Here is a 54,930-nt window from a genome sequence, read left to right on the forward strand (position 1 = left end):
CTTCGTCGCTCGAGCAAGGATGAGGTCCTAAGCCGTACTCACGAGGGCTCTTCTCGTTCCTACTCGTGACCCCCCGACCCCCCCCCCCCCCGACTAAAACCCGACACCCTCGTCGAGCCTCCGTAGCTCGACTTTCACGCATCTTCGTCAGCAACGCACGCTTCTCAGTCAACATCGCACTCTTAGTCCCCACAGGCCTCTTCCTCTCTGTAGACACTCCACCGTCTAGACGCCAAACTCCTGGCTAAGTCGCTCCACTTGTTCCAGTTCCTCCATTTGCGCACATCATTCCGCGTAGTCTTCGGATACCATCCGGTGGTGTAGCGGGATCAGCAAAATCTGCAAAATTGCTGGATCCAGGTTACCAACAGGGCCCAGACACCGACTAACGGAGGGGGTCCCCCGATGATCCGTGATCTGTTGAACTTTCCCCACCTTGTGTACCCGTCGGTAGGGCAGGATCTTGCTCTCTCGGTAACTTCCGAAGAGTTCAAGTGGTGAAGCTTGAGTGTTATGGCGAGACGTGGGGATGGGTGGAGCAGTAGTGGTAAGATCTTCACTCTGCGTCCGTAGATGTTTCTGGATCCTAAGCGAGTATTTGAGCTTGGTGGATCCAGGGCCTAGATCAGGGATCTGGTCGTAGGGTTGCCTTGCGGGTGTGTTCCCTTGTCTTTGTGTTTCCTTTTCGTCGTACTTGCCGCCTCCTGTGACGGGATCTTGAGAGTTGAGAACCTCTAGGGTGTTGTCGGCCAAGTAGTAAATCCGGTTAACCTTTCGGATTTGCACGTGTAAAGGAAAGCTCACTAGGTTGTAGGATCTGGTCAATGTATTATCCAGTTATCACTACCAACACTAGATTCGCAATTCCCAACCTTCACCGAGCTCGTACGGCCAATGTAGTTCCGATTCTTGAGGACAGGAAGGAACTTGCGTGATTACTGTGCAAATTGAGGGCTGTATTGATACTTAAGCCTATACCTGTCTAAATTTCTACCTTCTATGTCTTTTACCCGCTAAATCCCCTAGCAGGCTCGGCTGCATGTCCTTTTTTCTCCTTGACCCATCATCCCAGGTGTATTATCATCAGATCCACCGGATCCATGGCGTAATCATTATGGTTGTCACATCATGGGTACACTTGTCCGGATCTAGGTTACCTTGATCCACCTCACTACAAGTGTACGCTTTTCATGGATCTGAGTTCTCCAATCTTCCAACATCGTCTTGCGACCGTCTGTGACCTCCATCGTCCCACGAATTTTCGAGATCGAAAGTTCGAGATCCATTGCATCCACCATACCCATATACTGGATCACTGTCACTCCGTGTGGGATCCTTACCCCCTTGGATCCGGACTCGGAAGTGTGGGATCTGGGACATATCGTGGTGGATCTTGCCTTCTCGCTAGTCGTTGATACCAGATCCACCTTCAGATGACGCCTACCATCCTCCCTTCATAGGATCCCCACTTGATCCACCTGTACCTGGTATATACCATATCCCCTACGTGAACTCAGGTGAAGGTGGATCCGAGTCTCCCCCTTGGTGGATACTGCCTTCCCATACGTTATCTATACCAGATCCATCGTCAGCCCATACAGGATGCCACTTTATCCTGGCCAATCCACTTCGAGAAGCGTGGATCCATGCCGGGCGATCCAAATCCTCCATAACCGCTTGGTGCTGTCACTAATTCGGGCTAGTGTTAGATCCATTCTCTTATTTCTGAGAAAGCACTTCACCACAATCTCACGGGTCGATCGACTGTCATTTTCGAGCACGCGCGAAAGCTTGCTGAGCACGCCAATCATGACCGTACCAATGCTCAGCAATACTACTTGTCGATCCAAAATCAACCCGTTTTCGACGACCACACCGCGTAGAAGTAGTTGCTAGCGACCAACACTAGCCCAACACCGAACCCGCCTTGGAACGCAACCTCAACGCCTTCATAGGCAAGCAGGACATTGTAGAACGCCGAGTAGATCACCAACGACGTGACACCCCCAAATTGCCAGTATCACCACGCACAAACGACTTATCGTCCTCTTTCACTCCGCGTTCAGGCCGTTCCAATACTTTGCAACACCTAGCTGACCGTTCCTTAGGGATTCCGGCAGGAAACCACACCAGTACGCGTGGAAGGCGCCAATCCACATGTATATCACCCGTCCTAATCGCCTCTTGTATTATCCATGCTCCACTAACACAACCATGGGAGTAGCCGCCACTGCCTCAAAAATCTTCCACCACTTCTTGAACAGAGGCTGTTCCTGCACCACAGCACTCCGCACGTATTTGCGATAACGCAGGAGACCCTCCTTCGAAAGTTTAACCCACTTGCAGACGAACAGACCACTCACCGTGAACAATCCTAAAGCCACGCTTCGAAGGGGTTCCGTAACAACCCACAGTAGCACACAGCCTGCTATCAGAAGCAGTTCCTTGTACTGTCTATTAGCCACACTGCTCAGATTCACCGTCATCGAGACTGCAAGCGACGCCCAGGTCACGGCCAAGCCAATCACGGTCTACATTGTCATCGCAATCACAATCTGGTGCTCTCACTCGCGCTCATGCCCGAAATCGTGTTCTCTATCGCACCCATAAGCGTCAACCTCTCTAGCAACAATTCCTTCACTCAGCGTTTGCGAGGCGATCACCATCTCTAACAAACTGAGACTAGCCACTAACAGCCATAAAATACGAGTCTCTTTTCCTTTTCTGACAGGAGCTGACGCGATCGTTGCGTCTGTGTCCCTGTCTTTCCAGACCCCCCCCCTGCTCATTTTGAGGCTCATTCCCCAACTTGCCGAGAGACCCACAGTCAACGCCACCATGCCAAGAAGAGCACTCGCGCCATAGGCACGGTAGAAGATCACCTTCGAGCCCGCTGCGAGGAATCCAACCGTACTCCGAAGAAGATATCAGCTTTCGCGCCTAAGTCGAGTTCTACTCTCAGTTCCGTCAGAGCATCTTCGTGAATGGAGCCTCCATCGAGATCGAGCCTCTCAACGCTGTCGCTGTCTCACAACTTGAAGACCGACCCGTCCTGCAGACCGAAACCTTGTTACTCCTTCCTGCTCCATCCGACCCCCACGACAGTCATCCACCTCCTCATGTTCTCTTTACTCCAGCGACGACCTCGTCGCGCACGGCCAAACGCCCGTTCTTCCGTGGTACCATCAAGAAGGCTGCCAAAAGGCAACGGCTCGTCAAGCCTAAATTCGACTTCTATCTCGTCAGTGGGACGGACGAGCGCATCCAGCGCGACCTTTTGCGCATCGTCAAGTTTGCCGATGAACAAAGTAAAGCTCCGTTCCAAGTTTCCGTACCCGTGGCGCGGTCAGCGCGCATGGTACCCGCCGTCCAAGTTTCCCAAGCTTCATATCGCCAATTAACGTTCCTGGATGCGCTCGCGCCCTGCGTATCTCGCGTGTGCTCTATACGTGCCTACTGAACACGCCGGCGCTCGTTGTAAGCAGAAGAGCAGCGCTCCGCAGGACCGATTCTCCTTCCTCAGTCTCAACATCGAGGAGCTCGGCTACTACGGGCTTCTCGTCGCGTACGAAGACGGAGCCCACGACATTTTACTCTGGCTCGGCGGCGAAGCACTCGACGCCTGCCATTTCTCAGGACGTCCCCAAAGACTTGTCCGTACTACTAAATTGCGACCTCAAACGTTACGAGAGAGTAGTAGCACGCGCTACGAGCAAGGTCGACATTGACGAAGACGGATATACCGGTATCACCGACTTGCTCCAGCAGACAAATGCGCTTGACCCCACTCGCGAACCACATCGCCGTCTCTCTGACCGCGTACTCACACACATCGCTCGCGAAGCCAAGAGCGACGATTCACCTAAGCGTCACTGGGTTGGCAACCGTGCCTTCGGGCCATGGAAGGTTCCTCTCTCCAATGGAGATCACAGACGGTCGTAAGACGATGTTGGAAGATTGGAGAACTCAGATCCATGAAAAGCGTACACTTGTAATGAGGTGGATCAAGGTAACCTAGATCCGGACAAGTGTACCCATGATGTGACAACCATAATGATTACGCCATGGATCCGGTGGATCTGATGATAATACACCTGGGATGATGGGTCAAGGAGAAAAAAGGACATGCAGCCGAGCCTGCTAGGGGATTTAGCGGGTAAAAGACATAGAAGGTAGAAATTTAGGCAGGTATAGGCTTAAGTATCAATACAGCCCTCAATTTGCACAGTATCACGCAAGTTCCTTCCTGTCCTCAAGAATCGGAACTACATTGGCCGTACGAGCTCGGTGAAGGTTGGGAATTGCGAATCTAGTGTTGGTAGTGATAACTGGATAATACATTGACCAGATCCTACAACCTAGTGAGCTTTCCTTTACACGTGCAAATCCGAAAGGTTAACCGGATTTACTACTTGGCCGACAACACCCTAGAGGTTCTCAACTCTCAAGATCCCGTCACAGGAGGCGGCAAGTACGACGAAAAGGAAACACAAAGACAAGGGAACACACCCGCAAGGCAACCCTACGGCCAGATCCCTGATCTAGGCCCTGGATCTACCAAGCTCAAATACTCGCTTAGGATCCAGAAACATCTACGGACGCAGAGTGAAGATCTTACCACTACTGCTCCACCCATCCCCACGTCTCGCCATAACACTCAAGCTTCACCACTTGAACTCTTCGGAAGTTACCGAGAGAGCAAGATCCCGCCCTACCGACGGGTACACAAGGTGGGGAAAGTTCAACAGATCACGGATCATCGGGGGATCCCCTCCGTTAGTCGGTGTCTGGGCGCTGTTGGTAACCTGGATCCAGCAATTCCGCAGATTTTGCTGATCCCGCTACACCACCGGATGGTATCCGAAGACTACGCGGAATGGTGTGCGCAAATGGAGGAACTGGAACAAGTGGAGCGACTTAGCTAGGAGTTTGGCGTCTAGACGGTGGAGTGTCTACAGAGAGGAAGAGGCCTGTGGGGACTAAGTTGCGTCGCTCGAGCAAGGATGAGGTCCTAAGCCGGACTCACGAGGGTCACCGTTCCTACTCGTGACCCCCCCGACCCCCCCCGACTAAAACCCGACACCCTCGTCGAGCCTCCGTAGCTCGGCTTTCACGCATCTTCGTCAGCAACGCACCCTTCTCAGTCAACATCGCACTTACGGGAGCGGCCACTTCAAGGTGATGGGCTCTGGGAGCAGTCGCGAGTTGGAGCGACTGGACATGAGTGCTACACTGAGATTGTTTTAGATGGGAATTGTCTTCTCGAAGGAACCCAACGTGCCCTCCTCAGTTGTGATATTGAGACCAAGGGCGTGACTGTGAGTGGGACGACAAGGACGGGTGGCGAGAGGGCCATTACGGAGTGCAGTACGATGAGAAGATGCCCAAGGTCGGTAGGGGTGTCATGATTATGTCGAGGGGGTCGTGCCACGATCCGGTTGGAACAGGGTGTTCCCGGAAGGTACTAGAGAGGCGGATGCTGGTAAGACTCAAAGGTCGATAAGGATGGAAAGGTTAGTGAGAAGAGGCCAGTCGTGAATCTGCCCGGTACTTAACAAGTTGAGTCTTTGTATTAAGATTTTGGCCTGTTAAACTAATATCACTACCGACTGTAAAAGCTTCGCGCCGATCCGTCTGAAAACATTTCGCTGCAGTCCCGCCCCAAACCAGGACTACTCGCGACAAACCATTGCATTCACAATTTCAGCTCTTTTCGACAGCCAATTATATCACGTGAAATAGGATATTCTTGAGATTATTTTGAGGTTTGACAGCTCATGAACAAAAAATCCTGGAAGATATTGTGGCTTGAAAACCGTACTGTCGATTCTTAAGTGGTGGTTTTGCTCAATCGTATTTTTTTAATCCAAATGTACCGCAAAATATGCCAGTTTATACCGGTATCCAGTCTCCATCTCACTTTCAGTCCAAATTTAATCTTTTAGAACATTACACCTACATAAATCGGCTTTGGCAGGCACTGTAAATGGGGCATTTCCTCCGGTAAGAAAATTTCTTACAAATCCAAAGGTATTATGTAAGTTCGGCTTTAAACCGGTATGAGTGCAAATGCCGTTTAGAGCGCTTTTAGCAGATTATTAGTTTTCAAGACTTAATTGAGAGCGGCAGGTCGCTATTCGCACTTAGGACGCGACATATGGAACAACCAAACAACGCTCTTTGAGCCGGCTGCAAGATCAAAAGCGGTCGGTCGGTCGAAAAGAGCTACAATTCGCTAAATTTTCTCGGTCGGTCGCATGAAGAAGAAGATTTGATGTAATAGCTGTGTGCAAGTTGTCAGATTGTGAGGCACGTTGTCGGGACGCGGGGTGGAAGTCGCAGTCCGCATTTGTTCGCGCGTAAAGGAAAGGCCGGTACGTACAGCGGCTTCCCCACGTGTCCTCCTCCTTGTGCTGTTGTCGGGCTCATTCGCGTATTCGTCCATCGGCACAGGTTTCCTCGTCCGATACATTTTCTCCCTCCCTCCCCTCTCCTCTTCCACCAGACAAGCATGGGCAATAAGGGATCCAAGGGCGCTAAGAGCCTCCGCCCACCTATCAAGAGCGACTCGCGCGGCTTCAAGTTTGGAAACTACGCCAACGGCGGTCGTGACGCTGGCAAGAGTGCGCCCGCCGCGCCCTCGTATCCGTCCAACGGCCCCCCGCCAGCTCCTGGCCAGGGGCAGGCACAGCAACAACAGCAGCAGCAGTCTGAGGAGGAGTGTACGTGGCACTTTATCATGCACTTAGTGAGTATGAAGGTTTCAGTTTGCTGACGGTTTCTATCTCTCGTGTGTGTCGCCTCATCGCTGCAGCCGACCTAGAAGACGACGACTCAGGCCCGATCGAGCAGGTGGCAATTGAAGATATGGACGGCCCCGCGCGCCCGCAGACTAAGGTGAATGTGGAGGATTTCGACCTGCTTAAGGTGCTCGGAAAGGGCTCCTTCGGTAAAGTTATGATGGTGCGGAAGAAGGACACCAAGATGATTTACGCCATGAAGACGCTTCGCAAGGCTGCGCTCGTCAAACGCAACCAGCTGCTACACACCAAGACGGAGCGCAGCATCCTGCAGAGCATCAAACATCCGTACCTGACCAGTCTCACATACGCCTTCCAGACCCCCGACAAGCTCTACCTGGTCATGGATTACTGCGGTGGTGGTGAGCTCTTCTTTTGGCTCAAGAAGGACCGTCGATTCTCGCAACAGAAGGCACGTCTGTTTGCCGCCGAGATTATCCTCGCTCTGCAGGAGCTTCACAAGCATGACATCATTTATCGTGACTTGAAGCCCGAGAACATTCTGCTGGATCTTGAGGGACACATTCGCCTCACGGACTTCGGTCTCTCTAAGGAAGCTGTCACGGGCGCCGGCGCTACGGGTGGCACCAAGACTTTCTGCGGAACCCCCGAGTATCTTGCGCCTGAGATTTTGGAGAACAAAGGACACGGCAAGGCTGTGGACTGGTGGAGTCTCGGTACGCTTATCTACGAGATGCTTACCGGTCTTCCTCCCTTCTACGACCAGAACATGCAGCGTATGTACGACAAGATTCTGAACGCGCCTTTGCGGTTTCCGTCATTCATGTCGGCTGAGGCCAAGGACCTGCTAACTGGTCTGTTGACGCGTAAGGTGGCGGACCGTCTTGGTAGCGGCCCCACGGATGCTGAGGAGATCAAGTCGCACCCGTTCTTTAAAGGAATTGACTGGGAGGCTGTGCTTCGTAAGGAAGTGCAGCCAGAGTTCAAACCGCCTAACCGATTGGGCTCCATGGACACGAGCAACTTCGATGTCGAGTTCACTGCTGAGAAGCCTGTGGATTCGGTCGTCACTACGACAATGAGCGAGACGCAGCGCAACAAGGCACAATTCCCTGGCTTCACGTACAACGCGGATACCATTGATGAAGACCACAAGGGCAATTAGATCCTGCCGTTCCTGTCGCTTGCGAACCCCTCTGTCCCTTCTGGCAGTTAGACGAAGAGAGATGGAAAACTGAAGAAATTACAACAAAGGAGACTTGGTGGAAGTAGCAGGGGCGGACGTTGCAGCTCGACCCCCTTCCTTCTTTTCTGAAAGCAATGGTCGAGCGGCGAAGCAATGTTTTCTTTTTCATTGTGTGGCCTCGCTTCTCGACCATTTCCATTCGTTGATCCTGCGTGCATGCAGGACGACGAAGTAAGTAGGAAACCACAAAAAAAACATTGGACGAATGAATGGACCGATCAACTTTGGGATTCTTTTTTGCATGTTTAGAGATGAAGCTCACAATACTACACTACTAAAGCCCTTCATGCAGCTGCATGTAATAGAACCTGTGTTAAAAAATCTATCCATGCGCTGGTAGTCGAATTATGGCCTGCGGTTCTTCTTCTTGCCACCTGAGTTGATGCGGACACCAGCAGCACCACCAGGGAAATCCGAGTCTTCATATGGATTCTTATCGCGTCCCTTACGTCCCTTTCGGCCATGTTTCTTCAACCGTTTGCTCACAGCGCGCTTGTCTTCCACAGTTGTGTCAAAGTCCAGATTCTTATCCACATTCGGCTCCGGCGGCGAAGTGACCTCCTCGCTGATTTCATTTTCAGTGGTGTGAAGGACGATGGAATCGTCGAGATCGGGGAATTGAGCCTTAGCAAGATCATGGATGTCGAAGATGGTGGAGTCCGAGACATCCGGCGGAGGGTGGCAGTACAACAGTCGCCCATTCACGTAATGCCGTAAGATGTCGCGTGCTGCGCGTGAGGTGTCGGGCCCTCCCTTGCCAGTCGTCGTGTAGCCGCGATTACGTGCGTACGACTGTAGCAGAAAGATAAGTATGGGTTGAGCTATAGCAGCACCGTGAAGCGCTTTATGTTTAGTGTACGCACCTCAAGGAGTGCGTAAATGCCGACAGAATCCGTTTCCTTCGCCGTCTTGGAGATGGGGATCTTGATTCCGTAAGTTCGCTCAAACACCCGCCTCGGGATGCGGTGGCACAGGAGCTGGCACGGGGCTATTTATTCACACAAGACACTTATCAGTAGGATGGACATCCGCTACAGTACAACAAGCAAAGTAATATATGAACGTACAAACGTGATCACGCAACTGCGAGAGAGGGAGCACACCGCAGCAGTACATCTCAGCCTTCGAATTAACAAAGCTCGGGAACACGAGACCAGGGCAATCGCACAGCATTATTTTGTCGGACAGGATCATTGTCTGCAAGTACAACAGAAGCGTTAATCCAGCAAAAATGGAGCTGTAAGAAAGGGTAAAGAAGATCATAAACACTTCTGCAAACCTGGAAGTGCTTGGTCTTGCCAGGAGTAGCACCGACAGCAACACGCTGGGTCTTGTGTGAGTAAGTTGAAGCACCAAGCAGAGCATTGATCACGGAGCTTTTGCCAACGTTAGGGAAGCCCACCATACCGAACTTGATCAGCCCCTTATCCTTCACTCGCACTCCCACCTCATCCAGCACCTCCGTGGCGATCTTAGTCACATAATCCAGCAGTTCGACACGAGAGAGCACCGAGTACGGGCTGGAATCCTCTGTAGCATCCACTGCTTCTGCTTCAACAACTTGTGGTGCGTCAGCCGGCTTCACTTCATTGTACTGGTCGTGACTCTCGGCGTTTCGCTGCTCCTGACGCAACTTTTTCGCCTCCTCGTCGATTTCGTCCTGAGCCTCTTTGGCCGAGAAGAACACGAAGTTGATATTTTCCTTCTTAAAATGATCTCCCCACGCCGTTCTACGCACCAAGATTCGTTAGACCTGCGCCACCTGCATGCCATTAACCCATACAATTCACCTTTGGCGTTCATCCAGGAAATCAGACTTGTTGACGACCAAAAGAGTACGACGGGGCGTCTCACCTTCCTTCGCATACGCGTCCAGGTCTGTGGAGCTATAAACGAAAGGGCGATTAGTATAAACCATTCTGTCCGTACAAATCTCAGGCTCCACATGGCCCATACCGATAGAACAGCGGGTTGCGAGCGTCGACAATCTGCACCATGATGTCACTTCGTTCACGGACATGCCACAGCTGACGCCACACCTCCAGGTTCTTCTCGAACGGGGTTACCTCGAGGTGGTCGGACGAGGCCTCCAGTCTGCACCAAACAGCAAAGCTTTAGTCCAGAGTCTACAATCTCATCACAGAAACTTGCCACTCACATGGCAATGTCACGACGCCACTCGAGGAAGCTCTCCTTCTCCATTCTGTTAAGTTCCTCGGCTGTCATCGATTTGTCCCATTGGGGTCGACGCGGCACTTTCATCTCTGCGAACGTCATCTCCGGCATCACATTCTTGTCCTTCCTGTACTCAGCAACAAACACTGAATAATGTTCCTTTATGCTGGGCAACACACCGCCAATCATTTAACGTACTCGACCACCTGCGGACCGGCGTCCGCCTCTTCCATCAGCATGATACTCTCCTTCACAGCGGTAAACTCACGGTTGGCCAGCACAGCGCTAGCCAGAAAGTCGTCCTGCAATATTAATGCATCTGCTAGTCAGCATATGGGGCTGTAGCCAACCCAAAATTGAGTATCGTCGTACCAGAGAGGACCCTTCCAGGTACGAGGCAAGAGCCACCGACGCGTCACCACCATCGCGCTCGGACACGTGCTTACCGGCACTGGAGGCCACATCCTTCGTGTTGATGGGTGATGTCTTCTTTTGCGTGCGCAGCAGGGCGTTGCCCAGCCCGCCCTTCTTAATCTTGGCACCGGTACGACCCATTCGGTCTTCCGTATCACTGGAGGGCAGCTGAAAAGTGTGTGACCCACACAGATGAATTGTTTCTATTTTTCTGACGTTTCACTTCAACAAGGCTTCATCGATGGCCGACTGCGTGACGCTCACGCTGCGAGGCGAGCGAATCCCGCTGTGCAATGCCGTGTCTTCTGTGTACAATGAGGATCGACATGAGCTGCTGGTGGTCACACCTACCGCGCTCTACCTGTACAGCAACATGCTGACTGCAGGAGGAGATCTGCTGGCGACTCTTGTGGCGGAGGAGAACGCACACTACCAGTTCGCTCTACATCTTCCCTGGGTGGGTGCCACTGTTTACAATTTGCAAGTGACCTACTGACTATGGGCTGTTTTGTTAAAGCTGGATGCCTACTCCGTCGTTGTGGCCACTTCGACGGGTCAAGTTGAGCACAGAATCGTCTGGTAGGCTGCGATTGTGCTGCTGCTGTGTTTAAGATCTAATATGAGATTACGATACACACACTGTAGCTCAGACCTCAGAGCGTCGCTGACGTCACACACGCTGGTGGAAAAGGACGGGGGACAATTTTACACGGCGCTGGCGAATCCACGCCGACGGGAGCTCGTAACTACAGACACAGACGGAGGGATCAAAGTGTGGGCACTACGCGTAATCGCTACGGCACAAAACACTGGCGGATTTAAGGGCGTGTTGCGAGTGCATACAGCTGCAAAATCGGTGGGCGTGCTGGTGTCGCGTCAATGTTCTCGCCATTTGCGTCGCTTACAGCTGATGCGATGGTGATATGCGAGCAGGTCAAGAAGACCCACTATCGCCACCTTCGAATGAGCTATGACGGGCAGAAAGTTTTTGCTGCTACGAGTACTGTAGTTCACGTATTCGACGCGGCGTCGTGCCAGCGTTTTCCTTGTTGTCTGCGCAAGGACCGACGCACCATTTTCAGCTTGGAGAGCGGCAGCAACGACAACAGTATCTATCTCGTGTACAAAACCAATTTGAGGTGACACAGTGTGGATTGCAGTATGTATGTGGGCTACTAACAGGTTCCTTTGAAACGGCCAGGAAAGTCTGTAAGTACGCGTTCATCGTGAAGAAGGGATTGCCACAATTTCGAAAAGTTGGCGAACACGAGCACAATCAAGAAATGGCAGCGTTTACTGAGGGCTACCACCATATTGTGCATTCAAACGGCACTGGTGATCACGTGGTCTTGATGATTGATATCTGTGCTAGGTTCACTGTCGTCGATCTTATCGATCCAAGATCAGCTAATAACAACGATGGTGCAGATGCTCTGCCTGAGCTCAACGTATCTGCTCTAACGCTGCCGTTTAACCCTCCGTCAGAACGATACAACGTTCTTCATACAGCAAGAGTAGCTGACGGACGTATTTTTGCGTTCGCTGTATGGTCGACCGGTTTTTGCATCATGGAAATTCTCTTATCGGACTCGGAGGGCCGACTGCCTTGCGGTTCATTCAACGGTGAAGTTTTGAAGAGATACGGAGGCTTCGAGGGTGGGCAAATTTCCATTTATCAGCAAGTGCCGTCACCCCAAGTGGTTTTGCTCAGGGAAGGAATTCCTAGCTTCCGCTTTACGTCGCTACAGGGACCAACAAATACCGAGATAGGGGAAGGAGGCACCTTGCCCATTGCTGACTACGTCATAGCAGCTGATTCAATTGTCGCGCTGTCTCCTCACGGCTTAGTGAGGAGGTACAATCTATTCGACAATCGATTTATCACGATAGCGCAACCGTTCGAATCCTCAGAAACAACTGCAACAGTGATGATCAATCTCTTCGTCGACAATCAAGAATTTGTTGTTGTCGGCGACTCAATGGGGGTCCTTCACGTTTTCTCTCTCGACATGGAGTCTCGTCGCTTATTGACCAGGAAGCAAGCGTATGCAAATGACAGGTAAGATTTCTTCAAACGATACCACTTTGCCAGAAAAAATTAAAATTGATTCTCATGCTATTCCAACAGTGTTGCGGTACTGATTGATCGCACCAAAAGTGTAGTAGCAGCACACGTGGAAGGAGAATGTTCGCTTCTTTCTGTTAGTCGAGGAGGTGAAGTCAAGCACTGGCAGATAAAGAAAATCTGTACACCGTCGGATAATGGTGCAGGGCAGCGTTTTATGTGGGAGCTAATCACCTGCTTTCGGACCTATTCGTCCGATATTTCGGCTGCAGCTTTTGAATTTCCCCAATTTCTGTTTTGCGGCTTTGATAGCGGTAGTGTAGAATGCTGGAGTTTGCCGTCTGGAAGAAGAAGAGCCTCATCAAAGTCCTCTCGCCTTCCGGAACAAGCTGCAAACTGCATCTCGGTCGTGAAACGTGCCCTGCACGCCATCGATTTGCATTTGGCACCAGTGCGAGACATTTTATGTGAATCTGGAGCTGGAACATCAGTTCTCGCTAGCCCACAGCCTGTCACTGATAACTTCTCGTGGGTCTTTTCGTACGACGAAGACGCTATCATCCTGGTGTGGTGCTTCTCGCTCAGTTTTTTCTTCCCACACCGGCGGATTAAGGTTCACGAATTTATCAAAGGTATCTACATATCTCCAGCAAATGGGTAGGTGTACCGTTGTGACTGCTGAGGAAAGTGAATGTTACTGAGCTGGGGATCGTTGTGCATAGATTCTTGGATCTCTTCGCATACGTTGATCGAAACATTGATCGGGTCGACCATCTCGGATCAGGCGACAAGGAAGCTGTTAAGCAGCGTCTTCTGCGGGGACGAGAACGCGCTGTTCAGCGTGAACTGAAGCCTCACGGAAATGATGGAGAACAGCCCAGTAAATTTGAAGCGCGTCGCAGAAGTTTTTTAACAATGTCGAAGACAAGTGCGTTCACTCCGGAATCGTACGATGGGAGCAGGTTGGTGGCTAAAGTTCCTTCCGTTCGGATAGACATCACGTTGCCTGGAGTTGAACACAGCTTAAATTCTATTGATAACCCATGTCCGGGGTTGTCACCTGCAACGGCTGTCGTTAAAGAACCCAAGCCAGCTCCGACGTCTAAGAAGTTTGAAGAAAACGAATCCAATAACCTGCAAAGTATTATGAGCTCATCTCCAACGCGGATACTGGATCGACCGCCGCTGAATTCCAGAGCCCGCTCACCACATTCGGCTAGAAATCCCCCGCAATCCTCGTCTCAGTCGCCACGACGCAACAAGCTCAACGAGAAGAAAAGTCTCGCCCGAAAGGCTGCTCGTGACGCAAAAGCAAATTTTCTACCAAGAGAGCATTCACTCCGTAGCCGATTTCAGCAAGCGAAACCTCGTTTGTACCGGAGTGTTGTCAATCCGTCGGATTCGCTTTCATCGCAAGCTCGTTGCGCCGTCATTTCTGCTGGAGACGCTTATTCGTCATTATCGCCTTCATGTGACGGTGACCCAAATCAACTGGGCATTGCGGACAGATCTGGAAATCTTGTGAGGTCCAGCAGCATGATAATACCAGACCTTGGAGCACAGGAGAAGGTCTCAGTGGTCTCACTCGTAGAATATGAGGACAAATCGATTTTATTGCTGGATTATCAACCTAGAAATCGGCATTCACATAGAGAGCGTCAATCAAAGCAAAGGAATGAGAAGGTCCGTGAATCACTAAAGCCTTCCTATGAGATTCCATTCATGCAATGGGAACGCATGTCGGAGCATGATCGACGAGTGGAGTTGATGGCAGCGTGCAAGTCGAGATGTGTTCAGGAAGATGCCGAGAGAGAGGGAGTTTTCGTACCACGCATTGAAGATTTCGAGAGTGAGGAACTGGCAGTGCAGTTGGGAGTGCGATCATTCACAAGATGGTTCGCAGCAATGCATCGTCATCACCAGCGAATTCGAGAGCGTTTTCTCACTGAGGAGTTGATGTTTGCAGCGATCGATCCAACTGTTCACCAGAAAGTGGCGGATGTGGGTCTCTCACCCCCACCAGTCGAGCAGATTGGGCAGTCCACCTCGACTGCATGGCAAGATTTCGTTTCTTGGTACTGTTTGGGCCCCACTGAACTCCACCAGACGATTCCACCTGAGGAATTACAACGAGAACGATTGGAGGCGCGAACTGATTATCTGGAGCTCCGACTGCGTATTGTTTCTCAATCCGAACTGGAAGTCCAAGAAGAAAAGGAGAAGGCGGGGCCATGTGAAGAAAAATGTCAGCCATTTCAGCAGGTATTCATTTTTGAGCACTTTGTGAAGCGTTTACTGGCCGATAAGGATAGCCCAACGTCATGGGAAAACATGAGTCTGGAAACTCAGCAAAAGGAAATCATGTTAGCTTTGATGGACCCTGTAGTTCAAATCGCGGCCATGAGGAATGATTTCGAGCTGCCCGATATCTCTGGTTCATGTACGGAGGACATTGACATCTTGGCTTTGGCAGGCAAGTTTGTGCCGTGGTGGGCAGCTAGTCTTAACATCCATCGTCGCGACTTCCTTGAGCGTGAAGCTCACGAAGCGTCAATAAACATTGCGATTCTGGGGATTTTAGAGAAGGAACAGAATACCGAGAATGGAGAGAGCCCGGATGGAATCATCAAAGACTTCTTCGAGTCGTATTTCAGGTCCGAGACAGCGCGCCTTACTTTCTTGAAGAACAAGTTGTCTTACTTTAATGGCAACAGCCGAATCGCAAGTGTTGTTCGTTACGAGAAACTCCCAGCGCCACTTGTCACGGAGACGTTGCCGTTACCTCTTGTGACCTCGTTCGAGTTTGACGATCGAGAAGTTGTCGCGAAGATTAAAACTCATGAGATAATCGAAGAAGAGTTTGAACAGGTACCACAAGAACCTGAAGTGGCAATAGGAGAGCAGGCCACTGTTGACACCATCGATAATCAACGTGAGCAGGAAAAAGAGGAACTGCAAAGATTAGAGGATGAGAGCGCCAATATCACGCTAGAACTCATGTATATGGCGCAAGAAGATGCTCTCTCGCGTGAGTACAACGACAGCTTTGTGGAGAGCGACGAAGAGATTGAGGAACCATCGCTGGTTATGCCGAACCGGACAGACTTCTCCCAGTCGTACTTCTTTGGCAATCTGCCAGCGCATTATCGAAAGGTGACTTCATCTGGATGGCGAGCTGGCAGTGGTGTCGATAACGGGGACGAAGAATTCGAGGAAGAAGAGCAACTTGAGCGGGAACGTGAGCGACAGCGTTTGCTGGAAGAGCAGGAGGCGGAGAGGCTTCTGGAGCTGGAACGGCAAGCGGAGCGAGCTCGTATCGAGAAAGAACGAGAAGAGAAAGCCTTTCAATTCCGCCGAGTACGTCAAGCTGAACTGAGGAAAGTGTTGCAGCACCAAGCCGACCTGGAGGTCTATCGTAAAGCAGATCTTGAGTTTGCGCGTGAGCGAGCCGAGCTTAACCAGATGCAGCGGGAGGACGAACACTCGTGCTGGCATCGTGACCAACTTTTGCGAGACCAAACAGGGATGCGACTTGAGGATGAAGTTGCCTTCTGGATCAGAAAGGTGCTGCACAAAGCTGCTGCTGCAAAGGTACGCCAGCTACTGCAAGAACAGGCTAGCATGTCTGCAGAGGATCAGGGATCGTCACGGATCGCCAAAGAACTGCGGGAGCTTGAGCGCGACCAGGCTGTGCGTACTGCATCGTTATCAGACCTCTACACTCCATTCCGTCCGTTTTATCAATTTTCGGCAATGGCCTCCGAGGACTTCCTTCCTCAAAATCAGTGGAAACTGGAGCAAGAGCGGCTGCGACGAACACCAGTAAAACCAGTGGGATGCTATACGATCCCGCTAGAAGAGGCACTTGTGTTTGATGAACTGGATCAGGAGCCGTATCTTGCGCGAGATTCACGAAAATTTAAACTTCTCATGGGTCTACCATTGCGAACACCATGTAGCCAAAAGCGTCCTCGAATCCCAAAAGCGGATGACATCATCGCAATGCGACAACAGCAGCGAAAGCTAGCTGAATCTCGTGAAGAACGCCAAGAAACGTTGGCGAAAATCCCGCAGAAAGGTAGATCACGCACTCAAGTCGACAGTTCTAGCGAGCACAGCCGCCTACCATCCATCACTCCTCACACCCGTTCCTTAAGCAGTCTGACTGAGCTCAAAGACGCTTGCAGAAAGCGAGATATCGTATCCGCTGCCAAACACAAAACCAGTAAAAACAATCAGCAACAACAGCAGAATCAGCAAAAGCAGTCGCTGCCATTCTTTCGCGGAAACATGCTAGTACAAGGCCACGGCCAAGCACGATCAGGGGACAATGCCTACTAACCCCCACCGTTTAGCTCAGCCGAAAGAAGATTGTACTGCTCATGTGGTCTATCCTTCCATCTCCACCTCAGTAATCGGCGCGTGAGCGGCCTACTCGGACAAGAAGCAGCATTAAGCGTAAGCAAACAGTTTAGTAGGTATGCGCTCCACACAGACAAAACAAGCACGCACCTCTAAGATACGCTCAATAGGGACTCCACCCAATCGCGCGTTGTACTGGAACAAAATTTTAGTCCAGCTGTCCGGGAGGGCTCGCTGGGGCGAGCATCGTTTCACGAATGTCAGACCGGTCAGATGCGGGGTCTGGTTCTCATCTACTTCATGTTGCTCAAAAGAAAATCTCGCGAGATCCCCTTCGCTTAGCTACAAACAAGAGGTTATCGATAGCAAATGATAAGAACCATCACTTCAAAGTTTAAAATTCCACACACCAAACCCAAACCTCGTGCTGCTGGATGAAGCTTTGATCGGCGGTGAAAAGAACGATGCCCTCCAAGGTCACACACTCGTTTTCACCTTCGAAGCGAAGCACTACGGATGGCTTGGCCGAGTAGGTAAAGAAGCGACTGGTGTTAGCATCCTTCCACACCAGTGCCAGTGGTGACAGACCCATCTCGTAGTGGCCTGCCTTCATGTAAAAAAGAAGCTCATCTCTGGCCACACAAAAAGTAAATAAACTATAGATCGGGTCCCCACACAAGAGGGAACTTACTTGAGAAATGGATACGTCGTTGAGTATGCAGATACGATGCTCTTCTTGGTCGCACTCATAGCACGGAATGGGCTAAACCACCAAAAATTCGGAGTAAGTCCATACCCGGGATCGCCAAACAATCATTTGTAGGCACATTGGGATACCCACCAGAAATCGGAATGGATTAGCCGGTGTGACCGTCCCCGCAGCTCCTTCCGACAGTTTATCGCGCATCCAGTACAGCCTAAACTCTGTTGTGCAGTTGTAGAGCAAGTATCCCTTCCAGCACATAACGTCCAGTACGTAAAAGGTTCCGTTTTGCTCTTGAAAGATGCAGTCAAGGATGCAGTAGCCGTCGCTGGACTTGTTGGTCTTGTGAGAGCCACAAGGCAGCGCAGACGGAAATTTTTTCAAGATAGACCCCGACGGGATCCGAGCAATGGTATTACCGCTACACACAGACACATTTCGCAGGTTTAGTAATAATTTCCATCCATACCCCATATCTAAACTCAACTGCAATACCGGTACCCGTTGGCCACTATGAGACAGCGCTTGCCCTCTGGGCGCGGCAGAACATACCAACCCTCGCCCAGCAAACTGCCGCTACCGTTGAGGTCCTTGGGAGCGTCAATGAGCCACTCCGGCGTCATCAACTGCTTGGAGAAGTGCTCACGTCGTTGCCTGATGCGTTCCTCGCGGGTTCGACGCTTGGATGCTGTATGTGTGACGCCGTCCATGGCCTGCGCGTCTCCTCCTCCTTCATGTGGCAACGGTGGGTCCTGCTGTTGAGATAGCTGTCGCGCATGTGCTGTGAGGTCTCGTCGTGCCTGACGTTGCTGCGCCAGCGTGGCCAGGCGACGTGCGGCTGCGTCCTTGGTCCAGGGCTGTCTCTTGATCGCTGTGCGCCGTAGCATGCTGGTCGAAAATTTCGAAATTTAACCCTTCGACCCAAAGGGAATTTGGTGTAATAGACACAAAATACAAAGCCGCGTATATTTATTCCTCCCCTATCACCAATTATCAGATGCTTTGCATATATTTTTACCTCTATTTAGACGCCCTCGACAACCAATGCCCTGGCCGTCCGTCACGGGCGCTGTCGTCAAGTCCCTACAGACCTGCCCTCACTACGCACGGGTCGTTGAACTCCATGCTCCAACGAGTATTCCACAGGCACGGCATTAGCTCCGTCGCCAATGTCTTCACGGAGACGCGTCACGTTGGCGCGCTTCCCATCCTTTCTAGCCGTTACACGCCCTTGCAACCCCGTAAAACCCGTGCTAGCCACCGCTGTGGGAGCAGTCCCCACCAGTCATTGATCGTGTAGAAGCAGCACACGACTGTAGCCTCCGCACAGATTGACTATGCTAGAAGCGGTCACCTCCGTCCTCGAGAACCAGAACCAAACATTAGCTACGGCCAATATCAAGGCCACGCCCTTTCATTCTTGAAGAACGCCCTCGAAAAAATCGTACGTCAATTTGGGTAGGTGAGCAGCCAGCAAAAGGCTCAACATCACCACCAGACATCTATCCTTACACAAAATCTCCCAATCTTCCGCTAACAGCCACCACGGCCTCACGTGTAGCGCGCTCATATTACCAACTTCCTTTCCAGGCTTCCTGCACAGCGATAGGCGTGAACACGCACACCTTGAGGTGTCATGCCATTCACCACATGCAAATCATACGCCCGCTGGTGCCAAACCTTCCTTCATAGTCACATCTATAGGCACTATAAAAATCATCGCAAGCATGGCGCATATGTAGTCTTCCGGCTGTAGCAGCAGCGTCTCCGGACGCCTAGTCGCCATGTGCCTTTCTCCAAAGTGTACAGGAAGAAGCACACATCCGCGCCGTGTCCGTAAATCCGGCACACAAAACCCACCATTACGTCACGCAGCGGGGTCGTGACGACCCAAAGAGCGATGGTTGTCGCGACGCACGCAAGCGTTGACCCTTGCTCACCGAGCATGTAACGGGCCAGATATTTACTCCGTTACTTGCTTACACTATAGTGTTGATGAAACTCACAATAGGACGACTAAGTCTTAGGTTTAAGGAAAAATCAACTCTGACTTTATTTTAGGACCGAGGCCACAGACCTGGCCACTCAAATAAACGTCAAAGTCCAATTGGCTAATGATGTGTCTGGCTCCCCATATATCAGCCAATGGCATGACAGCATTTCAGCACACGCTAGTCGTATGCTGATGCACCTACTTATGTAAAGAGATCTACCTACTAATGTAATGGAGGGGTCCAGTTCATTACCCTCTCTTAAAGTTGCACTTACGCAACATAAGCAGCGGGCGAAGAACAAATCAATCTACGTGAGGATGGAAAACGGGGACTTGGGTAACGGGCGGAGTGAACCGGGGACGGAGACATCTCCTGCGAAGCGCAGGAGAGACACAACTCAGCTTGCGGAGAACTTGACAAGCAACACGATGGATCAGCAGCGGACGGGAACACCGACGACGGCGATGTCGTCGATAGCAGGAGCAACAGCAGCGGCACGCGCGTGATGGACGACCAGCTCCGGACATGGGCTCTCTACGATATATCCGGAGCGCGGGCTCCGGACACACTGGTCACGATGAAAGATCACTTCCGGCGCTCCCGCGGACTGCGGCAGAAGCCTGTCGAAGGTGTCGCAATATGCGGCGTTGCAGGAGTCGTGGTTCGCTTTCATCCGGCGCTGGAACCAGACGCAAGAAGAAGGGGAAAGCTTCGTCGGCTGGCTGGTATACCGCGAGGAGATCGTCAAGGAGAACTCGTTCACGGAACATCGTGAGCGCGTCTGCAACAGCGCATGGGAGGACATGCGCCGCATCTGTTTCGCTAAAGGTTGTAGTGCTTGTACCGGGCACGAGTCCGACTGTCGAGGAGTGGAGAAGTCACGTCGCCGAGTATCCGCTCGGTGAACAAGAATACGGGTGGATCGAGAAGTATCGCCGCCCGTTGGCCGAGAACGTGCGCGCCTCTAGTCTCGCCGGCTCGCGCCGACGCTCTTCACGCGAAGATTCTCGGCGTTGGACTCAGTCTCGTTCGCGGGGCCGCTCAAGTCGCCGATCTCGATCTCGTTCGCGTGGTCGCTCAAGTCGTCGGCCTCGATCACGTTCGCGTGGTCGCTCAAATCGCAGATCTCGGTCTCGTTCACGTGCTCGACCAAGTCATCGGTCTCGATCACGTTCACGTGGTGGCTTGAGCCGTTCTCCTCGTTCGAGCTGGCATGCGTCACATGATGGTTCTTAGCGAGCTTGGACTCATACGCCTGGATCACATTCGGGACGTCACGAAGGAGATTGGCACGAGAGGCCCCCACGTATCATCGTCGGGAGGAAATCCGAGCTATCGTACCCGATAGTGACGGTCGGCCGGAACATCGTGGGCTCGCCCACGATGACGCCTGGGAGCGCGAAGTGGATCTTCGTGGACAACAATGTACAACAATCCAGCGGGTATCTCCGGCAGCGTCAACAGCAGGAGGAGGGCCGTCGCGTCGATAACGCTCACGTTCTTGCTGCCCAGAACAAGAACGACTTGTTGAACCGCTACTGGGATGCCCAGCAGGTGTTGGATGAGGCTCTCGATCGGACTGCCCGGGCCACCGGGGAGAGTGCGCAGCTGCGTTAGTCGAACTGGGAGATCCTTGCTCGGCTACAGATGCTGGAGAGGTCGGTTCACGGTCGCTTACAGACGGGGACACAGCCTCGAGATCCGACTCCTGATGCGGATGGATCGATGGCTCGCCGCGCCCGTCGAGAAGGTCGCTCGACGCATGCTCCGGCTCATGAGGCTGAGACGACTCTGGAATTGTAGCGGGGTGATATTGCTTGAGTCGTCCGATGTAAAACGTCGGATGCAGACGTAGTGACGTAGGATTGTCCAGAGTGTAAGCGTCAATAATGGCATTGATTACAGTAAACGCCCCAATAAAGCGCGGCGCGAGTTTGTTCGCGCCGAGGTTGGTAACCGCAGAGTTTCTGATACCTTCAGTCGACAGGAGCACTCGTTCGCCTGTCCGAAACGTGGCCGTGTTCTTGCGGTCAGTCTTGTCAGCGTTCTTTTTCTGTTTGTCCACTGCGTCCTGCAGTGCGTCACGAACATAGCGGGTGACCGCTTGGCGCTGTAGTACGAAGTCGGAGACGACTGCGGAATCAATTGGTCGCGCCGCATGCTTCGGCGCGTAGATAGCCGGCGCAAGTGGGCTCGATGCGGCTCCGGGGTTGATCAGGTTACGTTTAGCCCAAGCTGCGAGCGGGGACGCCGCGGAACGTGTCACTGCGTTGACCGACGCAGGGACTGGGGATACACTCGAGATACTATTAGCAACCGGTGTATGTACCGGTTGACCCAGTACCGGTGTTGCCGCCGGAGACGTCGGAGCTGGAGTAGACGGCTTGTCGGCAGCTTCTTCCCCACACAGAGTGGAGACACACGGCGCTGTGGGATGTCCCACGGCGAGGAGAGCAGGGACACGCGGGTGTCGCGCGTTGTTAATGAAGAAGGGTGTCAGCCCAGTCGACGCATGTACCGCGTTGCTCAGCGCGAACTCGGCCAGAGGCAAAAACGAGCTCCAGCTGGAGAACGACGTCGCATGGCTTCGAAGGACGTCTTCGAGGACGCGATTTACGCGCTCCGTCTAGCCGTCCGTTTCCGGTTGGGTTACCGTGGACATCGAAAGCTTCGAGCCCAGTAGCGCGAAGAGCTTGGACCAGAAGGCCCGACGTGAAGCGCGGGTCGCGGTCGGCGACGATGGATTCAGGAAGGCCATGATGGCGGAAGACCGCATTGGTTGAAGTGCACCGCGGTATCTGCCGCGGTGATCGAATCCGACACTGGAATCAGGTGGACCATCTTGCTGAAGCGGTCGACAAACACCAAGACACCTGAACGTCTTTTAGCATCGGGTGGGAGCCCAAAGATGAAGTCCATCGACACCGAGCGTCAGGCCTCGGTGGTCAATGGTAGTAGACGCAGGGGAGTCTGCGACGACGAAGCAGATTTCACGCGCTGACAGATCTCGCAGGTGCGCACCCACTTGCGTACCCATTTATACAAATGAGGCCAATAAAAGTCGCGTGACACAGCGGCAAACGTCTTCTCGCGACCGAGATGAGCCCCAGCGGGGCATTATGAAACTCATGGGTAATCCGTGAGCGCAGATCGGGGTCGTTAGGGACAACGATACGTGGGGCATCGAAGTTATCGAAGAAATTGGTCCGGCCAAGTCGATGTGGCAAACACCGTCTGCTACTTCGTCGGGTCTCGACCGAGCTCTTGGGATTGACTGTCGTGTCGCTTTAGTAAGTGCGCATACGGTGCACATGGACGGTTTTGGGCCGGGAGCTATGCGTAGACCTCGAACGACTCCTCCACCAGCCATCTTCTTTAAAGTTTCATAGTTGACATGACCCAATCTCCTATGCCAATTTCCCAAAGTTCTTCCGAGAGCTGCGGCTGACAGTCCGTGTGCTGCATTTAGCTCTGCATCATGTTGCCGAGATGTTACCACTGAGTACACACCGCCGCGTAATCGCGCGATGCATCTTGTCCTGCCTCGAGACACCGCTATGGTGCAGCTGGCTGGTCCAAAGCTTACTGTATGACCGCCACGCAGCAAAGCTGATACCAATAGCAGAGTGTGAGGAAGCCTGTCGACCAAGTAGACATTTTCCGCTAGGAACTCTCGCTCTACCTCGTTTCCGCTTCTGTCTTGGACAAGCGCCTTGATGTGTGGCCTGCCTTTCGCTTTCGCAATGACCGTTCTTCCGTCAGCCACTCGAATGGCGAGCGTCACGTCGTCATCGGCGACTTCAAATCCTTCAACTTGGCTCGTCAGGTGGTGCGATGCGCCCGAATCCACTAGGATCGGACCCCACCCAACGCCGAAACTTCAAGCTGAGTCACTTTCCGAGGACTCGCCCTTTGAGTCACGTGCCTCCTTCGGTTTTTCCGAGTCACCTTGCGCTTGAGACTGATTAGTTTTTTCCGTGATATTGCTCAGGTGCTGGCGGTGGTACCTGGCGGTGTGGTCTTCTTCTGAGCAGATATAACACACGATACCGCCACGTCGAGGCATTTTGGTAGGTTTTCTCTTTCGTTCGACGACTGCCACGTTCGCTTTCGGGCTGTATGCCTTAGGCTTCGGCTTAGCGCTGTTAGGCTTTGAGTCAGAACCTCTTGTTTTGCTGTCGGTGTGCGCTGCACGGGACCCGTCAGTAATTTGCGACACTTGTAGTCGCCCAGACGGCCATTTGACTGGGCCAGCTCGCACAAGAACCCAACTGCTTCATTTAAAATACTCCCAGGCGCACCTCGCTTGCCACGTACATGGGCTTGCACGATGTTCTTCCTCTGCGGCCGAGCCAGCCTCAAAAACGTACCGAGGGCATGCTGTACGTTAGCTGCGTTGGTGGTACCACCCATTAGGCCGTCAGCCATTTGCATGAGTCTGTCTGCGTACTCTTGGTATGTTTCTGTGGCGCTTGCCCTCCGAATAAATCCGGGCATAATTTCTTGGTCTGTTAGATTGGGACGGAACATAGCTACGATGCGTTGCCTGTATCTTCGAATAACGCGTTCGGATGCTCAATCCGGTAATTTTTCAACCAACGCCTCGCGGAATCCACAAGAAAAATCGAGAGCGCTGACTGTTTGGCATTCATCGACCACTGTTGTCCTGCAAGGACCTAGGCGTCCTCTAGTTGATCTGCAAATTGCTTCCACCAGTCGCGGACGCCAGAGTCATAGGCTCCTGGGGAAATCAATCCAGAAAAAGGTTCCATCTTCACGTTCCTCAAGTCAATTCTTCCAGTTTCCTTCTCACCACCATCCTCATTAGTTTCTCCAGCCACACCTGCCATTGCAGGGCGAGGCTCATTGTCGGGCTCGGTCGCACCAGGGGCTACGGCTTGAATCACAGGGAGAGACGGAATACCCGGAGCGGCGTTTGCTGCCTCGAGCTGGATTGGCGCCATGCCATGGGTCGCCCTGATATCAGCGGGAGCTTTAGTAGCCCCTTGGTTTCGGTTTGTGCGACGAGCCGTCATGGAGCGAGTTGCGGCTGTTAGCTAGTTAAACTAGTGAGAGCACTGCTTATCTGAGAGAATGCAAATAGCAAAGTGAGATTAGGAACAGCCTTTTAAACCAAACCGACGCTCCGGACTCGGAATCTTCCAGCAAGTTGTCCAACTTCTGGATTTACTACTGGCGGCATTAACACCTGATAGCGCTAGACTGCATTTACCACTTGTACATCAATGACATTATGGAGTAATGCCATTTGTCACCCTCAGCCTCCCCAGACAACCGTCCGAACCCTCGGTTCGCTGAGTTCGACTCAGACAGTGAGGACGAAGCCGAGTCCGGGAGCACGCACGATGCTCCTGTGGGCTCTACGGGATGGCATAGCCCAGTGCCCAGCGAGCACAAAGACGACAGCGTGCAGTCGATCGCTAGTGATCACGGTAATCACAGTCCCAGGACGTCGGTGCACTCTGAGAGCCCGGCCGTCAAGGCTAAGGGCACTCCAAAAGCTGGTTGCGACGAGGAAGAAAAACCTCGCAAGCGTCTCTCGCTTGCCGAGGGTCTTGCGCGTGCTAAGGCCGCTAAAGCCGAAGGCGCCAAGCCCTCTAAGAAGCGTACGGCTTCGAAGCCTCCACTCCGCGAGGAGAAGGAGACTGGGTACTCCCGTAGGGGCCCCTTCGATTCCTCGGATGAAGAGGACGAGAAGGAGGAGGAAGAGGAAGAGGGGGCTATTCCTGAGCCCCGGGAGATCTTTAACGACCTCAACCAGCAGCGGGAGGACCTTCAAGCTGCCCAGCGTACGCGTGGGGGCTCGGTGGTGGCACCCGTCAGCCAGGAAACTGCCATCAACTCAAGAGGGTATTGGTCTCCCGAGGAGAGCTCTGGGGCTGACCTCTTCCTGTAGCTTCTCGTCGCTCCTCGTGGCCTTGTTGGCGGCCACATCTCTAGGGGTGTTTATGAGCGCACCCTTGTGCAAAAGGAGCAGTTGTTTGTTGACAACTTGGAGGCGGCTCGGTGTATGCTTCTCGCGCCACACCGTATCTCTCTTAAGGACTTCACGACGTGTCGTAAGAAGCCCGAAAACCGGGGTGGTCTCTCTCTTTGGGGCTACCCCTGGGTTCTTCCCGAGAACTGTCCCAACTGGCGTTCTTGTGAGGACATGTTCTGGGCTTGGGTGGAGTCTCTCAAGTAATCACCCTCGGAGTTACGGGAACTCCACGAAGATCAGCTGCTGTCCCGCATCCTGAACCAGATTGATCTTCGTGTTCGGTTTGCCCACATGGTCAGCAAGCGCATGCTGCCAAGGGACATTCTGAAGCGTGCGGCTTCTAGCGCTTACGATGAGCGCGGGTACGGAGTGTCGTCAACGTCCGTACCCCATTCGAGCATGAAGCCCCGGACTACTTATGAGGCTGCCGCCGCTTCTGTTCTCAGATTGCGACAGCCTTCGGGCAGTCAATCAGGAGCCTCTCAATCGGCTCCCATGAGTTCTCGGAGTGGGCATATCCCCTCCACTTCACGAGGATCTGTCGCTTACCGCGACGCCGTTGCTCCTGGAGGATCCGCTCCACGTGGTAGTGGACTTCTCCATTCCGGTCAAGCAGGGGCGGAGGTGCCCTCGTACGAATACGAGTACTCGGCGCCTCCCGAACGTCACTCTCGTCCGAGTGCTTCTCCTGCGGGTCCGAAACGGAGGCCTGAGGTTGACCGCCTTCGTCAACGCGTCCTCGTGCTTGAGATTGCACTTGGCCTTGGGACTGGCGGTGATGCTACCACCCAGACCGGGAATCAGGGCGAGCTCGCTCGTCTTGCTGGCCGCCTGGACCTGTTGGAGCGTGAGGTCGCGAGCCTGCGTCTGCGGGTGGACCGGCGGGCCTCTTCGTCCTATCTGGACGAGGCCTTCCGCATGATCCGACGGATCGAGGCTCTGCTGCCACGTCCGGAGCCGCCTTCGGCGCACTCCCAGTCGTACGCTTATGGTGCGTACCCGGCGCACTCAACGTACTCGGCGTATGGCTCCGGGGTCCGTTCGTACGGAGCCCCTCCTGCGTGTGGGCTTAACCGCAGCTTTGCCGTTCAGACCAAGGCTTGGGTGCCTGCTCTGACGCCTTCGTCGACGTCTGTGGCCGGCCCTCGCTTCGAGGAGATGGGCCAAGGTGGGCCTTCGAGTCAGCAACCCCCTGCGGATCAAAATATCGCTTAACCCCTTAAAACCGAGCCGTTTTCGGCCCCACCATCTCACTAAACCCTATGCACTCTAACGTGTATGTGAGGGTACGGGTTTGCTTACAAAAATCAACACGTTTGGTAACTTGTATAGTGGATAGCCTCAAGCTAACCCTACTCGTAGACGAGAGGCTCTCAACTTATCTTGGACCTCCACTGTATATTTATTACAAGAGTTGCAGAAATACGTGGTATCCTACTCGTAGACGAGAGGCTCTCAACTTATCTTGGACCTCCACTGTATATTTATTACAAGAGTTGCAGAAATACGTGGTATCACTACTAAGCTGTATGCTTGTCAGTAAAACCGGGGCGGGATTGTGAAAAAGTCGTGTGGAGACTGAACAAAAATAAGAAACAGAAGTACATAATAGATGCAAAAAATCAGATGTAAAAAAATTCCATGACGCACCAAAAGCCCGTAGTGAAACTAAGTAGATATTTACGGACGCAAGCAAATGATTAGTCAGCAACCTCAGTTTCGGTTGCCAGACGGGCCCGCTCTCGAGCAGCATCTGCACACTCATCACTAGATTGTACGTTCTCGGTGCTCCTCGGTATCTCTGCCATCGACCTCGCTCTCTGCGTTAGTGTCGACCTCCATTCGTGCTCCAGGCCGTCGCGCGCGGATCTGGCGCTTCTTACCGGCCTGCGTAGGTAGCACGCTTCCATTGCGCCAGGCCTTGTGCCAAATGTCAAAACTAGACATTGCGGCGCCGTTGTGGGTGTGTCGTATTTTTTTCACATAGGAAGACACGCCACACGAGGGATCTCTTCGATGCGGTCGGTAGCTTGCATGCGCTGCAGTAAGTAGAAGAGTCACCCCCTCGGGCATTGTCAGTCCCCTTGAGGATCGAACAAACCTTACACGCCCTTGTTCTCCGTTTTCTTCCTGATTGATTGTTTCCTGGTCGCCATCCGTCGTTCTGCAAGGGTTGGTGGGCGGATTGTCGGCGCCGGACTTGTTTCAAAGGTGCCGCTTGAAAGTTCTCATTGATACTCAAGTTCTCCCAGTCAATATCACGCGGTTGACACAGCTCAAGACGCAACTGCTTCACAAACTTGACGTGACTAAGCTTGGAGATGTTTGCGGCAACACGCCCAGCGTTGTAAATTATGAAGGCGTTGATCACAGCAAGGTCAACAAGACCTAAAAATAGTGACTTGTAATATTTCTTGTACTTGATACACAGCTGCAGCGACTACCTACAACATGTAACATACACGTTTAGAAGTCACCCTATCTTGTATAATACGTGACTTGAGTACTTACCGTTGTAAGCGTAGCTGGTCGTGTACGTTCACCTTCCCATGTATGTTTGATAGTTTTTCACTATCCGTGGGCACGCTTTCTCTTGCTGGTCTCCGGTGAGCTTATCGCGGCGCACAATACGATTCATCTCCACGCTGCCTCCGGTACGCAGCATATAGACCGCACGGGTGCCCCACCAGCGCACCAGACGCATGTCAGGAACACGAGAGGCTTTTGTGACGACGAACGTTCCACGTTCAGCACTTGCAGGGCGATTTTTGGTACTTGTTGGGTCTTCTTCGCTTCACCTTTCTTTTTCTTCGGGATCAACTGTTCACTCAACCCCTGCTTGTCGGTACGGACAGTCCCTATTGAGTAAAATCCCTTAGTGAGCAATGCATGGAAAGTGGAATCGCTGTGTAGAATCTGTCGGTCACTACGAGTCGCATGTCGCCGTTTTCCGGTGCCATCGGACCGGATACTTCTTTGAGATTGCGAACGACTGCTGCTGGGTCAAACTTATAGTCCGTGGAGCTGGTGCTACCAGCACACTCTTTTTTACCGCAGTACGCTTCAAAGCCTTAAGATACAACATACAATTGAAGTTAGTATGTATGATACATGATAAGAGAACTTTAGGACCAAAAACAAATTGCAGGTGTGTCCGAAGTCACACCTGCTACTAACCGAATGCAGTAGGCGGTTGTGGAGCAGCACAACATGAACAACTTGTGCCCCATTTAGGGGGCCTGTCTTTCATGTAGACCCTCATTCTGTTAAGCGTCGACCGAGAGGAAGCATGGCCTCGTCGAAGGTCATGACGACCGGGGGAGTAAAGCCAGCAGCGAAATGATTCTGAAGTGCATCAATCACGGGTCGTAATTTCCCGGCTCGATCTGTGGCCGCTCGTGCGTCGATGTTAGAACTGAAGTGTAAGTTGCGTGACAGGTGCATGAAACGGTCGCGGGTCATGAGCTGACCGAAGCAGCCGCGTGAGATTCAACCTTCATCGGTCGTTCGCCAGTGGTTCGCCAATTTCTCCTTGTTAAGGGCGATAGATCTCGCCAGCAAAAATCCCACAAAAACACACAACTCACGGTCCAACGTAGAACGTCGGGTGCGTCGTTATTGACTTTGGCAGGTCGATGATGTAGGACGCACCATGTCTGGCCAGGACTGCAAATGGTCCGAAGAAGCGGTGCGTTAGCTTGTTGCTGCCGACAGAGCTGACAGTGTCTAGAGGTAGGTTCCTCGTGTCTAATAGCACTAAGTTTCTCACTTTAAATACACTTAAGTTTCCTCTTCCATGTTTGTCTGAGTATTTCTTTTGCCTGTCCTAGGCCGCTGCCATGGCATCGAGGACCCTGCTGACAACGCTCAGCTTGGTATCCATAAAGAATTCCACTTGTTTTCGCAACGAAACTGGTCTCACATCCGAGACCTGGGAGGAAAGAGCTTTCCGAGCCTCTCCCCCACTTAGAATAGAGGAGTCAGTATCTCCTCGAAGAGTGAGAGGTACGCTAGGGTGACGGAAGCCGTTCAAGTAGAGCGGCGTGAACCCCGTGGACGCGTGCACCGCGTTGCTGAGCGCTGACTCAACAACTGGAAGCTGCGTCGACCACGTACGTGGTGCTTCCGCACACACACTGCGTAGAGTGTCCTCGAGCACTCGATTGACGCGCTCGGTCTGGCCGTCTGTCTGTGGATGGTCCGCAGTGGACATCGGCAGACAAGTTTCCAGTAAAGGAAACAGCTTTTTCCAAAACGCAGCCATGAACCGCGGGTCTCGGTCTGAGTCAATCGTCTCTGGGGGACCGTGATAGCGGAACACGCCATCGACGAGCAACCTTGCGGTTTGTTCGCCCGTAGCAGTAGCGGGAACCGGAGCAAGATGTACCATCTTGTTCAGCCGACACACGAACACCAAAATTCCGGTGTTGTCGTGTCCGTCGGCGGGTAGCCCAAAGATGAAGTCAAGACTCATCGACTTCCAGCAGTCAGCCGGTACAGGCAGACTCTGTAGTGGAGCCGAAGAGTACCCTGCGGGCTTGCCCCGCTGACATTTTTCACATGTCTTCACGTATCGGCGACCCACTTGTACATGTGGGTCCACCAGAAGGCCTGAGAGACCGACAGGAAGGTCTTCTCGCGGCCCAAGTGGCCGCTGGAGGGCGCGGCGTGCGCCTCCGCGAGGATATCGAGCTTCAGATCCTCGTCGTTGGGTACGACCACCCGTGGAGGAATCGTGGGCTCCACCCGATGCTAGAGGAGTCCATCCTTCAACTCATATCGGTGGAGCCGCGAGCGCTGTCGCGACGAGAGCCAGTCGGATTTCGCGCTCGTTCCTGCCATAAGGAACTTGACGATAGGCGCGACAGCCTCATCGTCCCGATACGCCATGCGTATCCGATCATATAGATCCGTTGTCACCCGCGTGATGTGGACCAACTCATAGTTAGAACGCCGAGAGAGGGCGTCCGCAAGCACGTTGAGCTTGCCCGGCTTGTACTCGACGCGGAAGTTGTACTCCGCGAAGAAGGACAGCCACCTCGCCATCCGTTGGGAGAGGTGAGGCTAATTTGTCGCCGTCCTCAAGGATGCGTGGTCTGTGTACACGAAGGGCCGTGAGCCCAGAAGGTGAACCCGACACTACACAAGGGCATACTTCATTGCCAGGAGCTCCTTGTCGTAGACAGGGTAGTTCCGTTCTGCGGCTTTGAGCTGCCGGGGCTGGAACGAGATGACTCGTTCATGTCCAGCCGTGTCGGCCTGCAGCATGGCACACCCGATGGCGTAATCGGAGACATCGCAGACGACGCTAAACGTCTTCGTCTCGTCCAGCATGGCCAGGACAGGGGCCTCTTGGAGGCTGGCCTTGATGCTGTCAAAGGCATCCTGGTGCTCTTGCTCCCAGTGCCAGTCGACGTCCTTCTGAAGGAGGCCGACAAGGGCTTAGCTAAACCCCCGTACCCTGCGCTGTACTTGTGAAGGTAGTTGGCCAAGCCCAACCACTTTCGAAGATCCTTCTTGGATCGGGGCGTTGACTATGCTGCTATGCCTTGACCTTGTCTGGGTCAGCCCAAACGCCCACATTGCTTACGAAGCAGCCGAGAACTTTAATCTCTGGTGACGCGAAGACGCACTTGTCGGTGGTGGCGTAGAGCTTGTTCGCTCGCATCACGTCCAACACTCGACAGAGGTGTCCCAGATGCACCTCCATGGCCGTCTTGCCTCCCTCGGTACGGCTATGGACGAAGATGTCGTCAAAGTACGTCTGTACGAAGGCACGTAGTGGCCGGAACAATTGCGTCACCAAGCGGTTGAACGTCGCCGGGGCATTAGATAAGCCCTGCGGCATGACGAGCCACTCCCAAAGCATACCGCTTGGTGTGCTCACCGCGGTGAGCGGGATGTCGCCCTCTCGCATCAGGATCTGGTAGTATGCGTCTACCAAATCTAGCGCACTGTACAGTACGCTTCCGGCCATGTTGTTTAACAACACGACTTTCGTGGGATTGGTGTTTAGGCCGGCACCGTCGCGTTGTTCAGCTTGTTATAAGCATGAACTAGACGCCACTTTCCGTTTGGCTTCCGAACGTAGAAAGTTGGCGTCGAGGGCGCGGACTTCGACTCCCGCACCATGCCTGCCTTCGCTTTCGCAGCGAAGAAGGCATCAATGACCTCGCACTGTTCGCGCGGAAGAGGCCATTGCCTCGTGACACAGTACTTTGTGCCAGGAGCGATATCAATCTCAAGCCGTACGCCTCGATCTGGTGGGAGTTGGGTCGGTGGGTGTTTGTTCACCACGTCCGTATACTCCGCCACCAAAGGATACACCGGATCCTTGGGTCTTAAAGATCTCGGAATCCAAGCGCGTCTGACGCTGCTAGTTCAAGTTTTCCAGGGCGTCCTCGTCCAAGACAGAGGAGGAGTTCAGCGTCTCCCAAGTGGTCTCAGGTTTTCTGAGCGCCATCTCGGCAACCTTTCCAGCTTTGGGGTTGGCCAGGAAAGCCTCGACCGTCATTTCCTCGAGGTTCAGTATCTCTGCAACCTCTGGGAACGGTTCCAAGTGGACACCAGATGCCTTGACGGGTAAACCGGTCTCGCCATCGAAGATGTGATAACACTCTTCCACCGGCCTTGTCGGAGGAGCTCGGGCCCTGGACTCCGAGTCGCTTGAAGCGACGTCGATCTGAACGAAGTTCAGATCCGACGTTTGGCGGCGGCGTCGTCGTCGACGGCGACCGTGACGTGGATCTTTGTTACTCACGTCTGGGGATGTCGGAGCGCCGACATCCGAGGCACTAGTGGCCTCGTGTGGTACTGTGTTACCCACACAGGAAGCGTATCTGACGTCTTCCGCTTCAGTTAAGGTCTGGGCGACCGTGTGTGGAACTCTGTTACCCACCTTGAACACGCTATTGCCAGTGTTTGTGACAGCTGCAGCTGTCTGCGGAGCTATATTACTCGCTTGTGGACCTAAGTTACCCACTTGGCCAGCGCCTCCTCTGGGCGCTGCCACCGTCCGAGCATCCACGGAGTCGTCATATACGTCGACGACTCCCAAGCATCTGCCGGATGCTTTGGTACCCTGGCAGCCCTCGCGGGCGCCCCGGGTCCTGACAGTGGTGGGAACGTGACCCACCAATGCTCTGTCGGACTGCGCAGGGCGGCTGGCACCGATTGCCTTGCCTCGCCATTCGATCCAGGGGTCGTGCTCCTCAAGCCAGGGCATGCCCAGGATCATATCGTATGGATCCATGTCGAGATAGTGAGCTGTTCGAGGCTGTCAAAGTATTTAAACTTGACTGCCAGATCCACGTGGACGTTGGGGACAGTGACGACCTTCCCGTCGGCCAGTCGCACTGACACCGTCCCGTTGCCATTGCTTTCTCTCAAAGCATCGGACAACTTGTTGCTATTACGAGCAACCGTCTGGCGGCGTGCGATATTCTTCGACGCCCCAGAATCGATCAAGATTTTAAAGGGATGATCGTATCCCCGTACACTTCCGTGTACTACGAGCAACCCGCCGCTGCTCTTCGCCAATTCGAGAGTGAGACTCTCAGGGGCTAAGTCCCCGTGGTACGCGCCACCCGCGCACCCTTCACGAAGACTTAGTTCTTCCCCTGTAGGGCGCCCCGCCCCTACTGGTTTCTGGCGCTCCCCTGTTTCCGGGATCCTGGCTTCTGCCAGCGACCCTTGAGGACGGGCTTGGGAAAAGCCCGACTGCGGAGCCTTTCCGCGGGGCAGTCGCGCTTGAAGTGGTCCATCTTCCCGCATCCGAAGCAGTGGATGTCGCGCTGCTCGGCGGACCCGAGTCCCATGGGAACTAGTCCGCTGGGGCTCGCTCGACCGAGAGTCGACAAGGAACTCCCAGGTCATGCTGAGGCCGGCGTACGCGCCTGGCGATGGCTGTATTCTTCGTAAAGAGCCACTTGAATCGCCTCTTCAAGGGTACTTGACTGCACCTGGAACAGCTGAGTGCGCGCTGGACCCACTCGAAGGCCCTCCATGAACACAGTCATCTTGATGTGCTCGTTAAGTGGGCTTCACACAAGGGACGCCGTGAGCTCCCGTATCTCTTGGACGTTCTCGTGCAGCTCACGCCTCCCTTGTTAGCACGAGAGGAAGCGCAAACACTGGCGGTACTCGTAGTTCGCCGGGAGGAACGCGGCTCGGAACTGTTCACACAGCTGAGCCCGGGAGGTGAAACATTCAGGGGATGTTGCCTCCCGTGTGTACACCCAACTCTTAGCATGGTCGCTAAGGTCGGAGACAGCAAAAGCAACGCGAAATTGCTCGGTCGAGATCAGAGCCGCGTCCATCGCGAGCTCTACCTCTCGGACCCAGAAGTGAAGGTTCTCACCTTCCTTCCCTTCATACGGCCTAACCTTCAGCCGTATTGGTTTCGGGTGTGGCGAATTTGCTTCCGCCGCCGGAGCCTGCAGGGTCTCCCGCACATGCGCGATGAGTCCCTGCTCGTAAGCGTCAAAAGCATTGACGCGCTCGAGCTGCTCGGCCGGTGTTGACACCACCGGCTCTGCAGGGCCTCCATCCCGAAGATGCCTGCCATCTTACGAATTGACTTGAACTGTGAGTCGTTCAAATGGGCGAAGTCGTTCCTATCCATGGCAACGAGCTTCGGAGAGGTTCAGGTAGTCTACCCGCGGTGGCGTGGATTGACTACTAGTGCTACCAAGTGTGACGGGGTCACACAGCATCTTGCGCTAGAGGAAGTTGGCTTCCGAGAGTATACAAACCCTCGGTGAACGGCAGTTCACAGGTCCCTTATTACCGAAAGGAGAGCGAAGTGGCCAATTTAAGGTAGGCTGTAAACTGAGTATATTTATAGGTAGGCTAAGCTTGGGTTTAATACAAACTATAAGTCACCTTTAGAAAAGCAATGTCATCAGCCAATGGTTTGCTTTGGACGACCTTGGTACCTTGTACCAAATATTCCGAAGTATGACGTGTCACACCTCATGTAACTAGGGGTATTCTAAGGGCTACGTACCCGTTACATCAACGGTAGCGCAGTGCTGGTAAAGACAGTCTGATTAAAGACACATGTGACGCTTAAACAGTTTATACAGTTTTTACCGGTGTGATAACTATATTTACGTGGTGCGATGCGTAATTACCCTTAATTTTGCCAACTTGATTTAATTGAAGTAGAAAAAATGATCATCCTTCCCGAGGGGCTTCTATTCGGCATCCTACAGAGTAAAGACTCTTTGGGTACACTGTACCCTTTCTAATGCACCGTTTAAACACCCTTTGTACGAGGAGGATGTCAGAATATACAGATTTTAATACCGAATATACAAACATGGGATCTGTCCGTACCAGACGGGGTAAAATTATACAAGTTACGCAGAATGGAGGTTATCATTCAATGGACGTCTACCAAAAATGACCTGTGTAGGTGGCATACCTGCAGCAAATATGCCGATCATATGCCAGGGCACAGATCTTGCAGGACACAGATATCGTCTCCGCAGTCAGGGTTTAAGACGCGAACCCATCTTAACTGAACATCTTGAAATTTGTATGCTTTAAGACGGCCAACATTCACCTACACTCCAGGCGACATATATCTTTGGGGGAATTCCACTTTTCACATTCAAACCCACCGCGAAGACTCTACTATTCCAGACACAGGTGCGCTTTGGTGCGGAAAATCGTTGTGGTTCTAAGCTAACGAGACGTGCGTATGCAAGCAGGGCTCATGACGCGTGGTGCTCACATTGAGTCGTACTGGCGGCTGCGCTGCTTCGCGGATACGAGCAGCGACGAGGAGAACACTCCGCCCAGCTTGCTAAATAGGCGGTGGGAGCCACGAGGCAAGACCGGCATAGCCTCCGAGACCAGCGCCAGCATCAAGACCAGGGCCCGCAGCAAGACTGGCAAGGCCCGCGAGACCAGCACACTCAGCAAGACCAACAGGGCCTCCGCCCGCAGCGTGACCAGCGCTCGCAACAAGACCAGCGAGGCCGCCGCCTCGCACCATTACACTGAAGACACCGCGATTGACGTCGATGGATCGTCGACGTCCGACTGGCTATCGTCTCCGAGTTCTACAGGGACAATGACGCCTACGTGGCTAGCTCCCCGTTCAACGGGGACCTTGACGCCTCCGTTGTTGACACCGCAGCGCATTGCATGCGTCGAGCCCTCAACAAGCCAGTCTCATTCTCAGGGATGTGATATGAAGGTGCAGCCCATTCGTATCATAGGCAGTCCGACGACGTCATCGCCAGTGCTGTTGGAGTCGGCACCAAGTCCACCATCAGCAGCGACCACTACGTCGTCTGCGCGAGGTCCGCCGCGCTCTCGACTCCGCTCTCAGCGCGACCGACAAGCAGCTACGTTGCCGTACGCAAGGACACGTCAGTCTCGTGAGGGGGGAGCCACACACCGCCTCCTACTGTGAATGCGAGAGGACTCATACGGACCAGTTCCGATGTTGGAGTACAACCGCGGCGTCGGGTTGCGCGCGGATACAACGAGTTCATCCTGGCCAAGTGGCCGAGCAACGTGGCGTGGCTCCGCGAGATGTACAGCCCGCTGGGTACTGTCTTCCCCAGCGTACCCCACGAGGGCTGGTGTACCTGCTTTGAGCCATGCCGAGTCGGTTCGTGTCGAAATGCGCTCATGCACATATACTGCAATGTGAATTCGTGCCCGTACGGAGGTCAATGCGGGAACGGACTGCGCGAGTCAGACAAGATCTTTTTGGGGAGGAACGTGCGCACTTGAGCTCTTTGTGTGGTTGCCGGCGAGGACATTCCTGCTGGGGAGGTGATCGGCCAATATTTGGGCGAAATGGAGCACGTCAGTTTGTCGCGCGCCAACCGCCCACGTAACGGAGGGTTCCGTTTGGTGATGAACCAGCGCCCAGAAAGACCAAACCGGCCGGTCCGGGTTGCAATTAACGCGGAGCGCCTCGGTGGCCTAATGCGGTTGTGAATCACTCGTGTGATCCGGTGGCGTCCTTCGTGGAGGTGTCCAACGGCCGCAGGACTACCGTCGTCGTAGCCACCACCGAATATATTCAGCGAGGACAAGAGATCACGGCAGACTATGGAGACGATCTCTGGTTTGTATGCCGATGTCGATCGACGGAGTGCCGCTACCGAAGCATTTAAGACCAAGCGGACCCGTAACGTTGTGAGGCTTAGCGACGAAAGGAATAGCTTCTGGACGAGTAGGGTGCGTTGATGCCTGTGTTTACATGTTATAAATGAAAGCAGTTCTCTAACTTTCAGCCCGGTTGTGTTGCAGATGATCACAGAAGAAGATGGAGTTGTCGATGAGGTGAGAGGGTAGTTCTAAACCGTTCGATAACGCCCTTTCAGGATATCGCGCCAAGGCTCGGATGTTGATGGGCACGTAGCCCACGGCTTTCAAGTTTGGGCGCACTAATTTGGCGCCTTGAAGTAGAGCGAAGGCTGGACGCTTCACATTTGGTGGTGGAGGCACGTTGTGCAGCCCAACGCATTGGCGCCAACGCCGTCGGCGGAGCCGCTTTTGTCTTTCATTTTCAATTCTGCCGGCTCAAGCACAAGCTCACCCAAACCCCGACCTACCGCCCTCGCATACCTCACCCCGGTACGCTCGCTGCCTTCAACGGCACGTCGCCATTCTTACTCTGGAAGCTGTACTAAAGTGTGTTGTTGTTTTCTACAGCAACGATGGTGAAGAGCTCCGGTAGCCCTAACTACAAGCTCGCTGAAGTCGCCAGACTGCTCGAGCTCGTGGGGGATCGCCTTCCACTTGACATGGACGAGTGGAAGAGGCTATCTGACGCCTACAACTTGAGCCGTGTGTGTGGCTGGGCTGAGCGCGACTACGATAGTCTTAGGCGCAAGTTCAAGGCGCTGTACGGCTTGAGGAAGCCGACCGGTGAACCGAACATGCCCCCGCATGTCAAACAAGCTAAGCTGCTGAAAAAGGCCCTCGACGAGAAGGCTAGCGTCGTCGAGATGAACGACGCTGCTGACGAGGACGGATGCGCCGACGAGGAAGACGACCCAGATCCATTGGGGGACCTGTGCTTCGACTTTGAGCCGGAGGATGTCCTCACCGACGAACATGCCATCGTTCACGGTGAAAAGAGCACTGGCAGCGAAGTGCCCGCAACCGTCGGCGAGCTTCAAGAGGCTCCCACGATGCCTATTGTCGGCTTGGAAGCTTTTGCCTCGACACCGCTGACGGGGTGGTTGCACCGTCAACCAGACGGAGCCTTCGGCTGAAGAAGACGCCGAATATGGCGGACGATGCAGTCACCGCTTGTTCCTCGACTGCTCCATTGCCTCTACCCGCAGCCCGTGGATATAAGCCTGGAGGTGCAGACGAACAGGAAGCTCTGCGCCACCCAACATTGATCGACTACTCAAACCGGCTTGGGGGCACCAATCTCTACACGTTCCGCGACACAGTCGGAGCCAAGCGAGCTCTTCAAGAGGATGACAAAGATATCACGGAGGCCAGCTACGCTAAGGCCAAGCGAGCCCGTGCGATTAAGGCAACTACTCTGCTAAAGGACAAGTTCTGCAGCATCGAGAAATCCAGTAACAGCATGGGAAGCTCCATGTTTGAAATGATGCTGATGCTGCGAGAGGACAGCGAACGCAAGGCAGAGACGCGTCCTTTGGAGGAAGACCAGCGTCGTCGCGATGCCGCGCAGGCAAAGGAGGAACGCCAGCGCGCTGAAAAGGCTGAAGTCAAAGAGGCAAGGCGCCAAGAGAAGCTGGAGATGGAGGAGCGTGCTCGTCGCGATAGGGAAGATGCACGTGCCGCACCCAGGAGTTGCTGCTCTTCATCGACGCGCTTACTAAGAAGGGGTAAACGTCCATGGACCAGATCATACAGGTGACCGAAATCTCAATCGTTGCCGTCGGATCGAACTCTCACAAGAAAAACCGAAGCATGCAAAAGGAGGAGCTGTTCATATGTAGTGTTGATTTCCATTAACCCCAGGTAACTACCAAATACGAACGCAAGCAAATGTTCTTCTCGTCCTCGTTACAGTTACTCGTAGAAGACCAGCGGCTGATTTGTTGCTACTGCGGCAACATAGGGACCTCCATCGCGCCGCTGAATGTGGTCCGGATCTGCGAGATCCCGACAGTGCGAACACGGTAGTTTGCCATTCGAAAGAGGTTATTGATACGGGTACCACGGACTGCTGGGTCGTACGGCAGCGGCAGATTCAAGCGCGAGTAAACCTTTTGGATACTTCCCATGCCCCACTCCGCCGCCTGCCGGACGGAGGTGATAGCATTGTGCAGCGTGCGCGCAGAACTTCGGAGTGAAGGCAGAACGCGTTCGAGATCCCCGTCCTTGAGTGGTGTCAGGATCCGGCCAGTCATGGCTACTGAACAAGGGAACGCAGAGTCGGAGACCACGTTCATCCGCTGGTCTGGGCAGTAGATTGGATCCAGCAACTTGTCACGGAACCCCAGCGAAGTGTCGGAGTCGTTCCAAGAACCCGGACAATTATGCTTGCTCCATATAATGCAGCCATCGGCCGCAAAGCAGATCGTCCCGGTGACGAATACTGCGTGAAGCCAGCCATTATACATAGCATTCTGTAGATCAGCTGAAGACGGTTGCATTACCTAATACAAACCACAAATTAGAGCTTAGTTACGGCAGGGTTGACGTTATATAAGCGGCATTAAACGTACGCGTAGATTCTTGCCGTCGATAAAGCCGAACGTGTGCTTCAGAAGTGGCTCCCGAGCTTCTACCATGCGAGCTAGTTTCAACTGACGAGAAGGTGATGGTCATGCTATTCGCGCCGGAGCGTAGCCATCCAGCGCCTGGGCCAACGCTTTTTCAGCCCGTCGTAGGGTCCTCGATAACGTGCTCGGCGGTAGACCAAACAGCATGCAAAGCGTGCTTTGTTCCATGGAGTCAACATAGAAGCAAAGGAGAAGTCCAAGGACTTAATGTACGTAGCGGAGCTTGGGAGGTCGCCCTCTACACGCAGGTGAAGGCATATAGTAGAAGTTGGAGAACCTAATCAGCAACTGAGAAAAAGAAGCCCTAAAGACAAAACAATTAGAACTTTCACTTGGAACGAAACAAAACGAAATGACGGTGTCGTACCTCAGGAAGTTGATGTCGGTGCCATGCTCGTAGAGCTGCATCCAAGCCGAGTCGCACGGGAGATCCAAGCACTGGACTGTGAGGTAGTGCTGGCTGCGCATGGCGATTCGCCACGCGTCCTCCAGCAGCACTTTATAGAGCCCGGTACGGGCGTCACGCACCTCCTGCTCCAACCCGATGAAGCCTTCGCAGAGCCACAGCATCATAGCCGTCTCGTCCTCGGAGTCCATTACCTTGGGGGAGAGATTCAACACTGAGAATCAAACTTGAAGCTCGGAAAGTAGAAGAAGTTTGACTCAATAATGTCCGGCTAAAATCGACGGGTTTCATTCTGAATATACTCAAAATCGCATACCCGGTAAATAAATCGGACAGTTGTAGCCGGACGCAAAATTACCATTTGTGACATTAGTGGTAGACTGACTGCGGGGTATGCCCGACATATACCTATTCTGCGTCTGGCATATCTGCTGCAGGTATGTCACCTGCATAGGTCATTTTTGGTAGACGTCCAATGCGGGGTCCAAATATACTGCCCAGCCGGCGTAATTATGCATAGATAAATTCATCATTGTATTATGCAACGTGGCTAAAACAGTTATTAATAGTGTCTAACATAAAAAACTATGAAATGCACACATTTATAGCGCAAGTGAAGGAGTTTCCCACAAAACGTCAAAAGGAAAAACGAGGGAGAAGACAACAATGGAGGGATGGCGTCAGCTTTCTGTACAAAGCTCTCAAGAAGCATTTGAGGTCTTTTGCGAGGATTCGATGTGCTGCTCAGCTGTTTTCTTAAAACGCGACTTTGACGTTTGCCGGATTTGTGGAGGTCAGCACATAATGACCGAAAGACGACTTCAGTACACTAGCAAGAGCTGTAGTGGTAATGGTAATTGTCTACTCCTATGGAAAGTGTTCACTTGCTCTGCCCAAGACACACGGACTATTTGGGTCAATCATCATGGCCACGTTCGGGGTGTCTTTCCTTGCTCAGCAGCGCACCCACATCGAATAACACTTGCTATGAAGACGTTCCTAGCAGCGCAGGATGAGATAGGGATACCACCGAGGCTCATTATGGTAAACTTGAAAAGGCAAGAGAACATGCAAGTGACTAGCCGTGGGTGGCCAGACCTAAAGCAGATTCGAAATGCACCGAAGCGAATTCGACGTGAGCAAGGATCCAAAAACTCACGAAAATCTATACAGGATTTGGTGCGATTACGAAGCTACTGCCCTAGCTTGTCACCAAACACAGCTTTTTTGTTTGGATCTAAGATGGACAGAGAAGGCTATGCCTACGTCGGGTCCGGGAGTGATGCTCATTCGTTCATAATTAGGATTTCGTCATTGGCAATGATAGATGCTTGTTTGCTATTTTTTTAGCGATGAATAATGTCAATTTCATTCTGGGCGCGACCTTCAAGCTCAGCAATATCGGATATCCAGTTATTACCTGCGGCTTAACGGACAGGTCTAGAGCCTACCAAGTGGGAGCATTTTTGTCGTTAGCCGGAGAACAGCCTTCGAATACACTGAATGTTTTCGAAGCTTCGCATACTTAGTACAAGAAGTACGAAGAAAACCGCTGCGAGTCTCAGCAGTAATGGGCTTTGCTGAGGATGCTCAGTACCTAGCTGTCGAGTCCGTTCCCATGTGCTGAATCAATGTTTTTTTTTCACGTACTCTATAATGTACGTAAGCGTGTTCAACATCTTCCCATCAAAGACCGCCATCGTATAATGGGCGCAATACTGGACATGCACTTCTCCAATAGCTACGAGGAATTTAACTTCACCAAGGAAGCCGAAGTATCGAAGTGGAGGGCGGTGACACAACTTGCCTCGTTTGCTGACTACTTCGAAGCGCAGCGGCTTTCAGGTCGCTATTGGCAGTGGCAAGCATATCAAACGCCTACAGGACTCGCTTCAACGAATAATCCATGCGAAAATCTGAATGACGCCCTAAAGCGGTTTCTGTTGAGACGACGCTATCACATGCGAAAGCTTCTGTTAAAACTCTTTGACTTCATCGAAACAATCACTCCTTTAGCCCCGGTCAGAGAAACCCATATTCCAAAATCAACATCGGATATTGTGAAGACAGCGGCTGCAATGGCTGAAGCCTCTCGTGTACAGTTCACAGCAAGCGGTAGATCGAATTGTTTTCTCGTTTACAAAGTATCAGATAGTAACGAAGCCGATATCGTAGAGGAGTACAGGTCTGTATTCGGAGAGAATGCACAATCCGAAGTCGCGGATACATCATCGGGGCAAGAATCTTCATCCAGAGCAAACAGTTTGTTTCTGGCCCTAACGTCAGGTGTTGAGTCGAATAATACACATACGGATCATACATCGAACAGCGATGACGAGGAAGAAGGCGACAGGTTGATGGAGAATCTTGATGATACGAACGATGAAGACGTTGAAGAACTCCGTCAATACTACAGCAAGGTTTTAGTATGTGCACACTTAATTGCTGCTGAACGAAAGTACAGTCCATACACTTACAGACGAGACCCTCTCGAAAAACTGAAAAAAACGTATTACGGCGAAAGTCCAAACAAAGAGGAGCTGCTCAAAACAACTCCGACCAAAACCAAAATCCAAAAAAGCTACTGCACGACCTTCCCAAGTTCGTTCGAAGGCCAAAAGGAAGAGGTCGATTCAGCAACTTTCAGCTGTGTCACAATCCAATACGCCAGACAGTACTGACCCACCCCATTTTACACTAGTCGGATGACCTCCAAGTGCTTCTCCAGCGTTAACCATTCAATTTCATTTAGAAGAGTAAAAAATATAAAAGTGAGACTTGAGCATTGCATACAGTTCCGGAATCCCAATTGTTTTTCCAAAACAATTGTCAGTTGGATGCCATATAGCGGCATCAGGATCGCGCGAAATACTTTTGTCTCGCCACGTAGCGTACTTCTAACACACACCTTTTGTATGTGTCGAACGCCTTCTTTATTTTTGCCTCAGCAAACTGTGCTGATGGCTCTTCAGATTCCGAAACGACCTCAGGCTCAAAGCGTATAATTCCCAGAGCAGAAGCAATGACATCGGTCACCCTGCCGCACACGGCTGCGAAAGCTTCGTCAGGTGTTGTAGCACGATCCTTCGAGCGAGCAAATAGAATTGCATGTTTCATACTTAGAATCGTTGTCTCAACAACTCCGCTAAAACCGCCCCGATTGTACTCGGTCTGAAGCTTGAGGACATGCTCTCTAGAAGCGAGAAGATGGTACGATGACCGAGCTGCCGACAGAAATTCAAATTGTCTTTGTAGATCGGGATCCTCGTTCTCGGAGTCAATGTTGTCGTTTGCGGGGCTGTTTTGAAGCATGCGCTTTGAACCACGCTGCTGAGATGATCTACGCCTCTCGTCAAATATCCCGTCGAATCCGGATGGAAAGGTTGGATCAGGATGCTTCTGCATCATTGGCTCACGGTCATGAAGCGGAACTTGATACCGGAGTTCTCGTAAGCGCCTCCCGCCGTGGCCTCGTAGCCATTTCGAATCCTTCTTCAGCCGGTCAGTGCCGGTGGTTCCATTACGCAGCGACGCATACTTCCGCGCGTGGTCATTTCCGCTGCGTTCTGCAAAAATCCAGACAGCTTCGTGGATAAGCATCGATAATTGAGACCGCCGCAGGTGAGCGTAAATTGCAGAATGAGAATATCTTCAATCCAAAGAGGATGATGATAAGATTCAGAGACGTTAACGTGTACGACGCCGGCCGGTAATTCATCTGGTCTGAGGAATTATAAGTTTTTTTAAGATTGTTTCAAAGTCTTGTCCACAATGCATCTGAAATTATGCCAGCGTCAAAAATCCAATTTGCCAGCGTTGCATCAAAGATGTTCGCTCCGATCTATCAACAAATTATTTAATAATCGTAAAATTAAAAAGAGCATTCCAGCAATTCATCGTATCTGAAGAAATGTAAATATTTGTATCTGTGTCGGAGTATTAACCATCGAGAGATTCAAATCAAACTAACGAAATATTCAAATCGAGCCTAAACAAAAAAAACAAAGTACTCCATGACACAGTCGGTTGTAAAGACGTATCGCCATTGAAACCAATCATACAATCAAAATTTCCATCGAGAAGCGAGCAGAAGGGAGTTTCAAATTTGAAGACCCACTGACAACGAGCTAAAAGCGAATCAGCACGGCCCAATTAAAAATAGTGATATGCGTCTGCTGGACATTACTCAATAACTAAAGTAATGCTACGATAAATCGTATGAGTTCTGTCAACAAATAACCAGAAATCAACTTAGCAATTCGGTCTTCACGCACCATGGAGTTGCACACAACGAACAAACGAAATGCCGTAAATCCAAGATAGATCACACTCCTCAATTGCTACATCAAAGATCTCGCCATCATACACGATCTTTATCCCATTTAGAACTTAAATAACAAAACAACGCGTCAGTCGAAGCGAACTATAGCTTGCACATATATAAACGCCTTCATCGAGTGGTGTTTTGCACAAACTCGACTGTGCATGTTTTCCGTGCACTCCTCCAAAACGATTTTTATCCAAACTATGCGTGCTAATCTGCTTGAGGCTCTTTGCATTTGCAAACTTTATGTAGCATCTCAGTTCACCATAAGTCACACCAGTTGACGAAAGCGGTTTGCGTCTTGCTTTACATTCTTCCATAAATTGACCCACTTTCAACGTCGAATGCCATCCTGCAATACCAATCATTTCTGCAGCAATGCCAACAGCATAGAAAGCACATGATCCGTCTGGTGAAGCACCAATGGGATGAACGTGATCGTTTCTCTTGCAAAATAAATAAAAGTTATCGATGTTTGATATATTCCACGCGTCCACTACATCGCACGCCTGATTAAATCCATCCTCGCGCAAAGCATCCCCAGGTTCCCAGGTGTCATCCCAACGAAACCCCGACAATTTATCGCACCATTGTACCCGATAGAAAAAACCAGAATATTCCTTTAGTCGATCTATGATCGCAAAAACGAGTCCAGACTTCGAAGTAGTTCGTACTTGCTCTTGTAAGACGGTGCAAATAGGCTGTTGAGATACCTCAAAGCCATTCTTACTACATGTAGTACGATGCTTGAATTCCGTCGCACGTGAGCGTTGTAGCGAATTCACCGTTGACACAGTTTTAGTTATCACGTCACAGACTGTTTGCACCTTCTTGTTGACGTGGCTAGCCCGCTGCCCTTTTCGCGTTCCCTTCGTCCCTTTGCGGCACGCATCGGTCGAGCCAGGGAAACGGCCGATGCAGTAAATCAATCAAGTGGTCGCTCGCTACCTGGGTGCTGTTTTGTGAAAATGGGAAATGATAAGAAAACCTTAACTCGATGCATTAGTTAAGTTTAATGGCTATGTCTCTAGACTACAGACTTATATTGCTCTGTTTATGACTGTATGTTACGAATCTACCAAATGTATAGCATGTCCTAATTTCTGTAAAGGGGGAACCTTTCGACCTTTTGTACTTTAGACAGTCTTTTGAGGTGTTTATACGCGTCTTTATGCTCAGACGTATTAACACTCACTGCCACCACTGGGTAGCGAGGCGGGGTAAACATGAGTAGTCCAAGTCGACACAAATTGCAATATTAATAATATAAAGCCAAATGTATTAAGTCAACTCGGGGTTTCCCAGGCAAAATTCACGACTGACCAAACTTACCTCGCCCACAATGTCACCCGTACCGTAGTTCTACTCAGTCGAAGCGCACGTCAGTACGTCCTTGGGTACACTGATGTCGACATCCCTCCTTTCCTTTTACTGTCCTTCGCATACGTAGCGGTATCCCTGTAGTCTGTGTCGTCCGTCCCAAGGACCTCGCACATCGCCGTGACGACAGGCAGTACCTCAGCCATAGCGGCACCTCAGACGACGTACTCAACAGGTAGCGTAGCTCCCTCTCCATACTACACGTAGATGCGACGAGGTCAGGCCCCAATTCGGACAACAGAATCCGACAATGTCAGAGCTGATTCGAGCGACCCGACGGCCGCTCATCCTCTTGCCGTGCGACTTTAAGTGGCTGGTCGCAGGTCACTCCAGAGGGGGAACAGGAACCGTGCTCAAGAAGGTTGCCACCGCTCTCACTCGGGACATCCTCCCCGACTGAATATCGACGCCCTCGTCGAGCTCGTCCAGCAAAGCCTTCCTTCTCCGAATATCTCATCTTAGCTCGCAAAGCCTGTCGCTCAGCATGTATCCCGCTCAGCGTGCGTACTTGCTGTCGCGTAGTCTCCACGGACCTCTATCCGCTTCCCAGAATGCTTCGCTAAGACGGTCAGCTTGCTCTCGTTCCTGTTCCTCCATGTCGCGGATACAACCGAGCAGTCCTGGGCCACAGCAAGCGGCGAACGTCCTTCCGACATATACTCATACCAACGCCACACATGGCTAACCACGCCTAGCACCAGGACGCACCCGTCGAATAGTACAGTCCCACAGTTGACAACGACCCCACCAAACTTCACGACGCCCTCATTACTCGCAAACTTGTAATTCATCGTCACCGTTAAGACCACTACCCCAAGCCACCCTAGACAAGCACCTTTGACGATCTCGTACAGGAGCAGTACACCGTATAAAGTAGCGTAGACGACCAGTGTCACCACAGTTCACCAGACACGCACAACGAACCACGCACGAGCCCACGTTCATTGGAGCTCAACACCTGAACCGCACCAATACTTCACTGACGTCCTCCACGCCAACGTCACCGCCTCAGGTAAGAACACGCACCAGTACGCATGCAAGGCGTCCAACAACTTGTAGAGTAGACGCCCTAGACCGCTAAGTGTATTTTTCCTCGCAGCGAGCACTACCATAGGAGTAGCCAGTACTGCTTCATAGGTCTTCCACCATTTCGTCCCCCAGAGCTGGTCTTGTGCGGCATGACTGCGCACATAGCTTCGATAGCGCGTAATACAAAGTCTTAACATCTTAGCCCACTTATATACGAAGTAACCGCCCGAAGAGAAATGTCAAAGCACCAAACTTCTGAGAGGTTCGGTGACGGTCCAAGTCAAGATACCACTCGCCACAGCGAACAACACCCACGCATGACTGAGGGCCAGTCCCACTCCAAAACTACACGTCGACACGACAGCGTCTCGACTCCACGCCATACCATCCTCTCGCGTAATCCATCGACAATCTCGACAATCGAGGAATGAATCCATCACACCCACGGTCCAACCGTTCTCCATCGTCACTAACCGTCACTTTAATTCACTTGGCTGTGCACCAGCCAAGAGACCGTCCCTTGCTCAAGTCACATCACATCACCATCAAAACGGTGGCTTCTCGTCGTTGACCACCATGTCCGCCACTATTACTGCAGCTCCCTGTCGTGTCACAGGAGGCAGACCAATTAAAATGCATTCCGCAAGTAGCACACGTAGCCATGACCAAGTCGTCGAAGAAGTCCGGGATGACCCCAACGGTCAAAGACCAACTCCGCTCTCGCCTCGACGACGAAGACAGGGCGGACGACGCCACCCCTCTACACTTCATGATTGAGTTCTGGAGCCGCCTCCGAGCCGAGGCAGCCAACAGCCACTCCGTCGGGCTCGACGCCCTTGACCGACTGGTCCTCCGGCTCCTTGCCGACGACACTTCGCAGACCCCGTTGGAGAGTGCTGTCGTCATTCCACCTTCCCCAGAAAGCATGTCCGCTGGCCAGGTCCGAGAGCACTCCGTCTTCCAAGCACCGGTCACCCAATCTCGTTCGGGTGACCGGTGCTTGGAAGACGGAGTCAAGCGATCCAGCTCGCGTACACCCCTCAAGCCACCTCCAGCCAAGAAAAAGCGCACGTCCAAGAAGGCAAAATCCAAGCCTCACTTCTCGGTTGATCTCCCCACCGGCGTAGACGCCACCATCGAGCGCAACCTGGAGCGCCTCGTAAAGATCTCGGAGGGACAGGGTAAGACGCTGCCACGTATGGCCTTCCCATGGAAGGGCTACCGCGTCTGGTACGACCCCAAGTACCACCTCGAGCACGACTGGAAGCACTGGCGCTTCTGGATGTGCTTTCGTCTTCGGTTTCTACCCCTCGCGCTGTATCCGCCGTCGGAATACGCTGCAGCTCACCGCAAGTTGAAGGCAAGCGCATTTCGAGCTCGTCTGCAATTGTTGAGCGCCTTTTTCGAAGAGATGGGCTACTGCGGGATGCTGACGGCGTTCGAAGACGCCGTCCACGACAATCTTATGTTGTTAGGAGGCAGGGCCGCCAAGAACGCTAGTGGAGCCGACGACGACTCCAATTCTCCAGACCAAGAAGACCTCGGTGTCCTGCTCAAGCGTTACCGCCGTCGGTACGATCAAGCTATCGCCAATGCCCTTGATCCCTTCGAGGTGGGTAGCAGCGACTACCATTCCATCCCTGAACTTCTCAAGACGGGTCAAGCGATAGACCCTACGCGCCTCAAGAACCTGCGACTTTCGGACAAGGCCCTGGCTCGCATCGCTATGGACGTTTCTGGCAGCAACCCTCCAAAAGAGAGCTGGGTCGGCAACCGCAACCGTGGCCCGTGGAAGGAGCATCTCTCTGACCGCTCTCTCCGTGTGACTCAAGTCGAAGTCGCCAGGCTGCTGACTGCAGGCAAACCCGTGATAGTGCACAATGATCGGCCGTTCCAGCCGTCCGAACAGGGGGAAGACGATTCCGACTTCAAAGAAAACGGAGAGTTCATCCCCTAAATTGTCCTCGCCTGTCAAGTATCAGCCTCCAAGTTCTCCCACCAAGCATCTAGCGTACTAGGACTCTCATCCGACGAAGAAGACGAGGAGCAAGAAGAGGGCCATCCAGGCAACGACCAAGACGACGAAGAAGACAAGAAAAATGCCCAAGAAGACACCAACGAAGACGCCGACAACCAAGATGACGTGGAAGACGACGAAGAGGCCGCTGAAAAAATTATTTCCAACGATTATGGAGCTGCGTCCGACGCAGGCGACAAGCCGAGCAAGATCGCAAAGCCGTCGTCGACTTCTCTCGACTCTCAAACTCCCAAGTGACGAGGTTACCATTTTTGAGAGGAACGATCACATGTTTCTCGTTTCCGTTCTCGTAAGTCTGATCGTTCCGTCCGTAACCACACAAAAAAAATACTCACCAACACGCACCACCATCCTATTTCCGAGTGTCTGTCTTAATCTCCACAGAGTAACCGTTCTTTGCTGACTCGAAAACTTCACCACTTCACTTATACCATAAGTAACACGTCCTCGTCGACTTCCGCAATTAGCGTCGACCAACCGAGCAATTCTTTGCACTCCCGGCAAACCCTTCTTCTTCCTTTCAGCGTCTTTGTAAGACATCACTAACCGCGCATAAGCCGGCATCAAAACCGTTCTTTGTAGCCAGAAGGTCTCGTAATTCGCAGCTAGAACCAAGTATTTCCACGGTACGGTTCACAATCCTTTTAGCCACCACTTCCAGTAAAGGTGTTTCGACTCACGCTAAGACCGTGTCTTCTCGACCAACCGTTAACCGTTCCACAAAGCTTGAGGGCTGGAGGTCGGATTCATCCAGGGGCCCATTACCACTTCCTTCTTCGGTCTCCTTAGCGCCAGGCGGTAGTTCATCCAGGACCGGTCGAGTCCATTTACCTCGATACTTTTTGAGTCTGTTCACATTCACGGTCACCAGCTTGTCGGGATGAGTGGGGATCGCAACCTTGTAAGCATTCTCCCCGACTTTAATAGAGACTCGGGAAAGGACCATGCCACGAGAAAGCGAGCTTCTTCGTCCTCGTTTCACCTCTTCGAGCCCTGAAGTCTGGTTCACCCACACGGGATCTCCAACCTCGTACGTCGCCTCCACTTGATCCTCCAGCCGCCTAGCGTGTCTGTGTTGAGCCTTCAAAATCTGACGCTCCACTAAGTGGCGAGAGTCACGCATCGAACGGTACAGTTCCCTTCTATACTGGGCCACTTCGTTACTCTTTCACTTCGTTCCGAGGTTCAGGAAAGTCACGTCGAGTGGTAACGCGGGATCACGTCCGTACAAGGTGAAGAAAGAAGGGTCTCCAAGCGCTTCATGGTAGGCGGTACGGTAGGCAAACAACACTCGTGGTAAGAATACATCCCAATTGTTCTGATCCTCGCTCACGTGCATCCTCAGCATCTCTATGAAAGTATCGTTGAACCATTCCACTAGCCCTTGGGTTTGCGGATGATACGCGGCACCGTACAGTTTCTTGATAGCGAGCGTCTGGTAAAAGGACTTGGCCACTTCCGACGTGAAGTTCGAACCGTTGTCGCTCAACAGCCGAGACGGAAGCCCGTGTCGAGCGACGACGCCATTCACCATCACATCCACAAAAGTCACATAGTCTAGCCGTTTCACCGCGAGTGCCTCGGTCCACCTTGTAAAGTAGTCTACGAACACTAGAATATAACGGTTTCCACCTTCCGTCACGGGTAATGGTCCGATAGCATCCACGACTAGCAAATCGAATGGTCCCCTCAGTTCTACCACGGGCATCCTTTGCATTACACCTGCGCTCCACGGTCGAGAACCTTTTTCCACTGCCCCACTTGTTGCATTCTCTCAAAAACTCGGTCACGTCCTTACGCCAACCAGGCCAGTATGCCAGTCGTCAAACATTTTCCGTTGTTTTAGTCAATCCCAAATGAGACGACAGGATATCCGCGTGGCAGTAGTGAAGGATCGTCGCCACATAAGAAGGAGGTACCACTAGCACCGCAATCGTACGAGCCGGTCCGACTCGCTGGTAAGTTGACAAACCGACGCAACAGACCGTCCTGCACCACATTCCGAGAAGCCATCCGTACTACGCGAGCCCGTAGGAAAGGATCCAACGGAAGATCACCATCCAACAGAAACGCCACTAGCGCTTTCATCCACGACACATATTTCTGCTCATTCTTGAACTGCTCGACGTCTAAGCGAAAACTTTTCGTAGGAGACTCAGGAATCTCTTCAGCGGATTCGCTCTACTTCCCTTCTGCATCCGTTCCCGTTACTGGATTCTCCGTTCCGTCTCTAACTCTGGTCCAGCGGGACTTTCGACCGGCTAGCCGACTGAGCCTAGACCGTCGCAGTTCTCTTCCTCTGGGCTTAGCAGGTCGGCCAAGCGCAACGCGTTCACTTGCTCCGCTTCCAGGCGAACCAGACCGTCTACGTGCCCCATCGCTGTCCCAGGCTTGTGATGCACTTTAAACTGCAGATTGGACAACTCCATGGCCCACCGTGCCAACTTCGCGTTCGTAGTATGGTTTCCAGGACTGAAGTTCCAGGTGAGAGCCGAATGATCTGTGTACAAGCCGAACTCTCTCTTGTCCAAGTAACAGCGAAACTTTCTTGTCGACCATACAACCCCCCAACACTCGATCTCCGAGATCCCATCTTGCTTGTTGATCCAGTTCTTCCGGGTCCCTGCCAACAATTTACTAGCGTACGCCACAACACGGTCTCGACTGTCTACTTCCTGCATCAGACAGGCTTTGACAGCGTATCGGGACGAGTCCACGTAAAGTTTGAAACGTCTCTTGACATCCGGGTAGCCTAGGATCGGAGGCTTCATCAACGCTCGCTTGAGCTGGCGAAATGCCGCCTCACAGTTATCCTTCCACGAAAATGAAGCATCTTTCACCTTCAACCGTTCTAGGGGCGCCGAAATCGTGGCGTATCCCGGAATGTAGCGACGGAAATAGCTCGACAGTCCCAAAAATGAACGGATCGCATGTAGGTCTCGCGGGCGCTTCACGTTCATCACTGCCTTGACCTTCTCTGAACTAGGTAGGATCCCGGTAGGAGTCACTATGTGACTTAGGAAAGCGACTTGGCTACTGCCCCAGTGACACGTCTTCATCTTCAACTGGAAACCGGCTTGACGGAACCTCGTGAGCACTTGCTTCACGCGCACTAAATGAATCGGAAAGTCCTTGCTGAAGATTACACAGTCATCCAGGTAGACTAAGCAGATACGCCACTTTAAGTTCACTAAGACCGTCCCCATCAACCGTTCAAACGCGGGTACAGTATTACAAAGACCAAAAGGCATCACTAGCCACTCGTACAGACCATACTTGCACGTGAAAGCAGTTTTAGGAATACTGCCCTTGTCCATGGGATCATTCCAGTAGCCAGACGCAATATTCATAGTCGAAAACAATTTCGCATCCCCTAGTACGTCGAGGATACCATCGATCAAAGGCATGGGATAACAATCTTTCACGGTCACCGCGTTCAGCCTTCGGCTGTCGATACAGAACCTGATCCCTCCGTCCGGCTTGCGAATCATCAGAGCCGGACTAGCCCACGGACTGTTCGAAGGACGGATAATTTGCTCTCCAATACTGCTGAATTCAGCCTCCATCACTTATCCTCAGCTAGCGACACTCGGTACGGCTGCTGCTTGATCGGAGACTGTTACTCGTGTCGACTTTAAAGTACAGCATCTCCGTTCGAGCAGGCTTCATTGATGACTCCACGAAGATATCATAGAAGCCGTTTAGCTCTGACCGGAACAGTGTCGTCTGCTCAACGGATAGGTCAGAGTCAAAGAAGTCGGCCGTCGCGTTAACGTCTTGTCCGGCGGGACGTCAGGCTTTGAAGTCCTCGCTTCGCCGCAGACTTCCTCTCCCTGCCCTTCGGTGACTGACATAGTCACGAAGCTCTCTAATCCTTCAGTAGGCACGTTCTTGCCCTTGGGTTCCTCTTCTCCCGGCGGGTCTTCGTGATTAAATGCCGACTTGGGCACGATAGTGGCAGAGGCCACAGCCGTTCCTTTCCGGGATCCAATACTCATCCGTTGACGCATTGCAGACTTCGACAATCACTTTGCCTTCCCCCACGGTACACAGTAAGCGAGCTATTCCTAAGGTAGGTGGCAACTCAACGGCACCCTCCACTAGCGCGACATCATCGTCTCTCACGTTTCAGACGACATCAGCCACCACTAGCGGCGCTTGGCCACAAGAAGGTAACCATACCGACGAGGCCATCGTAACCATGTAGGCGTCATGTACGACGGTCATTCCTAGCTGAAGCACTTCATCAGTGTCCTTAAGCGTCAAAGTCATTTCTGTCGCATCGATCAGGGCGCCGAATGCTCCTAACGCGTCGACTACCATGATAGCGTCCACATGTAGTTTGTCGGTCACTACCATCTTCACAGCGACTTCTTTCGATCCCAATCGGACGGGCAGATTTATCCCCCCACGGACGCGCAGTTGATGACCAGACGAGCTGCTAGCTTTAACGTCATACAGCTGTAGGAGCTCTGAATACCGTCCTAACCACTTCGGAAATCGCCTGTCAATGAGACTAAGCGTCGCGCCAGTGTCTGCAAGCATTTGCGACTGTAGGCAGTCAATATACCCTCCAGAGAGAGCCTCAAAGCTTTCGACAGCGCAAACGACACGTCGCCCTCCCTGTATTACTCGTGGCATCGACGGTCTTTCTTCATCTTCGTTATCACGGACGCCAAATCCATGGGACAACTCAACCGTGACCGTCCTTAAACCACGATTAGGTGGTGGATCAGGAGGCGGCCGCTCGGGAAACACAACTTGCACATAATAAGACGCATCTTCATCCTCCTCTTGTCGGAACTTAAAGTCGTTCAAAGCTTCAGCGCTGTCCTTGTAGAGGGAAGAACAGTCGAAGCACATCGCGCCACGTTCACGCCGTTGCCGTCGGCGTCGACTTCGACCTCCATCCAAAGTTGGCTTCTTACCCGTACGGTCTACCAGTTTTTGCCAAATATGGTCCGCATTCCCTTCGAAATACCGTTCGACCTAGCCCTCAAGAATGGCCCAGAATTCGTCTAATAACACCTTCTCTTGAATGACGCGTTCCGCATGCCAGCGTAAGCGCTCCCAATCCAGGCTTGGTAGTTTGTCTCTTAAAGGAGGTACCCCAATACTCTGGGCCTCGAAGTCCTCCACGACGGGCACACTGCCTTCCTCGGCCGGACACTCTTTCATCGCTTTGAGCATCCGATAGACGGCTTCACGTGCGACCTTGTTTCTTCTTCACCGGGGCCACCTACTTATATGGTTTCCAGTTCCAAGTCCGTAAAGGGACGAGAGTACTTAGCCTCCGGAGTTCCGTCGGCCATACTCAAGTCACTGACGATTCCAACAAGGTCAGGGATGGTCGCCGTTTCTATCTCGACCGCCTCTTTGACGACTTCTTGCACTACCTCCTTGACGACCGTTTCCTTGGGGTCATCCTTCAGCGTCCAAGCAGCGAACACAGTCTCTCCCACTCCAATTTTCGCGTCTTCCGACGGCCTCCAGTCAACAACTGGAGCCAACGGTTTCTTCAGCGCAGGCTTGAGCGGAGGTTCAGCACCCAACCGGGGTGCATGACGCAGGCGCGAGAACGAGACCCCTCTGCTCTTGTCCATCGGTTCAGTCGCCACAGAGAACGTAGTCAACAACACTTCAGTAGACTCTTCTTCGTCCACGCCCTCTTCTGACTCACTGTCCGACACACTCTCTACAGCATCCCAAAACGCCTCTTCAACCACTGGAGTGTCTCCCTTGGTCACCGCGACCACACAGTCCGTACTATCGTTCTCTACAGTGACATCCTCTTCTTTTCTCGTCGTCTCAACCTCCGTGGCTTTCGTTTCCGCGACGAACACCTCAGTAGCCCCATAAACCTCCGCAGCCTTTCGTTCTACAACAAACCTCTCGGCGTCCTCAACCGTCTCGGCCGTATCACGGACTGTCAGAGTTCTACGCTCTACCACAGCCGTCCCTCCGTCGCCCCTTCCGTCTCCAGCTTCGTCAGCCTCTTCCACCTCGACTGCAGCAGGCGTTCTACTTCTTGCCCCCCCCCCCGTCACCGTCTCTTGAGCCAATTACCTAGACTAGAGGAAAGGAGCGGCTCCCTGCATCTTGCTCCTCTCGCCCCCAATCATTGACGAGGAGCAGGCTGACTCGGCGTCAGCCCAAGACTGGTAATCCTGCGGCACCATCGAGCGGCAGGATTTCGATCAAGGGACATCTGGCTATGCTATGACGATGATCTGTGCAGAAAAAGGCACCCCCGGGAACAGGTCAAGAGCCGTAACCCCCCCCCCCCCGCC

At 52.5% G+C, this 54,930-nt stretch overlaps 8 protein-coding genes across 8 annotated transcripts; 5 read left to right on the forward strand and 3 right to left on the reverse strand.

The window, feature by feature from the left end:
• Nucleotides 1-6,511: 6,511 nt before the first annotated feature.
• PITG_18420 (protein kinase, putative) lies at nucleotides 6,512-7,926 on the forward strand (the record flags this gene model as incomplete). Its single annotated transcript, XM_002896307.1, has 2 exons — nucleotides 6,512-6,722; nucleotides 6,815-7,926. 2 exons carry the CDS (start codon nucleotides 6,512-6,514, stop codon nucleotides 7,924-7,926), a joined length of 1,323 nt encoding a protein of 440 aa, XP_002896353.1.
• A 426-nt stretch (nucleotides 7,927-8,352) lies between these two features.
• PITG_18421 (large subunit GTPase 1) lies at nucleotides 8,353-10,737 on the reverse strand (the record flags this gene model as incomplete). The annotated part of the gene is made up of 9 exons (XM_002896308.1): nucleotides 8,353-8,799; nucleotides 8,871-8,995; nucleotides 9,075-9,204; nucleotides 9,287-9,737; nucleotides 9,798-9,893; nucleotides 9,964-10,101; nucleotides 10,166-10,309; nucleotides 10,381-10,484; nucleotides 10,555-10,737. 9 exons carry the CDS (start codon nucleotides 10,735-10,737, stop codon nucleotides 8,353-8,355), a joined length of 1,818 nt encoding a protein of 605 aa, XP_002896354.1.
• Nucleotides 10,738-10,837: 100 nt separating this feature from the next.
• Nucleotides 10,838-11,739, forward strand: PITG_18422 (uncharacterized protein; the record flags this gene model as incomplete). Its single annotated transcript, XM_002896309.1, has 4 exons — nucleotides 10,838-11,053; nucleotides 11,114-11,175; nucleotides 11,242-11,452; nucleotides 11,527-11,739. 4 exons carry the CDS (start codon nucleotides 10,838-10,840, stop codon nucleotides 11,737-11,739), a joined length of 702 nt encoding a protein of 233 aa, XP_002896355.1.
• Nucleotides 11,740-11,948: 209 nt separating this feature from the next.
• On the forward strand, nucleotides 11,949-17,002 carry PITG_18423 (uncharacterized protein; the record flags this gene model as incomplete). The annotated part of the gene is made up of 4 exons (XM_002896310.1): nucleotides 11,949-12,655; nucleotides 12,803-13,318; nucleotides 13,384-14,138; nucleotides 14,211-17,002. 4 exons carry the CDS (start codon nucleotides 11,949-11,951, stop codon nucleotides 17,000-17,002), a joined length of 4,770 nt encoding a protein of 1,589 aa, XP_002896356.1.
• A 48-nt stretch (nucleotides 17,003-17,050) lies between these two features.
• On the reverse strand, nucleotides 17,051-18,613 carry PITG_18424 (snurportin-like protein; the record flags this gene model as incomplete). The annotated part of the gene is made up of 6 exons (XM_002896311.1): nucleotides 17,051-17,068; nucleotides 17,153-17,365; nucleotides 17,445-17,655; nucleotides 17,715-17,755; nucleotides 17,865-18,147; nucleotides 18,228-18,613. The coding sequence occupies 6 exons, from the start codon at nucleotides 18,611-18,613 to the stop codon at nucleotides 17,051-17,053; spliced, it is 1,152 nt and encodes a 383-aa protein (XP_002896357.1).
• Nucleotides 18,614-40,604: 21,991 nt separating this feature from the next.
• Nucleotides 40,605-41,169, forward strand: PITG_18427 (uncharacterized protein; the record flags this gene model as incomplete). The annotated part of the gene is made up of 2 exons (XM_002896312.1): nucleotides 40,605-41,048; nucleotides 41,092-41,169. 2 exons carry the CDS (start codon nucleotides 40,605-40,607, stop codon nucleotides 41,167-41,169), a joined length of 522 nt encoding a protein of 173 aa, XP_002896358.1.
• Nucleotides 41,170-42,722: 1,553 nt separating this feature from the next.
• PITG_18428 (cleavage induced hypothetical protein) lies at nucleotides 42,723-43,469 on the reverse strand (the record flags this gene model as incomplete). Its single annotated transcript, XM_002896313.1, has 1 exon — nucleotides 42,723-43,469. One exon carries the CDS (start codon nucleotides 43,467-43,469, stop codon nucleotides 42,723-42,725), a length of 747 nt encoding a protein of 248 aa, XP_002896359.1.
• Nucleotides 43,470-47,263: 3,794 nt separating this feature from the next.
• Nucleotides 47,264-48,559, forward strand: PITG_18429 (uncharacterized protein; the record flags this gene model as incomplete). Its single annotated transcript, XM_002896314.1, has 1 exon — nucleotides 47,264-48,559. The coding sequence occupies one exon, from the start codon at nucleotides 47,264-47,266 to the stop codon at nucleotides 48,557-48,559; it is 1,296 nt and encodes a 431-aa protein (XP_002896360.1).
• Nucleotides 48,560-54,930: the final 6,371 nt, after the last annotated feature.

The sequence above is a fragment of the Phytophthora infestans genome, genomic scaffold, assembly GCF_000142945.1.
Source record: "Phytophthora infestans T30-4 supercont1.62 genomic scaffold, whole genome shotgun sequence".
Taxonomy (NCBI): domain Eukaryota; phylum Oomycota; class Peronosporomycetes; order Peronosporales; family Peronosporaceae; genus Phytophthora; species Phytophthora infestans.